We start from the raw sequence: 68,667 nt of genomic DNA on the forward strand, positions 1-68,667 counted from the left end.
TTTAAGGGCTTCTGGCCCCAGTTCCCTAGGAGTGTTGTACTTTGCATGGGATCCAATTCATATGTCATATCAGTGAATACAATTAATTATTGGATTTCTCTTCATTAGGTTTGGTGAATATATTGCATTTCCACTGGTGTTGTATTCTTTCTTTTTTATTTTTTCATATTCATTATTTATTTTAAATAATCTTTTCTTTTAAATTTTTGAGTTCCAAATTCTCTCTCTCCTTCCCACTTCCCCCCCACCACTGAGAAGACAAGCAATATACCAATTATGCATTTGAAATCATGCAAAGACACATTTCAATATTAGCCACATTACAAAGAAAGCAAGAAAAATAAAGTGAGAAAATTATGCTTCAATTTTCACTCAGAGTTCATCAGTTCTCTCTCTGAAGTTAGATAGTATTTTTTCATTATGATGCCTTTGAAACTGTCTTGGATCATTGCATTGATCAGGGTAGCCAAGTCTTTCACAGTTGATCATCACTATAACATTGCTGTTACTGTAGACAATGATCTCCTTGTTCTCACTTCACTTATGGTAGTTCACATAGTTCTGACCATGTTATTCTGAAACTATGCCCTTCATCTTTTCTTTTCTTATTTGTTTCTTTCTTTCAAAAGTGACATCATGAGATGTGGTATGGCATAGTGGATAGGAAACTACTTTTTAAAATTTAATTTTTATTTTATTTTTCTCAGCTATATGTAAACAAAATTTTCTAGGAACTGTTTTTTTAAAGTTTGAGTTTTGTATTCTCTCTCTCTTTCTCCTTCTCCTTCTTCTTTTTCTTTAGAAAGCACCAAATTTTGTATAGATTATAGATGTGCAATCATGAAAAACATTTCCATAGAAGGTATATTACAAAATGAAATACAGACCAAAAAATCCCCCAAGAATAATAAATAATTTAAAAAAATGTACTTTAACCTCCTTTCAGATTCCATCAGTTCTTTCTCTGGTGATGAATAGCATTTTTCATCTTAAGTTCTTTAGAATTGTCTTGGATCATTGTATTGCTGAGAATGGCTAAGTCATTTACACTTGATCATTGTACAATCTTGCTCTTACTTTGTTCAGTGTTTTCCTGGTTCTGCTCATTTCACTTTTCATTAGTTCATGCAAGCCTTTCCAGGTTTTCCTGAAAGCATCCTGCTCATCATTTCTTATAGCACAATAGTATTCCGTCCTAAGCCCATACCAGAGTTTATTCAGCCATTCCCCAATTAGTGGGCATTACCTTAATTTACAATTCTTTGCCACTACAAGAGAGCTGTTGTATATATTTTTTTATCCATGTAGGTCCTTTTCCTTTTTAAAAATCTCTATTGGATGGGGAGGCTAGTTGGTGCAGTGAGTAGAGCACCAGCCCTGGAGTCAGGAGGACCTGATTTCAAATCTGGCCTCAGACACTTGTCACATTTACTAGGTGTGTGACCTTGGGCAAGTCACTTAACCCCAATTGCTCTGCCAAAAAAAAATCTCTATTGGAACTTTATGGAAGTGTGAGATAAAAAAGTCACACAAAATGAAAAGGCATGGGTGGATTGCAAATTTCAGTGGTAGAGGAATTATGAGATCCTTCAAAGTATCAAAGTAGAGCCAAAGAGTAATATAATAGTCATCTTACTTTTCAAACAATTCTCATGAACTCTGGCTAATTTTCCATCCTCCTAGGACTTTCCTCAGGGCATTTTTCATGTCCTTGTTGCGTAAACTGTAGATTAGGGGGTTTAAGAGTGGAGTTACTACTGAGTACATCAATGTGACAATCTTCTGCATTCCAACTGGATTCCCAGATGTTGGGGTTACATACATCACCATGAGGGTGCCATAGAAGAGAGACACAACCACCAGATGGGATCCACATGTGGAGAAGGCTTTACGCCGGCCAGCACCAGAGGGAACACGCAACACAGCTCTGAGGACCAGGGTGTAGGATCCAAGGATGGAGAGGAAGGGTCCAAAAATAATCATGGAGTTGAAAGTGTAGCAGATGAGTTTAATTTTAGGAGCAGGGACACAGATGAGTGAAAATAATGGGCCTGGATCACAGACAAAGTGATCAATGATGTTAGGGCCACAGAAGGGCAACTGAGATATAAGAATAATGGGAACTGGGTAACAAAGAAATCCACTAATCCAACAGGCAGATATCAGGGTGGCACAAAACCGTCCTGTCATTTTGATGGGATAGTGTAGTGGATGGCAGATGGCTAGGTACCGATCATATGCCATCACTGATAGGAAGAAACACTCAGTTGTCCCCAGGGAGCAAAAGAAGTAGTACTGCAAGAAGCATCCAGAGAAGGAGATGGTCTTGGTCTCAGATAGAAAATTGGCCAACATGTTGGGAACAGTAGAAGAAACATACCATATTTCAAGGAAAGCAAAATTCCCCAAGAGGATGTACATGGGTGTGTGGAGCTGCTTGTCCCATTTCACTGCGCAGACAATGGCTCCATTTCCCAACAAGGTCAGCATGTATGCCACTAAGATCAAGGAGAAGAGGAGATTCTGCATTTCCCTGTGACCAGAAAAACCCAGGAGTACAAACTCAGTCACAGTGTGTGTGATTGATCTGTTAGGCTCCAAAACTGTGGATAAGACAAGACAAAAATGACACAAACTATCTTGTTTCCAAGAAGACATGCTAAGAAGAAAGTTTTAATTTCAGTGGAAAGCACATTCTGAAACTAGATGTCTTATCCTTAGCTCCTATGGGACATACTCTAGTGGAGGGAATAGCATGAGAATTAAACAGGTTTCTGCTTAATCTGAAGGTAAACAGGTATGACAGATTAATTCCTGAATAGTGCTAGTTGTGCTTGGATTTTGGGGGAACACACTCCTGGTAGTCTTTCCACAAGTGTAGGTGCACTGTTAGTACACATTTATTATGCACATAGAAGGACATACACACAGGAAGCTAAGACCAGCAGAGTCTACAGAATCACAGATTTATAGCTATAAGGGACCTTTGAAGTCATATAATGCAATGATCTCATTTTTCAGCTAGGGAGCCTGAGTGAGGGAGTGAGTGGGTGGGATTTAAGTGACTTGTCCAAAGATGGATGGGCAGGAACTAGCATAGCCAGTATTCAAACCCAGGTCTTCTCACCCCAAATCCAGTTCTCCTTCCATGGTCATGCTGCCTTAAGAGTCTTCACTTTCTTTTTATTTTGCATGGAAATAATCTATACTCACACATTGGTAGGGGTTAGTCTAAGTAACACTAGTCCTTTTATTACCGTTTCTGCTGCTTAAATATTCTGGCTGATTGAAGGTTCAGTGCTGAAGGAAATACTTGCTCTCTCATCTAGTGAAACAGTTCTACCTGCTTGCTTTCTATCTTGGAGGACTTGCTATAGTCCCTAGTATTCTATGGTAGCATTAGTTTGAAACATTCTGTATGACCCATTCGTCTTAATGTTAATAATATTTATTTTTTAATGGCAATATCCCTCATAAGTGGGTAAAAATGTGTCCAATTTTATCTCAGTTTGAAGAAGCCAGATCTTAAAGTTGAAATCACTGCAACTTTTGTTTTCCCTGATATTTGTAACCAGTGTTACCTACATTAACATAGAGTGTTACCTTCCAGTAGCACCATCTTTGAATGTGAAGGAAGAACATAAATGTTATCATCTTCAGATGAACCTCTGTATGATATTTTGTTAAAACTAGAGATAACCATACTGTAACTCTTGTTTTAGCCATGAAAACTAATCTCATATCTTTTCATTTTTCTTAACAAGACTAACTTAGTCCTACTTTATTGTTTGTTCTTTATTTTCAAAGAGGACCAATGACATCATGAGGTGATGTTTTGACTTGAGTGTGAATTGGATTTAAGTGAGGCTGAGTTGTGCAAAGTCATGAGCCTCACTCTTTCCTTCGAATTTTCAAAGTCCAGTGGCAGGACAAAAGATCAGATGAAGGGCCATGGCCCATGATGCTGTGGATGGCCTTGGTGTCTTTGTTGTGTGACCAAACACTAAGTGCTCCACAGTGCCTGATTTAGCCTTCTTCATGGCCATTGGAATAAACTGTTCTCATCCCATCCATTCTGCTAGAGAAAGTCTTCACATGCTTGGGGTAGACATCCCCTTAGCTCACTGATAGGTCTGAAGTCTGTCAGTTACCCTCAACCTGGTTTAGCTCATTTGTGGGGATGGTTTACTGGGGTGTGGCCTCTGTTCATGATAGTTCCTTTGATTTCCAGGTGAGAGTTTGCTGAAGGTGGACACCCTGAAAAGAGCTTTGCAGGCACTCACACCAGAGGTACTAATCCTCCCTGAACATCAAATACATACCCACTCCTTTCTTACTTGAATAATGAAACAAGACAAAGATTTTTTTTATAAGCCCAAACAAGTAGGTCACATTTTTCTATATTGGAAACATGAACACTCCAGTGTCTACATGGACGTACCTAACATTCATTTATCAAACATTTATCAAGCACTTACAGTGTGCAAAGCACTCTTGCATTGAGGAAGATGTATTGATTGGCAAAGACTTGTTTCTAGCCTGAATGAATATTGTAAAAATAGAAGTGACCAGATCTGCATATATATATATATATATATATATATATGTTTATAGCATAAAAAATCTGAAAAGATATTCATTAAATAATGCAAAGAAAGAAATCAGAACCCATAGAACCAAGTACATACTAACATTTAAAATGACAGGTGTACAGTAATGAATGTATCACATAATCACAAATTTGAGAGTTGGAATAGACCTCAGTATCCATTCTAGTATGGGGGTAACCAGCTATATCCTGTTTAGGCCTCTTAGACCTCTGCAAGGCAGGGTCAACTGAAAATGGACCTATGCATGGCAAGGCTAGTTTTAGGATAAGAAGACTTGGCAAAGAAAATCTGCCTTTGTAGCTGATTACCCACATGGGAGATGACAGAAATGTTTCAGCCTGGTTATCTATATGCAAGAGAACATAAATGTTTCAATTTGGTTAGCCTTGAGTAAAAATAGTGTCTCACTCCCAGGACCAAGATGATAAAAAACTTAACCAATGCTTTATTGTACTCTTCCTTGAAGTCTGGATGACTAAGCAATTAACCTGTATAAAATACTGTCAGTAAGTGCATTAAAATCAGTCTATCACATGACTATATGACTTGCCTAGCCCCATGTCTTTGTCTTCATATATTCACACCACTGCAGGCACACTAGTATAACCCATGCTGTTGTTGTTTTTGTTTGTCCTTTGTTCTTGAAGGGGACCATGACACTGGCAGTTAAAGAATCTCCACTAATACTACCTAGCAAGTGATCAGCCAGACTCCTTGAAGATCTCCAAGAAGGGCGAATGAAAAATTCTTCAAATCTCAGAGGGAATGGCTGCTAAGTTATTTCAGACATTTTATATGTTGCTATTAATTTATTCCCATGTAGTCATAAAGCAAGTCTAGTTGTTTTTGATATTTAATATTGTTTACAACAATACAACCTATTGACTGAACTCACTCTAAACCTAGGGCTAAATAATAGATTGTTTTGGATAACATGCTCACTTACCAAAATTCATCCTTTTGTCCCCCATAAAGTCTGTAGAGAGGAAGTGTTGTACTATTCTATACTTCTTTCCATCTGGAGCAAACACAGAAGAATAATATTTTCATCACAAGAGCATATTTTTGAAATCATATTAAATATTAGACTATTTTCAATGAAAAGAGTACATGACTCAGTTGATATGGTTTTCATGGCAGTGGAAATTTTTCCAATGGATTTAATTCAAATCTGTGTAACATGTAAAGGAGATATTATGTTTAAACAGGCAGCGGAGTGTTAGTGAAGTGTGTGCGTGGTGACTGATGAAGACAATTACTGGGCTAACAGAGCATTTCCAGGTGCAGAAAGAAACCTTTGGTAGAACTGTTATAGCTTAACAGTATACTCAAAACATATGGGGCACCCTGCTTCCTCTCCTAGTGAAAGATCAAAAATTCCCTCCCACCCTCAAAACAGTCCTGTTTGTTATAAGCATTGTTATTACTTATTACAATCACAGGATTGTCATCCATGGAACCAGGAAGAGAAACAGCCTTCTTTCCCAGAAAGTGGAGCTTTTAAGTCTGAGTATCTTGACTTCTGATCTGGTTAGTATGACAGAATCACGAAAAATTAGATCTGGAAAGGACCTTAAAAATCTGAGCTAAATGAAACACTGACATTCTCAACCCTAAAACTTAACACTATGTGAATTTTATTAGCAAGCAAAATTTTATTATATCTGACTCACTCATGGTGAAGGTACAAATAAAGAAGAAGTGAGTAGAAACAATGAGCATGAGCTTAGAAAATAAATCTTCTGGATTCTAGTAGGTGGCCCCACAATATTTGATAGGCTCCAAGCTTTTCATCACCTCAATGAGAATAGTTAAGTACTTTGAGTGATATGCACTTTTTTAGTCCCAGGAGAGGAAGGCTTGTTTTACATCTTGGTTCAGTGAATCTCTACTGTGGGTAAGATTAGTGGAAAATTACTCTGGCCCCTCCAGATGAGCCGGCTTGCCACTGGAAAAGTCGAAATAGGAGAAGTATGGAAGTGAGATGGAAGAATGCTCTTGAAGGGGCACTGATGAAGGCTACCATCAGTAAGTTATTATTTGATGAAATTTCTATATGAGAAACATGAGTGCTCCTGGACCCACCCCATGAACCATCTGTTGAATCCATGGAGGTGGATTTTTGATATCCCATGCATCAACATTCAGACATTATCACCTAGGTGCTAGGAGTTTCTCTCTTCCACAGCACTCATATACACAAAGAACAGATTCACTGTCTTGAGTCCTCCTAGGGTATCTCCATTCCTAGACAGAGGAGAACTCCAGGATTCCTTTGGTTCTCCCTAGGAGAAAATAGAATGAACAACTGTAACAAAGAATAGATATCCTCATTGTACAACAGCAGCACATACATAAAAGCAGTCATTGTGCTGGCTATAATGCAGACCATTCTCCTATAGGCATAGTGTTCTTAATAATTATCAGCTTTCATTTATATAGTTCTTTAAGGCTTTCAAAGCACTTTGCCAAGTTGTCTCCTTTTATCCTCCCATCAACCATGGTAGATAGGGGTTATTATTTATTCTCCCTACTTATAGATTTGGACAAAAGGGACAAGAAAGGGAAGTTAAGTGACTTGCCTCCAGGTCACACTGTTAATCAAGGGTCCAAGGCTAGATTTGAACTCAATGACTTTCTTACCCGAAGTCCAAACTTTATCTGCTGTATTACCAACTTGCTGGCTCACCTGGGTGAAATGATCATAGGATCATCGATTTAGAATTGAAAGGAACATCAGAGGCCATCTACTCCAACTCCCTTCTTTTACTGATGAGGAACTGAGGCCCAAGGAAGTTAGGTAACTTCTCCTGAGATCTTACAGGCAGTAAGTGACAGAGCCATGATTTGGACAAGGAAGGAATCAGTTACAAGGAGCTCTTCTTCAAGCATCCTAATCTTGAAATTCTTTGGTGGAAGGAGGGGAAAATGGGGGCATAGAGTCAAAAAATTATGTAATTTCATTTGCCTTTTTCCATACCTGACAATTCTGGGAACTCATCCTCTTGTAGTGATTTGAACTGTGTGTATCTGATCCAATTTATATTTCCTGTCAGCTGTTATTAATTCCCAGGCTCCTATGATCTACAGCTGCCCCATTTCTGTTAGTGCCCTGTCCCTGTATTTCACAGTATTTTGGCTAGGTTTCCCTCTGGGGTCTGACTAATGAGACACCAGAGTCAAAATAAATATCTGGGAAATCTCAAGAACTCTTTCCTCTGTGTGAAGATAATTTTTCACTGAGGAAATTCCTCCTCCCTGCAGGGAAATGAGTATGGGCTCTTCATTTGTGGCATATACCTGCCTTCTCTTCCTTCCTAATAATAAGCTGACCTTATATAACTGCTATCATTTGGTTGACCTTTTGATTTGATTTTCCCCAAGGTATAATGGATACCAGCCATATAGTTTATTTCATTTCATTAGAAATTTGGTGAATAATTGCCCTTCCTAATTAGTATTGGTATAGTCATTAGAGTACTTGACCCAGATTCAGGAAGATGTATTTTTGAATCATGCTACTGAGATTTAGCGTGATGTATGGCTATGGGAAAGTCCCTAAAATCAATCAGTAAGCACTTCCTAAGCATTTATCATGTGCTGAGTATAATGGGGAACTAGGGAGTGGGAGTCTATTCTCAGAGGGTTTATGGACAGTGTGATCTGCCCTCCTCACCCCTGCCCTAAAGGTGGCTACTATTAGACACAAATATGTATGTATGTATGTATGTATGTGTATACATATTTATGAAAAATCATTCTATGAATATTTCTATTTATCAGTTCTTTTAAAATGGTACTATGACTTACTTCTTTTAAAATTTCCAAGGATTTAGTAATGCCTTTGTATGATTGCATGCTAAACAACTTGTTCATATTGGAACCAATATATAATTATCCTGTCTTCTTCTTGACCCATAACCACTCAACTTTTTTTTTCTGTACTAGTAAGCTGAGGTCTCAAATTTCTGGTGCCATCCATCAGACTTTAACCTGACATTACTGCTTGCTTACCAAAGGCTTCATTCCCCATAAGGAAAGGAACACAGAGTTTCCTTTGGTCTCATTCACATTTTCCAATATCAGCATATCAACCTGTCAGGTTAAATACCCAACTTTCAGTGGGTATTTATGTGGTCCAGTAACATATGATTTAAAAGTTTACAAAGCTTATCATAGTTTAATTATGGTACCTACTCTGCAGTGGAATGTTGCCTTTCTAGGCTTCATTATGCTTAAAATTTTATTGGTGTGGGCTTTGATACTAAATAGGTCTATTTCCATGGGCCTTAGAAATGGCTGGCCCAAGTTGTTTTGTGCAGCCATTTGAGAACTTTTTCCATAGTCTTTCCCCTAAGAGTATGGGCCCTAGACAAGATGTACTTCTGATTAATTCCATGGCTTGGTCCCCTTGGGATCTATCCTTGTGCCTGACTGATCATGGCTTGGAAAAGCCTGTTATGCCCTTTCCCCAAACTCCCAATGAGAAATTACTCTTCCTTCCCAAGTCCTCAAAGCTATGCCCCGTGACTAAAATTTTTAGTAATTCCAGTGCCACTGGATCTCAGCAGGAATTGGTCCACCAAGGGATAATGCCAGATGGATCAATCCCCTGCAGTTCAATAATGAGTAAGAAAGATCAACATGAACCCAGTTCCTGATGTCCTGATAATTAAAAGAGTGTATGATGTATTGCAGAAGTTTTTTTTTCCTTCAAAAGGATCAAAAAGCAACTAGTCCTTATGCAGAAGTGAATGGATGAAGTAGAAGACTATCTTTTCTTGGAACCATAACACAGAACAAAAAGTCATAATGGATAATATGTTACTGTAATATAAAGGTGAAGGCATAATGGAATCCTTTATAGCTTATTATGGGATTTTGCATGTAGATACAATCAGTTAGTGGTAAATTCAATACAGTAAATTTCTGTATGTCAAGTTTCATTATCATGTGGCACAGCTTCTTCCATGTAGTAGATTCTAAAGTTAAGGTTTACTCATGGACTTTGGGAATGAATAGAAATATCAGCAGTTTCTTGTTGAAGCTCAGTGTTGGGAGAATTTGTATTGGGAATTCCAATTTCTAATGGAAATAAAACCCCACTCTAACAGCTGAAATGAGCAGGAGGAAATAAACATTTATATACCACCTACTCTATGCCAGGCCCTGTGCTAAGCATTTTACAGATGTTATCTTGTTTGATCACACAGCCTATGATAATATGAGTAATATGTATTATGAATTATTTTTCCCCAAGACATAAAAATTACATTCCTTAAAGCATGCCAACATAAAAAAGAGATTCACTGTAGATGTGACTCAATTTAATCTTTCTGAGGAAGGATTGAATGAAAGTATGGAAAGAAAAGATAGCTTATCTGCTATGGTCTCCACATCAAATAGTTATGGAGTAAACTAAGAAGAGAAACCATAAATTTAGACTTCTCCCTTCAAACTACGTGTAGTCTCATCTAGAATCTGAGTTTGGGAATCTTTACTCTGTAAGTCTTTCTCTGTTCTCTGGTTTACACTTATTTGTTACCCAACATCTAATTTTTTTTTAATTTAGTTTTCAGCATTGATTTTCACAAGAGTTTGAATCACAAATTTTGTCCCCATTTCTACCCTCTCCCTCACTCCAAGATGGCATATATTCTTGTTGCCCTGTTCCCCAGTCAGCCCTCCCTTCTGTCACCCCACTCCCCTCCCATCCCCTTTTCCCTTCCTTTCTTGTAGGGCAAGATAAATTTCTACCCCCCATTGCCTGTGTATCTTATTTCCTAGTTGCATGCAAAAACTTTTTTTTTTTTGTTTTTGAACATCTGTTTTTAAAACTTTGAGTTCCAAATTCTCTCCCCTCTTCCCTTCCCACCCACCCTCCCTAAGAAGTCAAGCAATTCAACATAGGCCACATGCGTATTGTTATGTATAACTCTTCCACAATACTCATGTTGTGAAAGACTAACTACGTTTTGCTCCTTCCAAACCTATCCCCCTTTATTGAATTTTCTCCCTTGGCCCTGTCCCCTTTTGAAAGTGATTGTTTTTGATTACCTCCTCCCCCATTTGCCCTCCCTTCTATCATCCCCCCTTTATTATCTTCTTCCTCTTTCTTTCCTGTGGGGTAAGATACCCAATTGAGTATGTATGGTATTCCCTCCTCAGGTCAAATTTGATGAGAGCAAGATTCACTCATTCCCCTTCACCTGCCCTCTCTTCTCTTCCTACAGAACTGCTTTTTCTTGCCACTTTTATGCAAGATAATTTACCCCATTCTATCTCTCCCTATCTCCCTCTCTCAATGTATTCATCTCTCATCCCTTAATTTGATTTTATATTTTTAGATATCATCCCTTCATCTTCAACTCACCCTGTGCCCTCTCTCTCTCTCTCTCTCTCTCTCTCTCTCTCTCTCTCTCTCTCTCTTTCTCCACATACATATATACATACATACACACTCACATATACATAAAAATATACATATATATTTATATATATGCATATTCCCTTCAGACACCCTAATACTGAGGTCTCATGAATCATACACATCATCTTTCCATGTAGGAATGTAAACAAAACAGTTCAACTTTAGTAAGTCCCTTGCAATTTCTTTTTCTTGTTCTTTTTCTTGATTGCCTTTTCATGCTTCTCTTGATTCTTGCGTTTGAAAGTCAAATTTTCTGTTCAGCTCTGGTCTTTTCAGTGAGAAAGCTTTAAAGTCCTCTATTTTATTAAAAATCCATATTTTGCCTTGGAGCATGATACTCAGTTTTGCTGGGTAGGTGATTCTAGGTTTTAATCCTAGCTCCATTGACCTCTGGAATATCGTATTCCAAGCCCTTTGATCTCTTAATGTAGAAGCTGCTAGATCTTGGGTCATTCTGATTGTGTTTCCACAATATTCAAATTGTTTCTTTCTGGCTGCTTGCAGTATTTTCTCCTTGATCTGGGAGCTCTGGAATTTGGTGACAATATTCCTGGGAGATTTCTTTTTGGGATCTTTTTCAAGAGGCGATTGGTGGATTCTTTTTTTATCATGGCTTTCAGGTAGTCCAATAATTTTTAAATTATCTCTCCTGGATCTATTTTCCAGGTCAGTGGTTTTTCCAATGAGATGTTTCACATTGTCTTCCATTTTTTCATTCCTTTGTTTCTGTTTTATAATATCTTGATTTCTCATCAATTCACTACCTTCCACATGCTCCAGTCTAATTTTTAAGGTAGTATTTTCTTCAGTGGTCTTTTGGACCTCCTTTTCCATTTGGCTAATTCTGCCTTTCAAGGCATTCTTCTCCTCATTGGCTTTTTGGAGCTCTTTTGCCATTTGAGATAGTCTATTTTTTAAGGTGTTATTTTCTTCAGTATATTTTTCAGTATTTTTTTGGGTCTCCTTTAGCAAGTCATTGACTTGTTTTTCATGGTTTTCTCACATCCTTCTCATTTCTTGTCCCTATTTTTCCTCTACTTCTCTAACTTGCTTTTCCAAATCCTTTTTGAGCTCTTCTGTGGCCTGAGACCAGTTCATGTTTTTCTTGGAGGCTTTTGTTGTACGCTCTTTGACTTTGTCAACTTCTTCTGGCTGTATGTTTTGGTCTTCTTTGTCACCAAAGAAAGATTCCAGAGTCTGAGACTGAACCTGGGTGCGTTTTCGCTGCCTGGCCATATTCTCAGCCAACTTTGACCCTTGAGTTTTTTGTCGGGGTATGACTGCTTGTAGAGTTAAGAGAACTTTGTTCCAAGCCTGGGGGGATGTGCCAGCTCTGCCACACCAGCACTCCTGCTTCCCCAAGAGCCCCCAACCTGGACTGGGCTTAGATCTTCAGCAGGCTCTTCACTCCTGCTCTGATCTGCCACTTAATTCCTCCCACCAGGTGGGCCTGGGGCTGGAAGTAACTGCAGCTGTAGTTCTGTAGCTGCACCTCCCCCACTGCCCCTGGGGTGGTGGCCAAACCATGAACTCTCTCCCCGGCAGCTTTTCCCACTAACCTTCTCTGTTGTCTTTGGTGTTTCTGGGTTGAGAAGTCTGGTAACTGCTTCTGCTCACTGATTCAGGGTGCTAGGGCCTGCTTCACCCGAATCCTGGTCTCTTTGGTCCTCACCGCCCACGCTGAGCTCTGTTCCACTCTGCTCTGCTCCACTCCCAGCTCCGTGCAGGACAGACCTTACCCAGAGACCATCCAGGCTGTCCTGGGCTGGAGCCCTGCTTCCCTCTGCTATTTTCTGGGTTCTGCAGTTCTAGAATTGGTTCAGAGCCATTTTAATAGGTTTTTGGAGGGGCTCGGTGGGGAGCTCATGCTAGTCCTGCTTTCCAGATGCCATCTTGGCTCTGCCCCCCTGTTACCCAACATCTTACAAAGCACTACCACAACAATACATTAACCCTGGAACTTAGCTCTGGCAGAGTACAGAATAGATTGTACATGAGCAGAGCATTCTGGATTATTTGTATTAGTGCATAGAGGAAAGCAGAACAGGCATGATGATGATCATCTTTGATGATATCTTTACTTGGAGGTTGATATATCTTGCTTGAATTGAAGAAGAAGCCTCAGGATAACCTGAGTCACCTTCCTGGATCACTTTGATTGCCAGTGGAGTAGATAAAATTGTGGGGTACATGGTTTATGAGATTTCTATTTAGCAGTCGATAGCTAGAAACCCTTGGGTTCTGGTCCCTGATGAAGGGCCTTTGAAAGGGATGTGGAGTTAGATTCCCATGGGAAAGAATTTGTTTTCACATAAATAGTTTCCCTGATGTCCCATGTGTCTTTCCAAGAATCCTTGGTTGCTGCCTTAAGTGTCCCTTCGACACCTAGCACCTTCTCCCTCATTCATAGTACATTGGCTCCTAGGCATAGCTAGGTCCAATAAAGTAACTCCATGTTTGGGGATATATCTGGATGGATCTGAAGAGAACATCCTTTAGTTTAAAAGGGAAGGGAGCAGTCTACTGAGCAGTCATCCTCTCTTGGGAATGAGGAAAAGTTTCATAATTCGACCCCCTGGTAAAATATTTGCCTCACACACATCTTCCTTCTAATGAGCTGTATCAGTAAGGCAAGATTCACAATATTAATCATGACCATGAATATGCCTATATAGTTCTAAATTGAAGAATCTAAGAGACTTGCCATATGGAACGCAGAGCATGCAAAACATTTATTCAGACTCCAGAAGATGAAATCCCAAAACCAATAACTCCAATTCTACATAGCAGTAATTGTATCCCAAACCAGTAAGTCCTCTTCATTATAATAGCAAGGAAATTAAAAAACAGTATCACAGCAGGGAGCCAAGCCATCGGGTAACCTTCCCCTCTCCTGGGGCCTTCCCGTAAACACTCACAAATCCTAGCTGTCTGCTTGCCTGTGTCCTCTCCTACCTCAGGTCTGGGGGCTTGAAGTTCTCTTTCTCAGCCCTTCCAGTTCTCCCTCTGTCCCAGTTCTCTCTCTCTCTCTCTGAGCTTAATGGCTATCCTCAGGATACATATACCCTTTTTAGGGCCTGGGGATTCACACCTGGTTAGTATATGGATGTGGGCCTGCCTACAAACAAGCCTCCCCTTATGAAGCTTCCCTTAACTAGCTCTACCTGAAGCCTATTAAGGGTATGAATGGGCCAGAAGATCTTTAATCACATTGACACCACATGAAGTTCATCTGTAACAGAATGCTCTTATTTGACTTATCAACTGCCAATTGACACCATTAATTTTAAGCTATAAACATTTTATTTACTTTTTACACTATTTTTGTGATTTTCTTCACTTCTCCTAAATAATCATGAGAATATAATTTATTAAATACCTTTCCACATATATTGATATAAACCTAGTCATGGTCATGTCTCTAGTTATACAGCTAGTATTTCCTAAAACACACCCAACATTTCTATTCTCATTCCAGCCATTTCTTTCATTTCTTTTGTTTTATTGTTTTTTTAAACTATTTCTGCAAATCCTATTAGAAGCAGACAGTACACTGAAAAAGAGGAGTGATTAGGTAGCAATCTATACTCTGAGACGGTTGTCTAAGAACACTGAAATATTAATTCCTTTGCCCAGTGTCACACAGCCAGACTGTGTCAAAGGCAGGGATTGAACCCTGTTCTTATGGGCTTCAAGTCTGGCTTTCTGTCCACTATGTCATACTGCCTCTGCCCGGAAATAAATACTAAGTAAATGAGGGTGGTGGTGGAATGGGGGAAGTGAATGGGCATGTACTAATCACCTACTATGTGCCAGGCATTATGCTAAACACTTCATGAATATTTTTTCAGTTGATTTTAATGAACCCATGAGTTAGGTGCTATCATTATTATTGTTCATTTGTTCAGTCATGTCCAACTCTTTGTAACAGTGTAGACCATAGTGTATACAGGTTTTTCTTGGCAAAAAACTGTAGTGGTTTCCCACTTCCTTCTGTAGTAGATTAAGGGAAATAGAGGTTAAGTGACTTGCCCACGATCACATAGGCAGTAAATATTTGAGGTCATATTTGAACTCAGGTCTTCCTCTCTCCAGGACCCACATTCTCTCCCCTAAACCCCCTAGGTGCTTTCTGATCCTACTGTTATCCTCATTTTATACTGAGGGAACTGAGGCAGACAGAGGTTAAGTGACCTAGTTATCTTAGAGTTTACTGGCTAGATTTCTTTCTCAAAGACCATGCCTTCAACCCAATTTGTTTGTGCCCTCATTGATTGGACAATAGGTCCCTGTGAAAAGACTACTTAATGGTTACTTTTTGGGCCCTTCTGGTTCAGAGTGAATGTAAATAGTAATAGTTTCTCTTTCGGCCATCCACTCTGAGAGTCTTCCCATCCCAGTTTGATTTTTTTTTTTTATGAAAGGACCATCCCTTGATTCTATTCTTAAACAGGACTATTCACTGAATGGGAGTTACCTCACTCAAAGTGAGACCTAGGAAAGACCTTAGCTTAAAAAAGCCAATGTCTCCCACTGCATCCCGGGCCATCTATATTCATTCTGATAGATATCTGGCCACTGGACCCAGATGGCTTTGGAGGAAAAAGTGAGGCTGGTGACTTTGCACAGCCCTCCCTCACTCAAATCCAATTAATTTCCAAGTCATGTCATCATCTTCCAGATATCAAGGTCCTTTCAAGAATGAAGGACAAACCACAACCTCGATGTGTAAGGGTCATATATCTAGTTAAATGTCTGAAGCTGGATATGAATTCAGGTCTTCCTGATTCTAAGTGCAGCACTCTATCCTCTGTCCCATCTAGCTGCCACCACTGAATGAGAGAAAGGAAGAACAAAAGGAAGGAAGAATAAAAAGCAGGGAAAACTGGAAAATGGTATGGCAGAAACTGGGCATAGACCAGTGTCTTACACCATATACCAAAATAGTCAAAATGGGTTTATGATTTAGGAATAAAGGCTGATACTGTAAGCAATTTGGGAGAGCAAGAAGTAGTTTACCTATCAGATTTATGGGAAAGGGAACAATTCATGACCCAATAAGAGGTAGAGAGCATATAAAATGCAAAATGAATAATTTTAACTATGTTAAATTGAAAAGTTTTTGTATAAACAAAGGCAATGCAACAAAGATTAGGAGGGAAGTAGAAAGTTAGGAAAAAAATCTTTACAAGGCCTCATATCTAAAATATACAGGGAACTGAACCAAATTCATAGGAATGCTAGATTGCCCAATTGAGAAATGGTCAAAGGATATGAACAGGCAGTTTTCAGAGGAAGAAATTAAAGATATTGATAGTCATGTGAAAAAAATGCTCTAAATCACTATTGATTAGAGAAATACAAATCAAAACAACTCTTAGGTACCACATCTCTCCTGTCAGATTGGATAAGATGATGAAACAGGAAAATGATAAATGCTGGAGAGGATGTGGGAAAATTGGAACATTGTTACATTGTTGGCAGAGTTGTGAACTGATCCAGCCATTCTAGAAAGCAATTTGGAACTATTACCCAAAGGGCCATAAATGTGAAATACTGCAATACCACTTCTAGGGCTATATCCCAAAGAGATCATACAAGTGGGAAATGGACCCGTATGTACAAAGATATTTATAGCAGCTCTTTTTGTGGTGGCAAAGTACTGGAAATCAAAGGCATGCCCATCAGTTGGGGAATGGCTAAACAAATTGTGGTATATGAATGTAATGGAATACTATTATGTAATAAGAAACGAGGAACAGACAGACTTCGTTATAACCTGGAAAGTGTTACATGAACTGATGCTGAGTGAAGGGAGCAGAACGAGGAGATCATCGTACATGATTACAGACACACAGTATCTGTGAGGACTAACTTTGATAGACTTGACTCTTCTCACCAATACAAGGTTCAAAGACAGCTCCAAAAGACTCATGATGGAAAAAGCTGTGCACATCCAGAGAAAGAATTATGGAGTCTGAATGCAGATTGAGGCAAACTATTTGCTCTCTTTTTTTTCTTCTTTTTTGGTTTCATTTCTCCTTTCTTATGATTCATTTCATTGGTTATAATTCTTCTTTACAACTGCAATATTATGTAAATAAGTTCAACATGAAGGTATATGTAGAACCTACATTAGATTACATGCCTTCTTGGGCTGGAATGGGGGGAGAAGAGAGAGGGAGAGAAAATTTGGAGCCCAAAAACTTGTGGAACTAAATGTTGTAAACTAAAAATAAAAAATAAATTTATAATAAAAAAGAAAAAAAAGCAAGCAAGGAAAAAGGAATATATGAACTAGTATGGTTCTATGAAATGTGGATCTGCCCTCATTGTCCCTAATGGTTGTCAGTGTAATGAAGGATCATGAAAAGAAGTTTCTATGTATCTCAGACCTAAATGCTATTATTCATCTTTCTAAGTAAGAATTCTAGTTTGTACTTTGCAACCTAGAAAAGAGTGAGGGAGACCTAGATCAATCTTTAGAAGGCCAATTATGAAGCCAACAGTAGAAAGCAGAAGCTTGGACTCACAGACCTCTACTGGGAATCAGAATCTAGAAACTTGGACTCATTTCTCTCTTTTTTTCTGGATCATGTGCCTCCTACCTTTCTAGCTTTTTTCTGACTATGATTAACTATTTTAGGAAATAATTATCCTTTGGGTAAGAGCAAATTATAAAATGAAATCTGTCATTTGTCTTTGTAAACCTCAAAAAGCTATTTAAATGTAAGCTATTGCATGAACATACAAATAAGCAGTGGATTGGCTAAAGGGTGGATGGTTGGAGGGAGAAGGGAGGTGTCTCTCAGAAATCCCTCTGATAGATATCAGTTCTGGAGGTTGAAGAACTCACAGCATTCTGTTGGAAGCCTTGGCACCTCCCTGGCTCCTCTCATTTATTATTTAGCAGGTTCTGAATCTACATTGGTGTGCTAAATGGCACCTGAGTATCCTCAGAGAGCTAATACATAGTCCTGAGCTCTCACAGGGAGTCTATTAATTCCCTAGTAGACAAGCACCCCAACAATGCCTTAGTTCTCTCTAAAGGGGAACAGAATAAATGGCTTTACAAAAGAACAGGCCCCTTTACAGTTCGGGCTAACAGCAAGTGTACAGAAGCAGTAATTATACTGGTTGGCATGAGCTTCCTGCTCCCTTCTAACTCTCCCTCTGTCCTCCCTCCCACCTCTCCTTGCTTTCATGCCATGATGAGATTCCTTGACTGAGCCTGGAGACAAGGGCAGGTAGCAAATGTCAGCCATATGATTCTCCGCTTTCATAGTTCCTGATAGGAAAATTCTGTGGGAAAATAGTACATGTACATTATTTCTTATACTCTTGTTCTAAAGGCTTCTGGGCCCAGTGCCCTAGTAGTGTTGTACTTTGCATGGGTTCCAATTTGTGCATCATATCAATGAATACTCTTAATTCCTAGGTTTCTCTTTAGTAGGCTTAGTGGCTATGATGTATTTCCCTTCTGGTTTTATACTTTCTTCTTTATTCCAATTTATCATTCATTTTAAGCTGGCTTTTAAAATAATTTGAATTTAAAATTCTCTTTCTCCCTCCCACTTCCTCCTCCACCTATTGAGAAGGCAAGCAATATGATATCAATTATACATGTGAAATCACAGAAAACCATATTTACATATTAGCCATATTACAAAGAAACAAGAGAAACAAAGTGAAAAAATTATACTTCAGTTTTTACTCAGAGTTCATCAGTTCTTTCTCTGGGGGTGGATAGCATTTTTCATCATGACCTCTTTGGAACTATCTTGGATTATTGCATTGATCAGGGTAGCCAAGTCTTTCACTGTTGATCATCATTACAACATTGCTGTTACTGTGCACAATGATCTCTTTGTTCGTTGCACTTCACTTTGTATCTGTTCATATAGTTCTTGCCATATTTTTCTGAAACTACACATCTTATCATTTCTTTTTCTTTCTTCCCTCCCTTACTTCCTTCCATCCTTCTTTCCTTCCTTCTTTCTTTCATTCATTCTTTCTATCTTCCTCTCTATCTCTATCTCTGTCTCCTCTGTCTCTGTCTCTCTGTCTCTCTCAACAGTGACATCATGGGATGCAGCATGGCATAGTGTATAGCAAATCACTTCTTTTTATATTTAATTTTTATTTTATTTTTTCTCAATTACATGTAAACAAAATTTTTACACATTTTTTTTTAAATTTGACTTTTGTATTCTCTATATTTGTCTCTCTCCCCTCCTTGAGAAAGCAAGTAATTTGATATAGATTATAGATGTGCAATCCTGCAAAACATTTCCATATTAGCTATGTTTACAAAATAAAATGCAGAACAAACCCCCAAGAATAGCAAATAAATTAAAAAAAGTAAGCTTTAATCTGCTTTCAGACTCCATCAGGTCTTTCTCTGGTGATGAATACCATGTTAATTTTAAATACTTTCAAATAGTCTTAGATAATCATATTGCTAAGAATATCTAAATCATTAACAGTTGATCGTTATACGATATTGCTATTAATTGTACATTATTCTCCTGGTTCTGTGCATTTTATTTTGCATCAGTTCATGTAAGCCTTTCCAGGTTGCTCTGAAGCATTGGGCTCACCATTTCTTATAGCATAATAATATTCCATTCTAATCATGCACCACAATTTGTTCAGCCATTCCCCAATTGATGAGCATCCCCTCAACTTCCAATTCTTTATTACCACAAAAGAGCTGCTATAAATATTTTTATCCATATATGTCCTTTTCATTTTTTAAATCTCAATTGGGACTTTATGAAAGTGTGAGATAAAAAAGTCACTCATAATGAAAAGGCAGGGGTGGGTTGCAGTCTGCAGTGGAAGAGGAATGATGAGATCTCAGATCCTTCATGGTACTGAAGCAGAGCTGAAGAGTAATGTAACAGTCATCTTACCTTTCAAATAATTCTCATGAACTCTGGCTAATTTTCAATCCTCCTAGGACTTTCCTCAGGGCATTTTTCATGTCCTTGTTGCGTAGACTGTAGATTAGGGGGTTTAAGAGTGGAGTTACTACTGAGTACATCAATGTGACAATCTTCTGCATTTCAGCTGCATTTCCAGATGTTGGGGTTACATACATCACCATGAGGGTGCCATAGAATAGAGACACAACCATCAGATGGGATCCACATGTGGAGAAGGCTTTACGCCGGCCAGCACCGGAGGGAACACGCAACACAGCTCTTAGGACCAGGGCATAGGATCCAAGGATGGGGAGTAAGGATCCAAAGATAATCATGGAGTTCAAAGTATAGCAGATGAGTTTAATATTAGGAGCAGGGACACAGATAAGTGCAAGTAATGGTCCTTGTTCACAGACAAAGTGATCAATGATGTTAGGGCCACAGAAGGGAAGCTGAGATATAAGAACAATTGGAACAGGGTAGTAAAGGAATCCACCCACCCAACAAGCCGATATCAGGGCGGCACAAACCCATCCTGTCATGATGGTGGGATAGTGTAGTGGACGGCAGATGGCAAGGTACCGATCATATGCCATGACTGATAGGAAGAAACATTCAGTATTCCCCAGAGAGAAAAAGGAATAGAACTGGAAGAAGCAGCCAGAGAAGGAGATGGTCTTGGTCTCAGATAGAAAGTTGGCCAACATGTTGGGAACAGTAGAAGAAACATACCATATTTCAAGGAAAGCAAAGTTCCCCAAGAGGATGTACATGGGTGTATGAAACTGCTTGTCCCATTTCACTGCACAGACAATGGCTCCATTCCCCAACAAAGTCATGATGTATGCCACTAAGATCAAGGAGAAGAGGAGATTCTGCATTTCCATGTTACCAGAAAAACCCAGGAGGACAAACTCAGTCACAGTGTGTATTATTGACCTGTTAGACTCTAAAACTGAAAAGACAAGACAGACAAAAACTGACACAAACTATCTTGTTTCCAAATAAGGACGCTAAGAAGAAAAGTTAAAATTTCAATTGAAAGCATGCTGTTCCATTCTGAAACTAGAAGCCCTATCCTTAGTTCCTATGGGACATACCCTAGTGGAGGGAATAGCATGAGAATTAAACAGGTTTCTGCTTCGTCTGAAGGGAGTAAAGGTAATCCAGATTAATTCCTGAATAGTGACACTTGTGCTTGGATTCTTGGAGAACACATATAATACCGTCCTGACAGTCTTTCCACAAGTGTAAGTGCATGAACAGAGCACATTTAGTGTGCGCATAGAAGGACATACACACATCAACCTAAGACCACCAGAGTCTACCAAATAATAGATTTATAGCTAGAAGGGACATTTGAAGTTATCTAATGCAATGATCTTATTTTTCACTTAAAGAAACTGAGGCACAGTAGGGTTTAATTGACTTGTCCAAGGATAGATTGGTAGAGAGCAGCATAGCCAGTATTCAAACCCAGATCTTCTGACCCCAAATCCAGTCCTCCTTCCATGGTCATGCTGCCTTAAGAGTCTTCACAATCACTTTATTTTGCATGGGAATAATCTATACTCATATATTGATAGGGGCTAGTCTCAGTAACACTAGTCCTTTTATTACTGTTTCTGCTGCTTAAGTATTCTGGCCCATTGAAGCTTCATTGCAGAAGGAAATACTTGTGCCCTCATCTAGTGAAACAGTTCTACCTGCTAGCTTTCTCTCTCAGGGGACTTGCTACAATGCCTATTATCCTTTGCTAGCATTTATTTGAAACAAAGACTGTTTCATTCTGTATGACCCCTGTTTCTCTAAATCTTAATGAGATTTGTTTTTTAATGTCAATATTCCCCATAAATGGGTAAAACGTGCCCAATTTCATCTTAGTTTGAAGCAAGACAGATCTTAAAGCTGAAATCATAGCGGCTTTTGTTTTTCTCTGGTATTCGTAGCCAGTGTTACCTAGGTTAACATACAGTGTTATCCTTGCACTAGCTCCATTTTTGAATGTGAAGGAAGAGCATAAATGTTATCACCTTCAGATGAACCTCTACATGATATTTAGTTAAGACTAGAGATAACCATATAACTCTTGCGTTAGCCACTAAAACTGATCGCTTATCTTTTCATTTTTCTCGGCAAGACTAATTCACCTCCATCAGTTTTGAAGAGGACCAATGACATCATGGGTTGTTGTTTTTACTTGAGAATGAATTAGATTCAAGTGAGGCAAAGTTGTGCAGAGTCGTGAGCTTCATTCTCTCCTTCAGAGCTTTTGAAGTCCAGTGGCAGGACATAAGTCAAGTAGAGCGACCATGGCCCATGATGCAGTGGTTGACTTTGGTGTCTGTTTTCTGCCCAAACTCAAAGTGCTCCACAGTGCCTCCTTCAACCCATGCATTCTGCTAGAGGAAGTCTTCACATGCCTGGGATAGACATCCCCTTAATTCACTGACAGTTTTGAAGTTTGTCAGTTACGCTTTACCTGATTTAGCTCATTTTTGGGGATGGTTTACTGGGCTGTGGCCTCCGTTCATGATAGTTCCTTGGAGCTCCAGGTGAGAGTTGGATGAAGTGGACACCCTGAAAAGGGTTTGGTAGGTCCTCACACCAGAGGTGCTAATCTTCCCTGAACAACCCCCCCCACACCCATTTCTATTTTATTTGAATATCAAAACAAGAGAAAGAAGCTTTTTTTGATAAGCTCAAATAAATAGGTCACATTTGTTCATGCTGGAAACATGAACGCTCCAGCATCTACATGAATATACCCAACATTCATCTATCAAACATTTATTAAGAACTCACAGTGGGCAAAGCACTCTAGCATTGAGGAAGATATTTAGATTAGCAAAGACTTGGTCCCTGTCTCCATGAAAGTTATTAAAATTGAAATGACCAGATCTGTAAGGGTGAGGAGTACAGTATAAAACGATCTGAAAAGATTTTCTTTAAATAACACAAAGAAAGAATTAAGTACTCATGGGACAAAGTACATACTAAAAACAAACATGTAACATGACCGGTGTACATTAATTAATGTATCACAGAATAACAAATTTGATAGTCGGAAGAAACCTCAGTATCCATCTTGCATAAGCCGTGTTGTGGTTGTTATTGTTTGTCCTTCATTCTCGAATAGGAACATGACACCGGTATCAAAAGAATCTCCACTATAACCTACCTAGCAAGTGATCACCCAGACTCTCCTTGAAGACCTCCAAGGAGGTGGAGAGAAAAATTGTTTGCATGTTAGAGGGAATGTCTGCTAAGTTATTTGAGATGTTTTATAGGTTGTAATTAATTCCAATGTTGTCCCAAAAGCAAGTTTAGTTGTTTTTGATATTTAGTATAGTTTATAACAAAGTTATAGTTTATAACAAAGCAATAAAACATATTGACTAATCTCACACTAAACCTCAGGCAACATTGTTTGGATTGTTTTGAATAACATGCTCACTTACCAAAATTCATCCTTTCGTCCTCCATATAGTCTGTAGAGAGGAAAGGTTGTACTGTTCTGTACCTGTTCTTGTCTGGGGTAGACACAGAAAAATAGTATTTTCAAGACAATAGAATATTTAAAAAATCATGTCAAATATTAGAGTTTTTTTTCAGTGAAAAGAGTACATGGCTCAATTGGTATAATTTTCATGGCAGTGGAAAAATTTTCCAAAAGATTTAATTCAGATCTGTGTAACTTGCAGAGGAGATACTATATTTAAATAGGCAGTGGAGTTAGTGGAGTGTGTGTGTGTGTGTGTGTGTGTGTATGTGTGTGTGTGTGTTGAGTGAGGAAGACAGCAACTGGGCTAATAGATCATTTCCAGATAGAGAAAGGATCCTTTCCTAGAACTGAGTTAGCATAACAGTATGCTCGAAATATATTGGGGCACCCTGCCTCCTCTCCTAGTGAAGGGTTTCTAGTATATCTTTCCCTCCCGCAACCAGCAGCTAGAACCCTTTGTGGTGTAAACATTGTTATTACTTACTACGATCACAGGTTTGTCATCCACGGAACCAGGAAGAGAAACTGAGCCTTCTTGCCCAGAAACTGGTGCTTACAAATCTGAGCACCTTGTCCTCTGACATCGTTATTATGATAGAATCACCAAAAAATTAGAGCTGGAAAGGACCTTAGATAACTGAACTAAATGAAACATTGACAGTCTCAACCCTAAAACTTATCTCTCTTAGCAATCAAATTTTATTATATCTATTCCACTTATGGTGAAGGTACAAATAAGCAGAGGGAAGTACAAATAATGAGCCTAGAAAATCCATTTTCTGGACTCCAGTAGTTGGCCCCACAGTACTTGACAGGAACAAATGAAAGTCTCCACCCTTTCCTATCTTCTTGATGGGAATAGTTGGGTACTTAGAGAGATATGCACCCTTTTCAGACCCTTGACAGAAAGGATTGTTTTACCTCTTGGTTCAGTGGATTTCTACTGTGGGTAAGATTAGTGGAAAATTCCTCTGGCCTCTCCAGATGAGCCTGCTTGCCACTGGAAAAGTTGAAATAAGAGCAGAAAGGAATTGGGATGCTAAGAATGCTCTTGAAGAGGCACTGATGAATGTTATTCTCTGTCAATTATTATTTGATGAAGTTTCTATAAGAGAAACATGAGTGCTCCTCCACCCACCTCATGAACCACCTGTGGAATCCATGGAGGTGGATTTTTGAGATGCAATGCATTAACATTCTGACATTATCACCTAGCTCCTAGGAGTGTCTCTCTTCCTTAGCACTCATATAGACAAAGAGCAGATTCACTGCCCTGAGTACTCCTAGGGTATCTCCATTCCTAGACAGAGGAGAACGGCAGGATTCCTTTGGTTTTCTCTAGAAGAACAAAGAGTGAAGATCTTCAACCAAGAATAGACATTCTTATTGCACAACAGTAGCACAGAGAAAAACAGTGATTGTGCTGACTATAATACAAAATTTCCTTTGATAGCTCTAGTGTCATTAATTATTATCACCTCATATTTATATGATGCTTTAAGGCTTTCAAAGCACCGTACAAAGTTATCTCCTTTTCTCTTCACAACAACCATGGAGGGGTAGGTGTTATTATTTGTAATAACAGCAGGCCACACTGCTAGTCAAATGTCCAAAGCTACATTTGACCTCAAGGAGTTTCCAAGTCCAAAAGTGCATCTGCTGCAATACCAACTTGCTGGCTCACCCAGGTGAAACGATCATACAATCATAGATTTAGAATTGAAAGGGACCTCAGAGCCATCTACTCCAACTCTTTTTATTGATCACAGGACCATAGATATAGAATTGAGAGAAACCTCAGAGACATCTATCACTTATTTTACTGATGAGGAACTAAAGCCCAGGGAAGTTAGGCAATGTACCCTGAGGTCATACACGTGGTAAGTGACAGAGCCAGGATTTGATCAAGGTAAGGAATCAGTTACAAGGCGTTCTTTCTTAACCATACGAATCTGGAGATGGTTTGATGGATGGAAGGGAAGGGTGGGGCATAGGATGTCAAAAAATTATTTGTATTTCATTTGACTTTTTCCATACCTGACAATTCTGCGAACCTATTCTCTTGCAGTGATTTGAACTGTATGTATCCGATCCAATTTATGTTTCCTATCAGCAATTATCATTGATTCCTAGGTTCTTAAGATCCACAGTCCCCCACCCTTTTTGTTATTTGATGCCATACTCCTGCATTTCATACTATTTTGGGTAGGTTTCCCTCTGAGGTCTTACTAATGAGACACCAGGGTCAAAGTAAATATGTGAGAAATCTCAGGAGCTCTTTCCTCTGTATGTGGATGATTTTTTCACTGAGTCCATGATTCCTTTCTGCAGGGAAATGAGTATGTGACCTTAATTTGTGGCATCTACCTGCCTTACCTTCCTCCCTAATCATAGGCTGACCTTACCTAACTGCTGTCATTCGGCAACATTTTTGATTCCCACCCCCTCACATCTTAGCATACTATGGACAAAACAAAGTAATATTATATTCCATTTGTTTGGGTTTAATATTAGAACTCATGGGATAGGTATGGGAATGGTCCTGTGATTTTGTTAAGATGAACTTTTTATGACAAAATTCCTTGTACTTATGCAGTTCGGCACCTGATTTTTAAGTTACAATCTTAGAAATTTGCTCAGGACAGAGAGTTTAAGTAACTTGCCCAGGTTCACGTGGCTAGTATGAGTCAGAGGCAAGAGTCAAACCTAGGTCTTTCTGGCTCCAATAATGACTCTCTGTGTACTATGCTCTGCTGTATCTCATTAGAACCTGTATCTCTGTCATATTTGTAAAACTTACAATTTTCCCTAGAATGAAGATTAAAAAGATCACTAAGGTATAAGTAACAAAAATACAGTTACATATAATTCTCTTTGTTCTTCATTGTATTCTGAAATGTTCAGGTTGCTTGGTGATTGTTATGTTTATAATAAGAAATCAAGGGATTTGTCTATATAGTTGTTCTTGATCTATTGGCCTTTGCTATATAAAGGTTTTCACTTTATTCTTTCTTTAAGCTTCTAAAATTATGCCTTCTAGTGATTAGCCTCAATGAGTGCATTATATAAAAATGTTCTGGCTCCAGCAGCCACTATTAAAACAGAATGGTAGAGGCCAAAAAGACAGAACAAAATACACCATGTTGACACCTCTGACATCACTTATGTTTATAACATAATATTTCTGTCTGATGCTTAATGTTTTTGCACTGAGGTTTAGCTGGAACAGGATGGGCAAGGCATCAAAAGAGGAAGGATCGTCCTGAGAAGATGTTCTCTATGAGCTCCCTAAAGTATAAGCTTCAGGACTAGTAAGAGAATTAGGTACCTTTCTCAATGGCCCTTTGGATCTCCATCTTGGCCCATGGCAGGCATTTAATGGTTCTGTCTGTCATTAGAGCATGGAATCATGTGTAAAAGTCATATATGTGATATTGCTTCTTCTGAAGCTATCCCCATGACTTTTTATAAGGCTGCCTTTATATCTTTATTTTGGAGGCCATAGTTTAAGAATGGAAATACTATTGAGTAGATCAAGGTTATGATTATCTGCACTTGACCAGAATTCTCAGATGTTGGGCTTACATAAATCATCATAAAGGTCCTGAAGAAGAGACAGACCTTGGTCAGATGGGATCCATACGTGGAGAAGGCCTTACACTGGCAGGCTACTGAAAGGACTTGGAGCACAACTCTTAGTAGCAGGATGTAGGAGCCAAGGATGTATGATATAATGAGGAAGATAAGGAGAGAGCTCAAGACATAGAACAGAATGTCAGTGGCAGGACCAGGGCCACCGGAGAGGTCCAGCAGTGGGTCCATGTCACAAATAAAGTGACCAATGATATTGGAACCACAAATGACAACTGAGAGACTTGGGCAGTGGACCCAGAATAGCTGAGAAGGCCAGCTGCTCAGCAGGCAGACAACAAATTGTAACTGTGTCTCAAGGTCATAATTGTTGGGGAGTGCACTGAGTGGCAAATGGCAAGATAAGGATTATAAGGCATGATACATAGGAAATAGACTTCAGTTTCACAAAGGTGGAGAAATAGAATTGGAGAAATCAGCTAATGAAAGAGGTAGTTTTGGTCTTTAAAAAGAAGTTTTCCAACATGCTGGGAATAGTGGAGATGATGTACCACATTTTCAGGAACACAAAGTTCCCTAGTAGGATGTACATTGGGGTTTGAAACCTCTTGTCCCACCTCAGTGCACAGATAATAGTTCCATTCCCTGTCATGATCTGTATATAGCTTATCAAGAACAATAGAAAGAGTAAGGTTTGCATCTCTCACCCACCAGGGAAAGGAAAGAGGACAGATTCCACCAGTGTGTGCTCCTCATTCGAGCTATGGAAAAGGCATAAGGACCCAGCAGTGCAACGCATCTTTGGTGTTTCTAGGACAAGGATTTTCAAAAAAATTCTTTATTTTTGTTCATGAAAGAAAACAAGCATTTCCACAACATATTAGAATAAAAAAAGATGACTGCTTGTTAAAGATGATTGCAAATCTACCATGCACAAGTTGCCATTCTTTCCAAGTACACAAGAAAGTTATCATGTAAATTTCCTTTCCCCTCTTTTTTCTTCCCTCCCCACCAAAGCCCTAGAGATGGCCATTATTAGATATACATATGTAATATAAAAATAAATCTATGCATAATTCTATTTATCAGTCCTTTAAAAAATGGAACCATGACTTAGTTCTTTCAAAATTTCTAGGGATTTTAATGATGTCTTTGTAGGGTTTGTCTGGTAAACATCTTGTTCATATAGAAACCAATTTGTAATTATCTTGTCTACTTCTTAACCCACAACTCCTCAATTTTTTCTGTACCAGTAAGCTGAGGTCTCAAATTTCTGGTGCCAGCCATCAGATTTTAAGCTGACATTACCTTTTGCTTACCAGGATACCAAAAGCCTCATTCCCCATAAGGAAAAGAACACAGGGTTTTGTTTGGTCTCTTTAATATTTTCCAATAACAGCATATCAACCTGACATCAACCTGAGCATTGCTGTTTAAGAGGAACTTTCTGTGGGTGTAGTGTGGTCCAGTGACATGGTCTAAAAATTTACAAAACTTATCATAGTCTGCAATGAAACGTTACCATTCTAGGTTTCCTTATGCTTGAAATTCTTATTGGTCTGGGCCTTGATACTAAATATTTCCATGGGCCATGAAAATGGCTGGCCCAAGTTGTTTTGTGCACCATTTGAGAACTTTTCCCTAGTTTTTCCCCTGAGAGTATGGGCCCTAGACAAGATCTACTTCTAATTAACCCCATGTCTTGGTCCACTTGGATCTAGCCTTGTGCCTGACTGGTCATGGCTTGGAAAAGCCTGTTATGCCTTTTCCCCAAACTCCCAGTGAGAAATTACTCTTCCTTCTCAAGTCCTCAAAGCTATGCCCCAAGACTAAAATTTTTAGTAATTCCAGTGCCCCTGGATCTCAGCAGGGATTGAGAAACCATGGGATTGTGCCAGCTGCATCAATCCCCTGCACTTCAGTAATGAGTAAAGAAGATCACCATAAACCCAGTTCCTGATGTTCTTATAGTTGAAAGAGTGTACAATATGTTGCAGAATATTTTCTTTCTCTGAAAAGGCTCCTTTGAGGCAAATGTCACATATAACATAATTTCAGAGCTGGAATGGACCACAAAAGCCATGGAATCTAATCCAAGTGTGAACAAGAATCTTTGTCACAATATATGTGGCAAATGGTCATCCAGACATGGCTTGAAGATCTGCAGCAATGGGAATCTTCTCTTCCTCCCTTCTGAGGTTGTCCATTCCACTTATGGACCACTCTGATAATTAGGAAATTCCTAATGAATGTCAAACCCTCATTTGCCTCTTAGGGGCTTACAGCCATGCTGCTTGTTCTGCCCTCTGCATGTAAGCAGAATAAGTCTTATCCTTTTTACCTGTGATAGACTTTGAAATATTTTTCTTCTTCTGGCTAAACCTTCTTGATTTCTTTAACCAATTCTTGGCAGAATCTTACCCACAGGGCATTATCTTGAGGTCCTTCACCATCATGATCATTATCCTTTCTCTGAGTGCTCTGCAGATTGTCCAATGTTCTCTCTAATATGTGGCACCAAGAAGTAAACATACTACTTCAGAAATGATCTGCCTAGGGTAGGTTATTACTTTCAGACTAACCTTCTTGCACACTATACCCCTCTTTATGTAGTGTCATAAGGCAAGAGCTATTTTTGTCTATCATACTATTAAGTTATGTGGAGTCCACTAAACACTTACAGGCAGATAAGTGGCACAGTGGACAGAGCACCGGGCTTAGAATCAGGAAGACTCATCTTTCTGCATTCAAATCTGACCTCAGATACTTACTACTTGTGTGACCCCGGGTAAATCACTTAGCCCTGTTTGCCTGAGTTCCTCATCTGCAAAATGAGCTGGATAAAAACATGGCCAACTTCTCTAGTATCTTTGCTCAGAAAACCCCAAATAGGGTCATGAGGAGTAGGACATGAGTGGATAACAAAAACAGAAAACAATCAGATCATTTGCGGATAGAATATTTATGTAGCATCCTCTTTTTTCCTTACAACTTCAATCCTCTCCTTTCCATTTCCACCACCCCTATAGTAGGCCAGACCTTCCTTACCTCATGCTTGGACTAGTATAATTTCTTCTTAATTTCTTTCTGTCTCTAGTCTCTCCCAGAAATCATCAGTTCTATAGACATTGTGTTACCCTACTGCCTAAAGATCTTTAATGTGTAAAGGTCTGTTATTTTTATTGAATAAAAACCTAATGACTTGATGATCTCTAAGGTCTTTTCCCATTCTTACATGCTATGCTTCTAAATTCCTTATCTTTATTGATATTCAAAGTCCAACTTTCTTTTCTGGGTGATTGTTTCAACAATCTGGCTAGCAGCTTCTGTGGGGGTGTAAGATCCACCCACAGCCAGAACCCAGAAAGCTGCTGGCATGCTGGGAAAGCACAGGTTCTTTTGATCTGCTTTAATAAGGGAAGCAAGGTTAAAGGGGTTGACAAGTTGAATTTAATCCAGCATACAGACAGCATTCACTTAGTTCAGGGGAAAAAACCAGCATCCTGAACTTCAGAATAAAATACAAGCAAATTACAAATATCAACAAACAGACCCAATACAATTCATAGTTACCAACGTCTAGGTTCAGCCCGGAAGCTCAGAACAAGGGCTGGCCCAGAGTCACCTGCCACCACTGCTGTGCCAAAGAGCTCCCAGAACAGACAGCCAACCCCTGGTTTTTATATCTTTTTCAGCGTCAGGGGTGAGTCACGCATGTGACTCACACACGTGTCCTAGAATCATCACAAAGAGGCAAACTTAAACCCACTTCGTCTAAAAGCCTCTGCTCTCCCAGACATGTAAACTAGGCCCTCCCTGGAGTTAGCCCCACCTTGGGCCCCACCTTAGTTGCCAATCCACACCCACTAAGGTTTTACACCTAATAGGGGTTTGGGCCTGGGGCTTAGCACCTAGTAAGACTCAATCAAAGACACTGAATTAATCAAAGGAAATAAAGGCCAAACTCTTCAAGGGCACTTGTTGAACTAAGTGCTAAGGAGCCCATTTTGATTACCAACACAGTGATACATTAACTTACACACCTAAATGGAAAGAAAAGTCCTCAGAATGTAATTTTGAGATTTCAGCAGAGCCTGAAACAGAGCTATTGAAAGATAACTACCTAAAATGTTAATTGTGTCCAGATTAGCACATTTTGACCAAAAGGTCATAGATATAGGAAACCTTTATGGAAATCCACAGAATAAGCTTCCCTGGATTTCTTGACTTAAAGGAAGGCACTCATGCTTGCAGGATATACCAGAAGAGAAAAATACTTTGGGACCCAAAATACCAGAAATGTATTTCTTCATTCCAACTCAAGCCTGAACTCCTCCCTTCTATCTCCTTGTACTTGCTTAGTATGCATCTTCTATACTGTAAGGACCAGGTTAAAACATATCAGCAAGTGGCTAATTATGCCTAGAGACTGAAGTTTTCTGGCTAATCATAGCCTATAGCCTAGCAGAGATGCTAGGGCACTCTCCTGACCTCAAGGCTATCCTAAATAGGTTTCTTTTTTTTAAAAAAAATATTTTATTCAAACTTATGAACTAAAACAAGCATTTCTATAACATAGTAAAATTGAAAAAAGATGCTTGTCTATGAAAGTGCAAATCTATTATGTATAAGTTGCTCCTACTTTTAAATATATATTAAAGTTGTCATGTAGCTTTCTTTTTTTCTTCCCTTTCCCTATCCCCCGATTGCTACCATTAAACACAAATATGTATATATATGTACGGTCATTCCATATCCATTTCTATTTATCAGTTCCTTATCTGGATGCAGATACTATCTTCCTATATAGGTGTTTTGTAGTGAATTTGGGTATTTATAATAGGCAAAATGACTTAGTCATATAACTTTCTTAAAACAATGTTGCTGTTACTGTATACAATGTTTTCTTGGTTCTGGTCATTTTGGTCTTTGTTATTTCCTGAAATTCTATTCCTGTTTTTCTATAATCATTGAGCTCATCATTCCTCATTGTACAGTAGTAGTACATGCAGCTCAGGTGGTTTACCTTTCTAATTTTTTTTAGCATCAGTTTTATCTACTATTATTCTCTTGTACGTAACTTATCCTACAGTGAAATTGAGTACCAACTTTCCTAAAATATGATGTATACTTTTCCATCTTGGTGCCTTAAGTCCTGCTGCTTCCTTCCCTTCATATAGTCATTTTATACATCCTCATTTAGTCATATAGTGATCATTTTATACAGCAATATAAAATATAGCTTTCCAACTAGGTACTCAGAGTTAGGCATGTTCTCTCCACATACCCCTATAACATATGATTTCTCATAGGGAAACTAAATGGGCTGGAAATTTATAGGATTTAGGAGTAGTTTTATTTAGGAGAAAGAGATATGGAATTTTAGGACAAGCAACAAGTCATTATGCAGAATTAAATGTATGAATTAGAAGATCCTCTTTACTTGGAACCATAAAATAGAACAGAAAGTCATAATGTAGGATATATTACTGAAATATAAAGGTGAAGGTGTAATGGAATCCTGCATAGCTTATTATGGGATATTGCATATAGACACACCCCTTACTGATAAATTCAACATAATGAATTTCTGTATATCAAGTTTCATTATCATGGGGCAGATATCATGTATCATCAAGGCAATAATAACAATATAGATGAAAATTGTCAAAATGCCTATGTGGTTCTGTATCACAAAATATATGAGACTCTCCACACAGAAGGTAGAAGAATTAAACCATTTACTCAGACACCAGAGAACCAGATCCTATAAACCATCTGCCCAATCTATCACAGCAGCAAAGAATTCAATGCATAATATCACAGCATGGAGCCTTGCCATTCCAAAATCTCTCCACCCCCTGCTGGGGCTTTCCCACAATATAATCAAAACTTACAGACCCCTTTCACAGGTCTACTCTCTTTCCCTCAGTTCTAACTGTCATAACTGCTGTAACTGCTCTCTCAGCATTTCCTGTGACACAATTTCCTTTTCCCCTCAGCAAACTCCTTCCATAACATGTGACTTAGGCTTCCTGTAATGTAAGCAGGTCACATGGCCTATTAATGGCTGGGAAAGATCTTCAAATTTAAATTGCTATTACATTCTGCCCCAAGATCTTTCTTTTTTTTGGAGGGGGGAAGGCAGGGCATTTGGGGTTAAGTGATTTGCCCAAGGTCACAGCGCTAGTAAATGTGTTAAGTGTCTGAGGCTGCATTTGAACTCAGGTCTTCCTGACTTCAGGGCCAGTGCTCTACTCACTGCACCACCTAGCTGCTCCCCCCCCAATATCTTTCTTATCCATTACATAGGGCAATGGGAATTTTGGGATAACTTGTCAACAGAACTTTATACAACAATATAACAGAGATAACACCTGATAAGCATATAAAACAATGTCATCATTCCACCCTCGAATGAATGGAGCTCAAAATCTTGGGGTAAGGGGCAAAGATCTTGTCCTCCATAGCTTCTTCCTGCTGAAATTGGATATAGAGCTGTCCCTGCCCCAAGAGGTCAAAAGTCCCATTTGAGAGGTCAGTTCTTTAGCAAGGTGGCATCTGGAACTTGCTTGACACCAGGTCCAGTTATGACACATCACAGTCGTGGACAAATCCAGAGGTGACATCCAACTACATCAGTGGGTGACATCTGGCTTAAGCGATCAGGCATCTGCAGGTGGATGGTACTAAGTCTGCAGGAAGCAAATCTCACAAACAAATTTAATAGATAAAAATCCAAAAAGAAACAAAGAAACAATCATAGCCTCATTTGTGGTAGAATATATGAGTCAAGGGCACAATTTCATAATCATTTTCTCCTGGATAAACAATTGTTGCAATGTTATTTTTCCCATGTGCTATAATTTCTGCAGCCTTTAGAACATCGTCTGGCTTCTGCTTTACTTATACTGTAGCTCCCAATTTTATTTTATCAGTAGAACCAAACCTTTCCTTTCCCCTGCTAGTTATTTTGGAAGGAAGATCAGTTTTCACAAAGGGTATATTGAACTATTCTATCATTTTTACAAAACTGTATTGGTTCTTCACCCAAATTTTGGAATGTTACAATAATTTCTTCTTGATAACTAGAGTCTATCATTCCAGCCAATACATGTACTTCCTGAGCTGCTAATCCTGATTTAGGTAATATTCATTCAAAATGATTCTTAGGGATTCTCATACAATCCACAGTATCTACAGATACTTCTGCGGCTCCTTCATCACCTGTTCTCACCATCCAAGATATTAATGATTCTCCCATTCTCTGGGTGAACTTACTCAAGATATCTGTGATGTTCTACCGTGTAAAATCTTCCAATATCTTTCTGAACACTGTATTATTATCTTGGGTTTTTTGCCTCCTTTTTTGTATGGGCACATTGTTGTTTGAGGAGCCTGGTTTGATACTGTATCATTCCCTGGCTGAGGGTCATACCACAAAGTAGCATTTCGTGCCTCAGCTTCTAACATTGCATCATCCTCTCTAGACTCTCTTCCCCTGTCACCATGGCGACCAGACTGGCTGCTAGACTTGACCTGGGATGAACTGAAATCCCCTCTTGACCTCCTTGGCTCCCTCTGTCTTCTAGTCGAATTAACAGCAAAATCAGTAGGTTCCTACACAATAATCTGTTGTTCTACCACCTGAGATTCTCCATCTTGCTGTGGTATAGAAGAAATATTTTCATTTGAATTAGGTGTTTCAGTAACTGTCTGAATTCTCTCTCATAATAGTCTGTCCCTGCTTTCATAGATAACATGATTCACTGTGAGTAAAATCCAGCCTCGTCTAGAGATTCATGTTGGCAATTCTCTCCCTGGCTTAACTGTAATTTCTCACAAACATCTTTCAAAATCTCTAGGTTCTCCCCTCTGTAGCACCTGATCCCAGTTTTCACACGAACCGGTGCCTTTAGACCATTCACTTGCTAGGGAGGAGTAAGTTACATCATCCCATCCTGGGATAACCATTTCTTCTTCTAAAGCCCTTCTACCTCCAAATAGTGATATTATACCTTGCGATCCAGTTTGTGATGCCAAATGTATCAGCAATGTAATAATAACAATATAGATAATAATTGTCAAAATGCCTATGTGGTTCTGTGTCACAGAATGTATGAGACTCTCCACATAAAGGGTAGAAGAATTAAATCATTTATTCAGACACCAGAGAACCATATCCCATAAGCCATTTGCCCAATCCATTGCAGCAGCAAAGAATTCAATGCATAATATCACAGCATGGAGCCTTGCCATCCCAAAACTTCTCTGCCCCCTGTGGGGGCTTTCCCGCAATACAATCCAAACTTACAGTACAGCTCTCACAGGTCTACTCTCTTTTCCTCAGCTCTGTCATAACTGCTGTAACTGCTCTCTCAGCATTTCCTGTGACACAATTTCCTTTTCCTCTCAGCAAGCTCCTTCCATAACATGTGACTTAGGCTTCTTGTGATGTAAGCAGGTCACATGGCCTATTAATGGGTGGGAAAGATTTTCAAATCTAGATTGCTATTACACCTTATGATGCCATGTAGGAAGAATAATAGGTTCTAAAGTTGAGGTTCACTTATGGACTTTGGGAATGAATAGAAGTACCGGCAGTTTCTTGTTGAAGCTCAGTGTTTGGAAGAGTTGTATTGAGAATGCCAATTTCTAATAGTAGTAAAACCCCACTCTAACAGGGGAAAGGAGAGAGAGTGAATAAGCATTTATATAACACTTACTCTATGCCAGGCTCTGTGCTAAGCATTTTGCAAATGTTATCTTGTTTGATCACACAGTCTATTATTATGTGATTAATATGTATTGTGAATTATTGTCCCCCTAAAACATGAAAATTATATTCCTTAATGCATGCCAGAATGAAAAAGAGACTCACTGTAGATGTGACTCAATTCAATTTTTCTGAGGAAGAATTGTAACTTTAGTTGTCACTTTAAATTGCACGTGGACTTTATGGACACCCTGTAAGATGTATCAGTATGGAAAGAGAAGATAGCTTATCTATTATGGTCTCCCCATCATTTAAAGAGTCGTGGAGAAAACTAAGAAGAGAAACCATGAATTTAGACTTCTCTCTTCACACTACATATAGTTTCATCTAGAATCTGAGCTCAGGAGTCTTTCCTCTGTAAGTCTTTCCTCTGATCTCTGGTCTACACTTACTTGTTACCCAGCATCTTAAAAAGCAGTATAACAACAATTGCAAACTTTCTTGTTATTATTGTTATTACTATTTAATTTTGGCTGAGTACAGAATAGATTGTACATGAACAGAGTATTCTGGATTATTTGTGGTAGTTAGTGCATATAGGAAAGCAGAACAGTGATGATGATTATCTTTGAAGCTGTCTAACCTGAATTGAAGAAGAAGCCTCAGGAAACCCGGAGTCATCTTCCTGGATCACTTTCTTTACTAGTTGAGTAGATAAAGTTTTGAGGTACATGGTATATGAAATTTCTGTTTAACAATCAATAGAAACTCTTGTGTTCTGGTCCCCAATGAAGGGGCTTTGAAAGGGATGGGGAGATAGCAAAGGCAGTTAGATTCCCATGGGACAGAATTTGTTTTTCACATAAATGGTTTCCTTGATGTCCCACCTGTCTTTCCAAGAATCCTTGGTTGCTGCCTTAAGTGTCCCTTCTATACTTGCACCTTCTCCCTCATTCATAGTTGATTGGCTCTTGGGCATAGCTAGGTCCAATGAAGTAACTCCACGTTTGGGGATATATCTAGATGGATCTAAGGAGAACATCCATTAGTTTAAAAATGGAGGGAGCACTCTATTGAGCAATCATCTTCTCTTGGGAATAAGGAAAATTTTCATGATTCTTAGGTCTTTCTACCTCTGATGAAATATTTACCTTACACACATCTTCCTTCTATTAAGCTTCATTTGTAAGAGAAACTTCTTACTTATCCTATCAACTGCCAATTTACACTATTAAATTCAAGCTATAAATATTTTATTTATTTTTTAAATTTATTTTTGTGATTTTCTTCATTTCTGCTAAACCATGATGAATATGTAATTTATTAAACACCTTTTCACATACATTGATATAAACCTAATCTATGTCACAGTCATTTCTCTAATTATATAACCAGTATCTCCTAAAACACACACAACATTTCTATTCTCATTCCAGTCATTTCTTTCATTTCTTTGTTTTTAAAATTCGTTTCTTTAAATCTTTTTAGGAGTAGACAGTACATTGAAAGAGAGGAGGAATGATTAGGTAACAATTTATACTCTGAAAGAGGTGCCTAGAGCAGTGAAATATTAATTCCTTTGTCAAATGTCACATAGCTAGGATATGCCAAAAGCAGGGCTTGAACCGTTTTTATGGGCTTCAAGGTTGGCTTTCTGCCCACTATGTCACATTGCCTCTGCACAGAAATAAATGCAAAATAAATAAATTGATGGTAGAATGGGGAAGAGAGTGAGCATGTATTAATCACTTACTATGGGCCAGGCACTGTGCTAAGCACCATATGAATATTATCTCACTTGATTTTAATAAATCTATGAGGTAGGTTCTATCATTGTTCAGTTGTTCAGTCATGCCAAACTCTTCTTGACACTGTGGAACATAGTGTCCACAGATTTTTCTTGGTAAAAAACTGTAATGGTTTCCCATTTCCCTCTGTAGTAGATGAAACGAAATAGAGGTTAAGTGACTTGCCCAGGATCAGACAGGCAGTAAATATCTGAGGCTAGATTTGAACTCAGGTCTTCCTGATTCCAGGGCCAGCATTCTCTCCACTAAATGTCCTAGCTGCCTCCTGATACTACTATTATCCTCATTTTATCCTGAGGGAACAGAGGCAGACAGAGGTTAAGTGACCTAGCTATCTTGAGGTTTACTGGCTAGATTCTTTCTTAAAGACCATGCCTGAAACCAAGTTTACTTGGACTCTCATTGACTGGACAATAGGTCCTTGCCAAAGGGCAATTTAATGGTTCCTTTTTGGACCCTTCTGATTCAGAGTGAATGTAAACAGTAATTATTTCACTTTTAGCCATCAACCCTGAGGGTATTCCCCTCCTAGTTTGATTTTTTTTTGTGAAAGGGCCAGCCTTTGATTTTCTTCCTAAACAGGACTATTCATTGAATGAGAGTTACCTCACTCCAAGTGAGACCTGGGTAAGAACTTAGCTTCAAAAGACCAAGTTCTCCCACTGCATCCTGAACAATGTTTAGTCATTCTGAACCCAGATGGCTCTGGAGGAGAAAGTGAAGCTGGTGACTTTGCACAGCCCTCCCTCACTTAAATACTATTCATTTGCAGGTCATGTCATCATCTTCCAGATGTTGTGGTACTCCTTGAGAACAAAGGACAAACCACAACCACAGCCTGTGAGGGTCATATATCTAGTTAAAAGTCTGAAGCTGGATTTTAATTCAGGTCTTCCTGACTCTAGGTCTAGCACTCCATCCTCTGTGCCATCTAGCTGCTCCCATTGAATGAAATAAAGGAAGAACAAAAGGAAGAAAAACAAAAAAGCAAGCAAGGAAGGAATAATACATGAACTAGTATGGCATCAAGAAATGAAGATCTGGGCTCATTGTTATCACTGGTTGTCAATGTAATGAAGAATCATGAAAAGATACATAGTTTTGCCGTACCAATCAAACTACTAAAATTATTTTACACAGCTAGAAGAGACAAAAATAAAATTTATCTGGAAGAACAAAAGGTCCAGAATATCAAGGGACTTAATGAAACAAAATGCTAGGGAAGGAGGTCTAGCCATACCAGGTCTTAAATTGGATTATAAAGCAACAATCATCAAACTACTTGGTACTGGCTAAGGGTTAGAACAAAGGAGTAGGTGGTAGATACACAAGACACTGTAGTCAATGATTACAGTAATGTACTGCTTGATAAACCCAAAGACCATAGCTTCTGGTATAAGAACTCACTATTTGACAAAACTGCTGGGAAAATTGGAAAATAGTACGGCAGAAACTGGTGATAGATTGACGTCTGACACTGTATACTAAAATAAAGTCCAAGTGGTGGGCAGAGCCAAGATGGCATCTGGAAAGCAGGGACTTGCTTAAGCTCTCCCCCAGGTCCCTCCAAATACCTGTAAAAATGGCTCTGAACAAATTTTAGATCTTCAGTACCCACAAAATAACAGAGGGAAGCAGGGCTCTACCCCAGAACAGCCTGGTTGGTCCCTGGGAAGGGTCTATCGCATGTGACTGGGAGTGGAGAGGAGTGCAGCCCAGGATGGGGCTCGTCAGGACCAACCAGACTGGGACCCGGGTGGAACAGGTGGTAGGGCACTGAATCATTGAGCTGTGGCAGTTGTCAGACTTCTCAACCCACAAACGCCAAAGACAACAGAGCAGGTTAGTGGAAAAATTGCTGGATCAGAGTGAAAGGAGTGCAGAGTTGGCCCCAGCACAGGGGGTGGCAGAGGTGGTGCAGCTCTGGGGCTGCTTCCAGAGTTCCAGCTGTCGTTGCTTCTGCACCCAGGCCCACCTGGTGGGAAGGATCAAGCACAGATCAGAGCAGGAGTGCAGAGCCTGCTTGGATCTGGGTTGAGATCCTGGCTGGTGGTTCTTGAGGGAAGGAGTAGCACTGGTGTCACAGAGCTTGCTGTGTAGAAATAGCTCTGAAAACAGCAGTGCAGCCCCTAAAGCTTGGAACAAAGCAGTCATACCCTGACAAAAAGCTCAAAGGTCAAGTAGTTGGCTGGGAACATGAACAGGCAGTGAAAATGGACACAGACTCAAACTCAGACTTTAGAATCTTCTTTTGGTGACAAAGAAGATCAAAGCATACAGCCAGAAGAAGTCAACAAAGTCAAAGAGCCTACATCAAAAGCCTCCAAGAAAAATATGAATTGGTCTCAGGACATGGAAGAGCTCAAAAAGGATTTAGAAAAGCAAGTAAGAGAAGTAGAGGAAAAATTGGGAAGAGAAATGAGAAAGATGCAAGAAAATCATGAAAAACAAGTCAATGACTTGCTAAAGGAGACCCAAAAAATACTGAAGAAAATAACACCTTAAAAAATAGACTAACTCACATGGCAAAAGAGCACCAAAAAGCCAATGAGGAGAAGAATGCCTTGAAAGGCAGAATTAGCCAAATGGAAAAGGAGGTCCAAAAGACCATTGAAGAAAATACTACTTTAAAAATTAGACTGGAGCAAGTGGAAGCTAGTGACTTTATGAGAAATCAAGATATTATAAAACAGAATCAAAGAAATGAAAAAATAGAAGACAATGGGAAATATCTCATTGCAAAAACCACTGACCTGGAGAATACATCCAGGAGAGATAATTTAAAACTTATTAGACTACTGAAAACCATGATCAAAAAAAGAGCCTAGACATCATCTTTCAAGAAATTATCAAGGAAAACTGTCCTGATATTCTAGAGCCAAAGGGTAAAAGAGAAATTGAAAGAATCCACTGAATGGCTGGAAAAGATCCCAAAAAGAAAACTCCTAGGAATATTATCACCAAATTCCAGAGTGTACAGGTCAGAGAGAAAATACTGCAAGCAGCCAGAAAGAAACAATTTGAGTATTGTGAAAACACAATCAGGATAACATAAGATCTAGCAGCTTCCACCTTAAGGGACTGAAAGGCTTGGAATATGATATTTCAGATGTCAAAGGAGTTAGGATTAAAACCAAGAATCACCTACCCAGCAAAACTGAGTATCATGCTCCAGGGCAAAATACGGATATTCAATAAAATAGAGGACTTTCAAGCTTTCTCAGTGAAAAGACCAGAGCTGAATATAAAATTTTACTTTGAAACACAGGAATCAAGAGAAGCATGAAAAGGTAAACAAGAAAGAGAATTCGTAAGGGACTTACTAAAGTTGAACTGTTTTGTTTACATTCCTACATGGAAATATCATGTGTGTAATTCATGAGACCTTTCTCAGTATTGGGGTAGCTGAAGGGAATATATACACACACACACATACACACACACACATATAGACAGAGGGCACAGGGTGAGTTGAATATGAAGGGATATTTAAAAAAATAAAATCAAATTAAGGGATGAGAGAGGAATATATTGAGAGAGGGAGGAGAAAGGGAGAGATAGAATGGGGTAAATCATCTCGCATAAAAGTGGCAAGAAAAAGCAGTTCTGTAGGAAGGGAAGAGGAGGCAGCTGAGGGGGAATGTGTGAATCTTGCTCTCACCAGATTTGACACACTCAATTTGGTATCTTACCCCACAGGAAAGAAGGAGGAAGGAGATAAAAAGGGGGGATGATAGCAGGGAGGACAGATTGGGGGAGGAGGTAATCAAAAGCAAACACTTTTGAAAAGGGACAGGGTCAAGGGAGAAAATTCAATAAAGCGGTTCAGGATAGGAGGGAGCAAAATATAGTTAGTGTTTCACAACATGACTATTTATGGGAGTGTTTCGCATAATGATACGTGTGTGGCCTATGTTGAATTGCGCTTGCCTTCTGTGCAATTAAGCTAAGTTTGGTTTGGATTTGCACCTGCAATATGATGCACTCCCAATGGAATAATGCTTTTACTAAAAGACAGAGGGAATATTACATTGGGTTTACAAAACAATAACTAACAGTTCCTTATAACATAGGTTAATCACAGCAAAAGCGACAAAGACACAGAAAGCAATACATTAATACATCACCAATTTGGGGAGCACCAGCACCTGATCCTTCAAAGCTGGGGGGTCCCGGGTCACATAGCTCAGTCAGGGTCCTGAATGGGAAAGTCCCAAGCAAAGCATCCCCTCCATGGGTGAGATCCCAATGCGACTCACCCATGTGGAGACTTAAATAAAGCCCTTGACTAAGAAAACTTCCTGCCAATTACTCTGGATGTTCCCATTGAGAGGGGAGTCAACCCTCACAATGGGGTCATGTGAGATATCATTCTTGGGAGCTGGCTGGGCCCCCAGAATGGCATTTTCCCCAAATGTTTGACCTAAAGAATGTTAGTTATCCTTTTTTCAAGGCTTATCATGTCTCCGAGCGGGAGAATCTGAAGGTTTGTCATTTTTTGCTGGAGGCTTATCACATCTCCAAGTAGGAGAGTTTGCAAGGTTAGTGCATCCTTTACTCAAGGCTTATCACATCTCCAAGTAGGAGAATCTGGAAGGTTTGTTAAAGGGGGAGAGAGCTCATGCAGAGGACAACCTGACGCATATGTGCTGTGCCTCCACTATAACATGGAGGATCTTCTATATATAATGATTTATCATTCACCTTCTTAGGGAGAGTGGGTGGGGAGGGAAGAAGGGAGGGAATTTGGAACTCAAAGTTTTAAAAGCAGATGCTCAAAAAAGTTGTTTTTGCATGAAACTGGGAAATAAGGGCAATGGGGCATGGAAATCTATCTTGCCCTACAAGAAAGTAAGGGGAAAAGGCATGGGGAGGGGAGTGGGGTGACAGAAGGGGAATGGGGCAATCAGAATGTATGCCATCTTGGAGTGGGGGGACAGTAGAAATGAAGAGAAAATTCTTAACTCAAAATCTTGTGAAAATCAATGCTGAAACCTAAAAAAATTAAATAATAAAGTATGGAATTAAAAAAAAATAAAGTCCAAGTGGGTACATGATTTTGATATAAAGGCTGATACTATAAACGAATTAAGAGAGCAAGGAATAGTTTATCTGTCAGACTTACGGAAAATGGAGGACTTTATGACCGAACAATGGATAAAGAACATTATGAAATTCAAAATGGATAATTTTGGTTACATTAAATTGAAAAGTTTTTGCACAAACAGAGCCAATGCAACCAAGATTAGGAAGGAAAGAGAAAACTGGGAAATAATTTTTATAATTAGTGTCTCTGATAAAGGTCTTATTTCTAAAATATATCTATAGAGCTGAGTCAAATTTACAAGAATGCAAGTTATTCTCCAATTGATAAATGGTCAATGGATATAAACAGGCAGTTTTCAGAAGAAGAAATTAAAGCTATCTATAGTCATATGAAAAAAATGCTCTAAATCACTATTCATTAGAGAAGTGCAAAGCAAAACAACTCTGAGGTACCATATCACACCTATCATATTGGCTAATGTGACAAAACAGGAACATGATAAGTGCTGGAGAAGATGCAGAAAAATTGGAACACTAATCCATTGTTGGTGGAGTTGTGAACTCATCCAGCCATTTTGGAGAGCAATTTAGAACTATGGCCAAAAGTCTATAAAAATGTGCATACCCCTTGACCCACTAATACCACTTCTAGAGCTGTATGCTAAAGAGATCATGAAATAGGGAAAGGACCCACATATACAAAAATATTTATAGCAGCTCTTTTTGTGGTGGCCAAGAAGTGGTAATTGAGAGGATGCCTATGAATTGGGGAATGGCTGAACAAGTTGTGGTATATGAATGTAATGGAATGCTATTGTGCTATAAGAAATGATGAACAGGCAGACTTTGGGAAAACCTGGAAAGAGTTATATGAACTGATGCTGAGTGAAGTGAGCAGAACCAGGAGAACATTATACATAGTAACAGCCACAGTATGATGACTGCCTTTGATAGACTTAGGTCTTCTCAGCAATGTAAGGACTTAAAACAGTTCCAAAAGACTCATGGTGGAAAATGGCATCTACATCCAGAAAAAAGAAATACAGAGTCTGAATGTAGATTGAAACAGACTATTTTTTTATTTGTTTTGTTTTATGTTTTTCTTTCTCATGATTACTCCCACTCATTCTAATTCATCTATGCAACATGACTAATGTGAAAATATGTTTAATGGGAATGTATATGTAGAGCCTATAATGGCTTGCATGCCATCTTGGGGAGGTAGAGGGGAGGAGAGGGAGAGAGAGAAAATTTTAAAACTTATGAAAGTGAATGTCGAAAACTAAAAATATATTAGCGTCTTAAAAAAAACCAGAAACATAGTTTCTAAGCACCTCAGACCTAAATGCTATTATATATCTTTCTAAGTAAGAATTCTACGTTGTATTTTGTAACCTAGAAAAGAGTCAGGGAGACCAAGCTCAATCTTAGGACTGCCAATTAAGAAACCAGAAATAGAAACCAGAAGCCCAGAATCACAGATCTCTACTGGGAATCAGAATCCAGAAACTTGGCATCATCATCACCTTTGTCATCATCATTGTCATCATCATCATCATCATCATCATCATCATCATCATCATCATCTCTCTGTCTCTCTGTCTTTCTGTCTCTCTCTGTCTCTCTGTCTCTCTCTTCGGGATAATGTACCACATCTAGTTGATATGAAAAACAATTTTAGGAAATGATTATCCTTCGGGTAAGAGCAAAGGATAAAATGAAATTTGTCGTTTCTCTTTGTAAACCTCAAAAAGCTATTTAAATGCAAGCTGTTGTGTGAACATACAAGTAAACAGTGGATTGGCTAAAGGGTGGATGGTTGGAGGAGAAAGGGAGATGTCCCTCGGAAATCCCTCTGCTAGATTCCAGTTTTGAAGGATGAAGGAAACCTTGACAGTTCCCTGGAATCTCTCATTCACTATTTAGCAGGTTCTGAATCTGATTGGTGTGCTGAATGGCACTTGAGTATCCTCGGAGAGCTAATACATAGATCTTAGCCCTCACGAGGAGTGTATCAGTTCCCCAGTAGATAAGAACTCCAACAGTGCTTTAAGTCTCTCTAAAGGGTCACAAAATAAATGGCTTTACAGAAGAACAGGCCCCTTTGAAGTGCTGGCTAACAGCAAGTGTACAGAAGGAGTAATTATATTGGTTGGCATGAGTTTCCTGCTCCCTCCTAATTCTCTCTCTGTGCTCCCTCCCACCTCTCCCTGCCTTCATACTATGATGAGATTTCTTTGCTGAGCCTGGAGACAAGGTCAGGTAGCAATGTCAGCCACAAGATTCTTCCCTTTCATAGTTCCTGATAGGAAAATACTGTGGAAAAATATCACATGTAGGTTATTTCTAATACTCTGCTTTAAGGCTTCTGGCTCCATTTCTCTGGGAGTGTGTTATTTTGCATATGACCCAATTTATGTGTCATATCAGCGAATACTATTAATTCTTAGATTTCTCTTTAGTAGGCTTAGTGGCTATACTGTATTTCCCCTGTGGTTGTTTGCTTTCTTCTTCTTTTTTTTCAAATTTGTTTTTTATTTTAAGCAGTCTTTTTGTAAAAAAATTTTGAATTCCAAATTCTCTCCCTCCCAATTCCTCCCCAACCTACAGAGAAGACAAGCAATATGATATCAATTATACATGTGAAATCATGCAAACACATATTTCCATATTAGCCATATTACAAAATAGTGAGAGAAATAAAGAGAAAAATTATACTTCAATTTTCACTCAGAGTTCATTAGTTCTTCCTCTGGAGGTAGATAACATTTTTCATCATGACTTCTTTGGAACTGTCTTGGATCATTGCATTGATCAGAGTAGCCAAGTCTTTCACTGTTGATTATCATTACATTACTGTTACTGTACATAATGATCTCCTTATTCTTCTCATTTCATTTTGTATCTGTTCATATAGTTCTTGCAATGTTTTTCTGAAATGACATCTGTCTTTCTCCCCTCCTTGAGAAAGCAAGTAATTTGATATAGATTATAGATGTACAATACTGCAAAACATTTCCATATTAACTATATTACAAAACAAAATGTAGAACAAAAAACCCAAGAATAGAAAATAAAGTAAAAAAAGTATGCTTTAATCTGCTTTCAGATTCCATCAGTTCTTCCTCTGGAGATGAATAGCATTTTTAATCTTAAATTCTTTGCCATATTCTTGGATAATTGTATTGTTGAGAGTAGCTAAATCATTAACAGTTGACCATTCTAAAATACTTCTCTTAATTGTATATTATTCTGAGCATTTCATTTTGCATCAGTTCATGTAAGCCTTTCCAGGTTGCTCTGAAGCATTGGACTCATCATTCCTTATAGCGCAATAATATTTCATTCTAATCATATGTCACAATTTGTTCAGCCATTCCCCAATTGATGAGCATCCCCTCAACTTCCAATTCTTTATTACCACAAAAAGAGCTGCTATAAATATTTTTATCCATATATGTCTTTTTCATTTTTTAAAATCTCTATTGGGACTTTATGAAAGTGTGAGATAAAAAAGTCACACAGAATGAAAAGGCATGGATGGGTTGCAATCTGCAGTGGAAGAGGATTTATGAGATCTCAGATCCTTCTCCATACTGAAGTAGAGCCGAAGAGCAATATCATAGTCATCTTACCTTTCAAACAATTCTCATGAACTCTGGTTAATTTTCAATCCTCCTAGGACTTTCCTCAGGGCATTTTTCATATCCTTGTTGCGTAGACTGTAGATTAGGGGGTTTAAGAAGGGAGTTACTACTGAAAATCCCAGTGTGACAATCTTCTGCATTTCAGCTGGATTCCCAGATGTTGGGGTTACATACATCACCATGAGGGTACCATAGAATAGAGACACAACCACCAGATGGGATCCACATGTGGAGAAGGCTTTACGCCGGCCAGCACTAGAGGGAACATGCAACACAGCTCTGAGGACCAGGGTGTAGGATCCAAGGATGGGGAGTAAGGATCCAAAGATAATCATGGAGTTGAATGTGTAGCAGATGAGCTTAATATTAGGAGCAGGGACACAGATAAGTGCAAGCAATGGGCTTTGTTCACAGACAAAGTGATCAATGATATGAGGGCCACAGAAGGGCAACTGAGATACAAGAAAAATAGGAACTGAGTAATAAAGGAATCCACCCACCCAACAGGTAGATATCAGGGTGGCACAAAACCATCTTGTCATGATAGTGGGATAGTGCAGTGGACGGCAGATGGCTAGGTACCTATCATATGCCATGACTGATAGGAAGAAACACTCTGTAGATCCCAGGGAGAAAAAGAAATAGAACTGGAAAAAGCAGCCAGAGAAAGAGATGGTCTTGGTCTCAGATAGAAAGTTGGCCAACATGTTGGGAACAGTAGAAGAAACATACCATATTTCAAGGAAAGCAAAGTTCCCCAAGAGGGTGTACATGGGTGTGTGGAGCTGCTTATCACATTTCACTGCACAGACAATGGCTCCATTTCCCAACAAAGTCAGAACGTATACCACTAACATAAGGGAGAAGAGGAGATTCTGCATTTCCATGGTACCAGAAAAACCCAGGAGGACAAACTCAGTCACAGCATGTGTGATTGACCTGTTAGGCTTTAAAACTGTGGAAAAAATAAGACAAATATGACACAAACTATCTTGTTTCCAAGTAAGGATGCTAAGAAGACAGTTAAAATTTCAATTGAAAGCATGCTGTTCCTTTCTGAAACTAGAAGTCCTATGCTTAGCTGTTATGGGACACATCCTACTGGAGGGAATAGCATGAGAATTAAACAGGTTTCTGCTTAATCTGAAGGGAAAAATGTATCACAGATAAATTCCTGAACAGCGCCAGTTGTACTTGGATTCTGGGGGAATACATGTAATACAGTCTTGGCAATCTTTATACAGGGGTAGGTACATGAACAGAACACAGTTAGTGTGCACATAGAAGGACATACACACAGCAACCTAAGACCACCAGAGTCTACCACATCATAGATTTATAGCTAGAAGGAATCTTTGAAATCATGTAATGCAATGATTTTATTTTTCGGCTAAGGAGACTGAGGCACAGTGGGGTTTAAGTAACTTGTCCAAGGATAGATTGGTAGAAAGCAGTATAGCCAGTATTCAAACCCAGGTCTTCTCACCCCAAATCCAGCCCTCCTTTCATGGTCATGCTGCCTCAAGAGTCCTCACTGTCTCTTTATTTTGCATAGCAATAATCTATACTCACATATTGTTAGGGGCTAGTCTCAGTAACACTAGTCCTTTTATTACTGTTTCTGCTGCTTAAATATTCTGCTAATTGAAGCTTCAGCACAAAAGGAAATACTTGTGCCCTCATCTAGTGAAACAGTTCTACCTGCTAGCTTTCTATCTCTGAGGACTTGCTACAGTGCCTATTATGCTTTGCTAGCATTTGTTTGAAACAAAGACTGTTTCGTTCTGTATGACCCCTGTTACTCTAAATCTTAATAAGATTTGTTTCTTAATGTCAATATTCCTCATAAATAGGTGCATGCCAAATTCCATATTAATTTGCCACAAGACAGATCTTAAAGTTGAAATCACAGTGACTTTTGTTTTCTGTGATATTAATAGCCAGTGTTACCGACATTAAAATACAGTTACCCTTCCAGTTGCACTATCTTTGAATATGAAGGAAGAGCATAAATGTTATCACCTTCAGATGAACCTATACATGATATTTTGCTAAAATTACATAACCATACTGTAAATCTTGTTTTAGCCATTAAAACTGATCACATATCTTTTCATTTTCTTGAGAAGACTATTTCACTCCTATTTTGTTGTTTGTCATCCATTTTCAAAGAGGACCAATGACATCATGAATTGCATTCAAGTGAGGCAGAGTTGTGCAAAGACATGAGCCTCACTCTCTCCAGAGTATTTGAAGTTCAGTGGCAGGACAAAAGTCGAGTTGAACAGCCATGGTACATGATGCAGTGGATGACCTTGGTGTCTTTGTTGTCTGACCAAACTCTGAGCGCTCCACAGTGCCTATTTCAGCCTACTTCATGGCCATTGGAATAAATTGTTCTCATTTCTCCCATTCTGCTAGAGAAAGTTTTCAAATGCTTGGGGTAGACATTCCCTTACTCACTGACAGGTCTGAAGTCTATCAGTTACCCTCAACCTGGTTTACCCCATCTTTTGGGATGGTTTATTGGCATATGGCCTCTGGTAATATTAGTTCCTTGGAGCTCCAGGTGAGAGTTGGATGAAGGTGGACACCCTGAAAAGGGCTTGGCAGGCCCTCACACCAGGGTGCCAATCCTCCAAGAATACCTCATACACCCTCACACCTTTTTATTTGAATAATGAAACATGAGAAAGAAGATTTTTTTTGATAACCCCAAATAAGTAGGTCACATTTGTTCATGCTGGAAACATGAATAATACTCCAGCATCTACATGAATATACGCAACCTTCATTTATCAAACATTTATTAAGCATTTACAGCGTGCAAAGCACTCTAGCATTGAGAAAGATATATAGATTAGCAAAGACTTGGTCCCTGTCTCCATGAAGTCTATCAAAATCGAAATGACCAGATCTGTAAGGTTGAGGAGTACAGTATAAAAATATCTGAAAAGATTTTCATTAAATGGTGCAAAGAAAGAAATCAGTACTCATGGAACAAAGTGCATACTAATAACAAACGTAAAATGACCAGTGTACGTTAATTAATGTATCACAGAATCACAAATTTGATGATTGGAAGAGACCTCAGTGTCCATCTAGTATAACCCATGTTGTGGTTATTATTGTTTGTCCTTCATTCTCGAAGAGGACCATGATATTGACATTAAAAGAATCTCCACTATAACCTACCTAGCAAGTGATCAGTCAGACTCTCCTTGAAGACCTCCAGGGAGGGGGAAAGAAAAATTGTTCGAATCTTAGAGGGAATGGCTGCTAATTTATTTCACATATTTTATATGGTAAAATTATTTTATTCCATTCTCATCACAAAAGAATGTTTAGTTGTTTTTGATATTTGGTATTGTTTTTAACAAAGCAATAAAACATATTGACTAATCTTACACTAAACCTAGGTCAAAATAATAGATTCTTTTGGATAACATGCTCACTTACCAAAACTGATCCTTTTGTCCTCCATAAAGTCTGTAGAGAGGAAATGTCGTACTATTCTGTACTTGTTCCTGTCTGTAGTAAACACAAAAATATTATTTTCAAGACAAGAATATACATTTTTGAAGTCCTGTTAAATATTTGACTTTTTAAAATGAAAAGAGTACATGGCTCAGTTGATATGATTTTTATGGCAATGGAAAAATTTTCCAATAGATTTAATTCAAATCTTTTTAACTTATAGAGGAGCTATTATATTTAAATAGGCAAAGTAGCATTAGTGGATGGTGAGTGTGTATGTGTTTGTGTGTGTGTGTGTTGACTGATGAAGACAATTACTGGGCTAATAGATAATATCCAGGTGGAGAAAGAAACCTTTCCTAGAATTGAGTTAGCATAACAGTATGCTCAAAATATATTGGGGCACCCTGCCTCCTCTCCTACTGAAGGGTTTCTAGTGACTTCTGCCCCCACACCACAAGAATCCTGTGTGTTGTAAACATTATTATTACTTACTACAAGCATAGGCTTGTCATCCATGGAACCAGGAAGAGAAACTGAGCCTTCTTGCCCAGAAAATGGAGTTTATAAGTGAGTATCTTGTCTTCTGACCTGGTTATTATGATAGAATCCCCAAAAAATTAGAACTGGAAAGGACTTTATATAACTGAACTAAATGAAACACTGACAATCTTAACCGTATGTGAATTTTATTAGCAAGCAAATTTTATTGTCTCTGACCCACTCATGATGAAGGAGAGGGGAGTAGAAACAATGAGTCTAGGATATCTATCTTCTGGATTCTCGTATTTGGCCCCACAGTATTTGATAGGAACAAATGAAAGGCTCCAACCTTTCCCATCTTCTTGATGGGAATAGTTGATTACTTAGAGAGATACGTACATTTTTAATACCCTTGAGAGAAAGGATTGTTTTACCTCTTGGTTCAGTGGATCTCTACTGTGAGTAAGATTAGTGGAAAATTCCTCTGGCCTCTCCAGATGAGCCTGCTTGCCATTGGAAAAGTTGAAATAAGAGCAGTAAGGAATTGGAATGCTAAGAATGCTCTTGAAGAGGCACTGTTTAATGTTATCCTCTGTCAATTATTATTTGATGAAATTTCTATGAGAGAAACATGAGTGCTCCTGCACCACCCCATGAACCACCTGTTGAATACATGGAGGTGGATTTTTGAGATGCAATACATTAACATTCAGACATTATCACCTAGCTGCTAGGAATGTCTCTTTTCCTCAGCACTCATACACACTAAGAGCAGATTCACTGTCCTGAGTCCTCCTAGGATATCTCCATTCCTAGACAGAGGAGAACCCCAGGATTCCTTTGGTTTCTTCTAGAAGAACAAGGAGTGAAGATCTTCAACCAAGAACAGACATCCTCATTGTATGGCAGTAGCACATAGAAAAAACAGTCATTGTGCTGGCTATAATGCAAAACTTCCTCTGATAGCTATAGTGTCATTTATAATTATCAGCTAGTATTTTCATGGTTCTTTAAGGCTTTCAAAACACATTACCAAGTTATCTCATTTTCTCCTCATAACAACCATGGGAATTAGGTGTTATTATTTGTAATAATAACATATCAAACTGCTAGTCAAATGTGCAAAGCTAGATTTGAACTCAGGGAGTTTCCAAGTCCAAAAGTCTATCTGCTGCAATGCCAACATGCTGGCTTATCTGAGTGAAAGTATCATAGGATCATAGATTGAGAATTGAAAGGGACCTCATAGCCATCTCCTCCTACTTCCTTATTTTAGTGATGAGGACCTGAGGACCAGGGAAGTTAAGTGACTTGTCCCAAGGTCATACAGCTGGTTGGGCAAAGAGGGAATCAGTTAAATCATTTGGTGGATGGAAGGGAAAGGGGAGGCATAGAATGTCAAAAAATTATTGGTATTTCATTTGATTTTTTTCCATACCTGACAATTCTGGGAACCTGTTCTCTTGTAGTGATTTGAACTGTATGTATCTGATCCAATTTATGTTTCTTATCAGCAATTATCATTAATTCCCATGTTCCTAATATCCATATCTCCCACATTTCTGTTACTTCATGCCAAACCTCTGAACTTCACACTATTTTGGGTAGGTTTTCCCCTGGGGTCTGACTAATGAGACGCCACGGTCAAAGTAAATATGTGAGAAATCTCAGGAGCTCTTTCCTCTCTGTGAGGATAATTTTTACCAAGTCCATGTTTCCTTTCTGCAGGGAAATGACTATGGGAACTCCATTTGTGGCATATTCCTGCCTCCCCTTCCTTCCTTATAATAGGCTGACCTTACCTAACTGCTATCATTCAGTGGCATTTTGGATTTGAATTTTTCCCCAAAGTACAATGAATATCAGTCATATAGTTTATTTTATTTCATTTGAACTTCAGTGAGTAATTGTCCTTCCCAATTAGCAGTGAGATAAGAGTTAGAGTACTTGACCTGGAGCCAGGGAGATATATTTTTGAATCCTGCCACTGATATTTGACTTGATATGTGAGTTTGGGAAAGTCCCTAAAATCAATCTGTAAGCATTTACTAATCATTTACAGTGTGCACTGAGCATAATAAGGAACTACACAATGGGAGTCCATTCTTAGAGGATGCATGGGCAGCGTGCTCTGCCTTATGTCAAACAATGTGGTTTGGTTTGGTGAACCTACCTCTGGAACTGCAAGATAATGTATAATGGAAAGGTCCTGTTCCCCAATTTTTGGAGAGTTGGTAAGGACTGAAGAAAAAAAAAAAAATATATATATATATATATATATATATATATATAGTCTTTCATCTTGTTGGTCATGTGACTGTGGATATTGATTTGATTATTGTTCTAAGAGCTGGAGATGGAATTGATGGTGTATGGGCAGCAGCATTGTTTGAGGATGCTTGGAGAGCAACAGGAGTCTGGTGGGTCTGGGTTAGGGTAGTTATGGAGAACTCTCACAAATCAGGAGCAAACAAAGCCATAGGACAGGAACGAGGTGGCCTGCAAGATAATATGGCATGAAGATAGCTGGAAAATACCTGTAGGCCCCAGCCTCTACAAGAAAAGGAGGGGGGTACATTTCCTCATCTATTCTCCAGATCTGAGATTTATCATGTATTTAATTACAGTGTTCATTTTTATTTTAATGCTTTTTAGTTTCCATTTTCGTAGCCATTGTTTTGTATCTTATTAAAACCTTATAAAATGCACTCATTAAACATTGAAGTCCAGAGAGGAAGACCTTCAATATATAACATGGATTCATTATGGGAACTTATGGTTAGATATTGATAAGAATTGCAAAGAATGAGAGGGTCTGAGTGGGTTACAGTATTCATCATTGAAGGGAATTAGTGGTCACCTCAGTACGATTACAGATCCATCAGAGTAGGAGGTCATTTCCTGGTTCCCAAAACAGATAAGGGGTATCTTTTGTCTTATGCTATCCCAAGAGAGATAACAAGATAGATCTAAAGTGAAGATTTTGGACCAGGAAATAAGATCTAATACAGGGGAAGACAGACTGTCACTTACATTCAGTGAATACAAGAGCAAGAATAAAAACACAAATCAGCCTTTAAGAGAGATGTAGGATACAACACTAAAGTCTCCCATGCCAGATGGATAGAATGAAACCAGCAGCATTGAAAAGCTCCACATCTGGAATGCACTTTCTTTTCACTTCTGCCTCTTGGAAGTCATAACTTCCTTTAAGACAAGGGTCAGGTGCCACCTTGTATACAAAGGTCTTCCTTATCCCCAAGGGTACTAATATTCTCTCTCTCTTAAAATTATATTATACTATTTTATTTATAACTGATATTTATCAGTTTGTATTTGTCCCACCAAATGAACACAAGATGAATGAAACCAAAGACAATTAAAATTTTTCTTTGTATGCACATAATGTGCATTTAATATACTTTTTTGTATTGAAGTGAATGTAAATTTATTCAGGTCACTAATAAAAATGTTGAACTGAAGAGGAGGAAAGACAAATCTCCACTAGAATCTTCTTTCTTAGTTCTCTTTGAGATTTTATGACTATACCTTGGTGCTGGTTATTCAAACATTTCTGAACCCACCTAATTAGACACATATCTCATCATTTTGTCTGGAAAGGTATGATGAAAGACAATGTCAAATGTTTTATGGAGATCCAGGCATTCTAAATATATACCATTTCTCTGTACCAGTATGGAAATATCAGCAAATACCAGTTTCCACCCAACCAAAACCCCCATTCCCATCTCCTTACATCTTAGCATACTATGGACAGAAAAAGGAATATTATGCTCCATTTGTTTGCTCCTAGTATTAGAACTCATGGGATAGGGATGGGACTGGCCTTGTGATTTTATTAGGATAAAGAACTTTTTATGACAGAATTCCTTCTCCTAATATAGATGGACACCTGCCACCTGCTTTTTAATATACAGTCTTAGAAATTTGATTGGGACAGAAAGTTTAGGTAACTTGCCCAGGGTCACATGGCTAGTATGAGTCAGAGACAAGAGTCAAACCTAGGTCTTTCTGGCTCCAATAATGACTCTCTGTGCACTATGCTCTACTGTATCTCATTAGAATCTGTACATCTGGCATATGTGTGAAATTTACAATTTGTCCCTTTAATGAAGATTAAAAAAATCACTAAGGTATAAGTAACAAAATACAGTTTCATATAATTCTCTTTTTGTTCTTCACTGTATTCTGAAATATTCAGGTTGCTTGATGATTGTTACATTTATAATAAAAAATAACAAAACTTCTTGAAAAAACAAGAATCAAGGGATTTATCTATCTAGTTGTTATTGATCCACTGGCCTTAGGTATATAAATTGTTTCACTTGATTCTCTCTTTAAGCTTCTAAAATCATACCTTCTAGTGAATAGCCTCAGTGAGTGGGTTATATAAAAATGTTCTGGCTCCAGCAGCTACTATAAAAGTAGAATGGGACCAGCCAAAAAGACAGAATAAATTACACCATGTTGACACCTATCAGGTCATTTATGTTTGTAAGATAATACTTCTACCTGATGCTCAATGTTATTGAGCTAAAGTTTATCTGGAGTAGTATGGGCAAGGCATCAAAAGAGGAAGATCTTCCTGAGAAGATGTTCTCTATGAGCTCCTTGAAGTATAAGCCTCAGGACCAGTAGGAGAAGTAAGTACCTTTCTTATTAGCCCTTTAGATCTCCATCTTGGCCATGACAGGAATTTAATGGTTCTTTTCTGTCATTAGAGCATGGAATCATGTGTAAAAGTCATATATGTGATTTTGCTTCTTCTGAAGCTACCCCCATGACTTTTCATAAGGCTGCCTTTATGTCCTTATTTTGGAGGCTATAGTTTTAGAACAGAATTACTATTGAGCAGATCAAGTTTATGATCACCAGCACTTCACCGAAATTCTCAGATGTTGAGCTTACATGATTCATCATAAAGGTCTCAAAGAAGAGACAGACCTTGGTCAGATGGGATACACATGTGGAGAAGGCCTTACACTGGCAGCACAGCTCTTAGTAGCAGGGTGTAGGAATCCAAGGATGTATAATATAATGAGGAAGATAAGGAAGGAGGTCAAGACATAGAACAGAATGTCAGTGGCAGGACCAGGGGCACAGGAGAGGGCCAGCAGTGGGTCCATGTCACAAATAAAGCGACCAATGATATTGGAACCACAAAATGACAACTGAGAGACCTGGGAAGTGGACGCAGGATAGCTGAGGAAGCCAACTGCTCAGCAGACAGACATCAAATTGTAACAGTGCCTCAAGGTCATAATGGTTGGGTTGTGTGGTGAGTGGCAAATGGCAAGATAAGGATCATAAGCCATGATACACAGGAAATATGCTGCAGTTCCCCAAAGTGTGGAGAAATATAACTGGAGTAATCAGCTAGTGGAAGAGGTAGTTTTGGTCTTCGAGAGGATGTTTTCCAACATGCTGGGAACAGTGGACATGATATATCACATCTTCAGGAACACAAACTTCCCCAGTAGGATGTACATTGGGGTGTGAAACCTCTCGCCCCACCTCAGTGCATCATGATCAGTATATAGAATATTAAGAACAATAAAAAGAGCAAGGACAAATTCCACCAGTGTGTGCTCCTCACTTGTGCGTTGGTCCCTGGGACAAGGAAAAAACTTAAAGACACATATCAGTTACCCTGCATCTTTCATGTTTCTAGGACAAGGATTTTTTAAAAAAATTATTTTATTTTTATTTCATGAAATAAAGCAAGCATTTACATAACACAGTAGAAAAAAATGATGATTGCATATGAAACTGCTAATCTACCATGCACAACTTGCCAATCTTTCCAAGAACACAACAAAGTTATCATGTAAATATCTTTTCTCCTCATTTTTCCTTCCTTCCCCTCAATGCCCTAGAGATGACTACTGTTAGACACAAATTTGTTTATATATGAAAAATCATTCTATGTGTACTTCTATTTATCAATCCTTATAAAATGGAACTATGACAGTTCTTTTAAAATTTCCAGGGAGTTTAATGATGCCTTTGTAAGATTTGTATGCTAAACATCTTGTTCACATAGAAACCAATTTGTAATTGTACTGTCTTCTTCTTAACCCACAACTCATTTTTTTTCTGTGCCAGTAAGTTGAGGTCCCAAATTTCTGGTGCCATTTATCAGACTTTAAGCTGACATTACCTCTTGCTTATCAGGGAACCAAAGGCTTCATTCCTCATAAGGGAAAGAACACAGGGTTTCCTTTGGTCTCTTTAACATTTTCCAATAACAGCACATCAACCTGTCTGGTTAAATTCCTGAGGATTGCTGTTTAAGAGTAACTTTCTGTGGGTGTAGTGTGGTCCGGTAACATCTGGTTTAAATGTTTACAAAGCTTATCATAGTTTATGATACCTTTGTCTGCAGTTGAATGTTACCTTTCTAGGTTTCATTATGCTTAAAATTCTTATTGTTCTGGGCCTTGATACTAAATAGTTCCATGGGCCATGGAAATGGCTGGCCCAAGTTGTTTTGTGCAGCAATTTGAGAACTTTTCCCATAGTTTTTGCCCTAAGGGTATGGGCCCTAGGTAAGTTCTGCTTTTGATTAACCCCATGACTTGGTCCCCTTGGGATCTGTCCTTGTGATTGCTGGCCATGGCTTGGAAAAGCCTGTTATGCCTTTTTCTCAAACTCTGAGTGAGAAATTATTCTTTCTTTTCAAGTCCTCAAAGCTATTTCCCTGGACTAAACTTTTTTAGTGATTCCAGTGCCACTGGATCTTGGCAGGAATTGTTACACCAAGGGATAGTGCCATACTGGTCAACCCCCTGCATTACCAATAATGAGTAAGGAAGATCAACATGAACCCACTTCCTGATGTTGTGATAGTTGAAAGAGTGTACGATGTACTGCAGAATAGTTTTTCTTTTCTCTCAAAAGTTGCCTTTGAGGCAAATGTCAGATATGACATAATTTCAGAGCTGGAATGAACCACAAAAGCCTTGGAATCTACTCCACATATGAACAAGGATCCCTGTCACAATGTACATGGCAAATGGTCATCCACACTTGGCTTGAAGATCTGCAACAATGGGAATCTCCTCTTCCTCCTTTCTGAGGTTGTCCATTCAGCTTATGGACAACTCTGCTACTTAGGAAATTCCTAATGAATGTCAAACCCTCATTTGCCTGTTAGGGACTTACTAAAACCATGCTGCTTGTTCTGCCCTCTGCATTAAGCAGAATAAGTCTTATACCTTTTACCTGCAATAGTCTTTCAAATATTTTCCTTCTGGCTAAACCTTCTTGATTTCTTTAACCAGTTCTTGGCAGAATCTTTAGCCACAGGGCATTATCTTGATGTCCTTCACTGTCATGATCATTATACTTTCTCAGAGTGCTCTGCAGATTGTCCAATGTTCTTTCTAATATGTGGCACCAAGAAGTAAACATACTACTTCAGAAATGATCTGCCTAGGGTAGGTTATTACTTTCAGACTAACCTTCTTGCACACTATACCCCTCTTTATGTAGTGTCATAAGGCAAGAGCTATTTTTGTCTATCATACTATTAAGTTATGTGGAGTCCACTAAACACTTACAGGCAGATAAGTGGCACAGTGGACAGAGCACCGGGCTTAGAAAATCAGGAAGACTCATCTTTCTGCATTCAAATCTGGCCTCTAGTACTTACTAGTTGTGTGACCCTGGGTAAATCACTTAGCTCTGTTTGCCTGAGTTCCTCATGTGCAAAATAAGCTGGAGAAAGAAATGGCCAACTTCTCTAGTATCGTTGTTCAGAAAACCCCAAATGGGGTCACGAGGAGCAGAACATGAGTGGATAACAAGAACAGAATGCAATCAGATCATTTGTGGGTGGAATATTTATGTAGCATCTTCTTTTCCCCTTATAACTTCTATCTTCTTCTTTCCATTTTGACCTCCGCCATGGTAGTTCAGACCTTCCTTACCTCATGCTTGGACTACTACAATTTCTTCTTAATTTGTCTTTCTGCCACTAGTCTCTCCCAGAAACAATCAGTTCTATGGAGGTTGTGTGACCCTACTGCCCAAAGATCTTTAATGCCTAAAGATCTGTTACCTTTATTAAATAAAAACCAAATGCTTTGATGATCTCCAGGGTCCTTTCCAGTTCTTACATGCTATGCTTCTAAATTCCTTATCCTTGTTGATATTCAAAGCCCAATCTACTTTTCTGGGTGATACATTAACTGGAACACCTAAATGGAAAAGAAAGCCCTCAGAATGTAATTTCAAGGTTTCAGCACAGCCTGAACTAAACGTATTTAAAGATAACTCCTAACAAGTTAATTGTGTCCAGATTAGCACATTTTCACCAAAAGGTCGTAGATATAGGAAACCATTAAGGAAGTCCACAGAGTAAGCCTCCCTTGATTTCTTGCCTTAAAGGAAGGCTATCATACTTGCAGGATATGCCAGAAGAGAAAAATATTTTGCGACCCAAACCACCAGAAATGTATTGTTTCATTCCAACTCAAGCTTGAGCTCCTCCCTTCTATCTCCTTGAACTTGCTTGCTACGCATCTTCTATACTGTGAAAACCTATTTAAAACATATCAGAAAGTGGCCAATTATGACTAGGTACTGAATTTTTCTGGCTAGTCACAGCCTATAGCCTAGCAGAGATGCTAGGACACTCTCTTAATCTCAAGGTTATCTTAGATAGTTTTTTTTTTTTAAAATTCTATTTATTTTATTCTAAACTTATAAAACAAAATACACATTTCTATAAGATAGCAGAATAGAAAAAAAGTTGCTTGTATATGAAAATGTAGATCTATTATGTACAACTTACTATTCCTTTTAAATATATGATAAAGTTATCATGTACCTTTCTTTCTTTTTTCTTCTCTTGCCACCTCCCCTGATTGCTACCATTAAACATAAATATGTGTATCATATGTAAAGTCATCCCATACACATTTCTATTTATCAGTTCTTTATCTGGATGTAGATAGTGTCCTTTTTACATCTTTTGTATTGAATTTGTGTATTTATAATTGTCAAAATGACTTACTCATTCAAAGGTCTTCTTAAAACAGTATTTCTGTTACTGTATACAATATTTTCTTGGTTCTGTTCATTTTACTCTTTATTATTTTGTGCAATTCTATCAAAGTTTTTCTAAAATCATTAAGCTCATCATTTCTTATAGCACAGTAGTATAGGTGTCTGCTTATATGTAGCTCAGGTGGGTTACCTTTTCATCTTTCTAGCACCAGATTCATTTACTACTATTCCCTTATACATAACTTATCCTACAGTTGAATTGATTACCAGCTTTCCTGAAAGACGATGTATACTTCTCCATCTTGGTGCCTTGAGTCCTGCTGCTTCTTTCCCTTCATATAATCATTTTATACAGCCTCATTTAGTCATATAGTCATCATTTTATACAGCAATATAAAATATAGCTTTCCAAGTGGGTACTCAGAGTTAGGCATGTTCTCTCCACATACCCACATAACACATGATTTCTCATAGGAAAACTAAATGGCCTGCCTAGATTCTCTTTCTGGATATTTGTAGGATTTAAGAGCAGTTCAATTTGGCAGGAAGAGACATGGAATTTTAGCAGGAGCAACAAGTCATTACGCAGAAGTAAATGGATGAAGTAGAAGATCCTCTTTACTTGGAACCATAAAATAGAACAAAAAGTCACAAGGGAGTATATGTTGCTGAAATAAAAAGGTGAAGCCATAATGGAATCCTGCATAGCTTATTATGGGATGTTGCATATAGACACAATCTGTTAGTAGTAAATTCAATAAAATAAATATCTGTAGGTCAAGTTTCACTATCATGGGGCATATGACTCTGTATCAGTAAGGCAATAATAACAATGTAGATGATAATTGTCAAAGTGCCTATGTGGTTCTGTATTGCAAAGTATATGAGACTCTCCACAAAGAAGGTAGAAGAAGTAAACCATTTATTCATACACCAGAGAACTATATCCCACAAGCCATTTACCCAATGTATCATAGCAGGAAAGCATTCAATACATAATATCACAACATGGAGCCTTGCTATCCCAAAACCTTCCTGACCCCCTGCTGGGGTCTTCCCCAAAACAAACTCACAGTACAGCTAAGTAAGTCTATTCAGCTCCAACTATCATGACAGCCATTAGCAGACATAACTGCGCTCTCTCTCTCTCTCTCTCTCTCTCTCTCTCTCTCTCTCTCTCTCTCTTCTTCTGCATTTCCTGTGACATAACTTCCTTTTTCTGCCAGGAAGTTCCTCCCACCACATGTGACCTAGGCAGGTCACATGGCCTATTAATGGGTGGGAAAGATCCTCAAATCTAAATTGATATTACTTTTGGCCCCAAAATCTTTCTTATCCATTATATCGGGCGATGGTGATTCTGGGATAACTGGTGTCAACAGAACTTTACACAATAATATAACAGGGATAACACAAGTTAAGCATATAAAACAATGTCATCATTCCCCCCTCAAACAAATGGGGCTCAAAATCTTGGGGTAAGGGGTGAAGGTCTTGTCCTGTATAGCTTCTTCCTGCTGAAATTGGACATAGAGCTGTCCCTGCCCCAAAAGATAGAGTCCTATTTGAGATGTCAGTTCTTTAGCAACCTGGCATCTGGAACTCAGTTGATGCCAGGCCCAGGGATAACACATCACAGTCATGGACAGGTCCAGAGGTGACATCTGGACACATCAGAGGGTGATATCTGGCTTAAGCAATCAGCCATCTGCAGGTGGATGGTAATAAGCCTGCAGGAAACCTATCTCACAAACAAATTTAACAGACAAAAGCCAGAAAGAAACAAAGAGACTATTATAGCCCCATTCACAATAGAATACATGAGTCAAGGATACAGTTTCATAACTATTTTCTCCTGGGTAAACCAGTGTTACAGTACTGTCTTTCCCATGTGCTATAATTTCTGCAGCCTTTGGAACATCACCCAGCTTTTGTTTTACACATACTTTAGCTCCCAATTTTATTCTATCAGTAGAAACAAATCCATCCTTTCCTCTGATAGTTATTCGGGAAGGAGGGCCAATTTTCAGAAGGGTTATTGTTTCACAATTGAATATTCTATCATTTTTTCAATTTTAATTTTTTTTAATTTTTAGTTTATAGCACTTGGTTCTACATAATTTTGAGTTCCAGATTTTCTTCCCTCCCTCCCTCCTCCCTCCCCAAGACGGCATGGAATCCAATATCTTCTACGTATAACTTTGCATTGAACTAATTTACACACTAGTCAAGTTGTGGAGAAGAATTATGACCAATGGAAAGAATCATGAGAAAGAAGAAACAGAACTGAAAAAAAACCATAAACAAAAACAAAAGAGAGGAAAAAGAAGGGGAAAAAAAGGCAAGTACAAAATGTGGCTCAGTCTGCATTCATACTTCACAGTTCCTTCCCTGGATGTAGATAGTATTCACCATCGTGAGTCCTTTGGAGATGTCTTTGCACCTTGTGTTGCTGAGAAGAGCAATGTCTATCAGGGTTAGTCCTCACAGAATCCATATATCTGTGGTTGTGTATAATGTTCTCCTGGTTCTGCTCTGCTCACTCAGCATTATGTTGTGTAGGTTTTTCCAGGTTGTTATGAAGTCCATATCATCCCCATTTTCTTATAGCACAATAGTATTCCATTATCTTCATATACTACAGCTTATTCAACCATTGCCCAATTGATGGCCATCCCCTTGACTTCCAATTCTTAGCTACTACAAAAACAGTTGCTGTAAATATTTTTGTACATATGGGTCTTTTTTTCCACTTGTGTGATCTGTTTGGGATACAACCCTAGAAGTGGTATTGCCGGGTCAAAGGGTATGAACATTTTTATAGCCCTTTGGGCATAGTTCCAAATTGCTCTCCAGAATGGCTGGATCAGTCCACAACGCCACCAACAATGTAACAATTCTCCAATTTTCCCACATCCTCTCCAGCATTTATCATTTTCCTGTTTTGTTGTTTCAGCCAATCTGACAGGAGAGATGTATCTAAGAGTTGTTTTGATTTGCATTTCTCTAATCAATAGTGATTTAGAGCATTTTTTCATATGCCTATAGATAGCTTTAATTTCTTCCTCTGAAAACTGCCTGTTCATATCCTTTGACCATTTCTCAACTGGGGAATGGCTTGTATTCCTATATATTTGGCTCAGTTCCCTGCATATTTTAGAAACGAGGCCAATTTTCTCCCAATTTTCTGCTTCCCTCCTAATTGTTGTTTCATTGGCTTTTTTTGTACAAAAACATTTCAATTTAACATAATAGAAATTATCCATTTTGCATTTTGTAATGCTCTCTATCTCTTGTTGGGTCATGAATTCTTTTCATTTCCATAAATCTGATAAGTAAACTATTCCTTGCTCTCCCAAATTGCTTATAGTATCAGCCTTTATTCCTAAATCATGAACCCATTTTGACTTTATTTTGGTATATGGTATAACATATTGGTCTATGCCCAGTTTCTGCCCTACCATTTTCCAATTTTCCCAGCAGTTTTTGTGAAATAGTGAATTCTTAGCCCAGAAGCTGGCCTCTTTGGGTTTATCAAAGAGTAGATTGCTATAGTCGTTGACTTCTCCATCTTGTGTACCTATCCTATTCCACTGATCCATGACTCTGTTTCTTAGCCAGTACCAGATAGTTTTGATGACTGCTGCTTTACAGTACAGTTTAATATCTGGGATGGCTAGGCGACCTTCCCTAGCATTTCTTTTCATTAATACGCTAGATATTCTAGACCTCTTGTTCTTTCAGATGAATTTTGTTATTATTTTACCCAGCTCTGTAAAATAATTTTTTGGTAATTTGATTGGCATGGAACTGAATAGATAGATTAATTTAGGTAAAGTTGTCATTTTTATTATATTAGCTCAGCCTAACCATGAGCAACTGATTTTTTTCCATTTATTTAGATCTGACTTTATTCAGGGGTGAAACAAGGATATTCATTATCACCCCTACTATTCAATTTGGTACTAGAAACATTAGCTGTAGCAACAAGAGAAGAAAAAGAAATTGAAGGAATTAGAATAGGCAAAGAAGAACCTAAATTATCACTTTTTGCAGATGATATGATGATTTACCTAGAGAATCCTGTAAAAAACTACTTGAAATAATAAACAACTTCAGCAAAGTTGCAGGATATAAAATAAACCCATATAAATCCTTGGCATTCCTATACATCACTAACAAAGCCCAACAGCAAGAGATAGAAAGAGAAATTCCATTCAAAGTTACTGTAGACACTATAAAATATTTGGGAGTCTACTGGCCAAGACAAACCCAGGGCCTATATGAACATAATTATGAAACAGTATTCTATCATTTTTACACAATTGTATAGGTTCTTGACCCAAATTCTGGAGTGTCACAACAATTTCTCCTTGATAACTAGAATCTATCAATCCAGCCCACACATGTATTCCCTGAGCTGTCAATCCTAATTTAGGTAATATCCATCCAAAATGATTCCTAGGGATTCTCATACATATCCCAGTAGAGATTTTTCTTATTTCTTTTCTATCCAACCAAAAGTCCTCTAAATGATGTAAATCATATTCTGCCAAACCAGGTATTCCTGGATACGGTGGTGGGACATCTTCCCTCATAGCCCAATACTCAATGTTTTGGATCTTATGTGTTTGCTGTTTGCTAATTTGCAGATTTGGGGTCATCATTCTGGCTAGAGGTGTACTTTCTCCTAATGGTCTATTATTCAATTTATGTAAAGTACTGAACAAACTATCCTTTCAATGTTGCTATGAAATATTAGAATTTACCTTTGTTAACCATTCTTTTGACAATCTATTCATTCTTTCTACGAACCCAGATGCTTGTGGATAATATGAGGAACATGATATATCCACACTATATTGTTCAATACACAATGTCTTTTCATCTCATTACCTTTGAAATGTGACCCATTGTTACTTTTAATCTGCATTGGCATTCCATAATATATACTTATATTATCTAGATTTAATGTATCAGTAAGGCAATAATAAAAATGTAAATGATAATTATCAAAATGCCTATGTGGTTCTGTATAGCAAACTATATGAGACTCTCCATATAGAAGGTAGAATAAATAAACCATTTATTCAGACACCAGAGAACCATATTCCACAAGCCATTTACCCAATCTATCACAGCAGGAAAGCATTCAATACATAATATCACAACATGGAGCCTTGCTATCCCAAAACCTTCCTGACCCCCCTGCTGGGGTCTTCCCCCAAACAAACTCACAGTATAGCTAAGTTAGTCTGTTCAGCTCTATCACAATGGCCGTTAGCAGCCATAACTTCTCTCTCTCTCTCTCTCTCTCTCTGTCTCTCTCTTTGCATTTCCTGTGACATAACTTCCTTTTCCTGTCAGGAAGTTCCTCCCACCACAACATGTGACCTAGGCTTCCTGTGATATGAGCAGGTCACATGGACTATTAATGGGTGGGAAAGATCTTCAAATCTAAGTTGCTATTACGGACTCCCTGCAGGACGAATAGTAGATTCTAAATTTAAGGTTCACTCTTGGACTTTTGGAATGAATAGAAATATCAGCAGTTTCTTGGTGAAGCTCAGTGTTGGGAGGAGTTGTATTGAGAATGCCAATCACTAATAGGAGGAAAACCCCACTATAACAGGGGAAAGGAGAGAGGAGGGAATAAGTGTTTATATAACATCTACTCTATGCCAAGTACTGTGTTAAGCATTTTACAAATTTTATTTTGTTTCATCACACTGCCTATTATTATGTGATTAATATGTACTGTGATTTATTGTCCCCTAAAACATAAAAATATTCCTCAAAATATGCCAGCATAAAAAAGAGATTCACTGTAGGTGTGACTCAATTCAATTTTTCGGAGGAAGAATTGTATGATGTATCCACATGGAAAGACAAGATACCTTATCCACTATGGTTTCCCCATCATTTAAATACTCATGGAGAAAACTAAGAAGAGAAACCATGAATTTAGACTTCTCAACTTCTCCCTTCAAACTACACATAGTCTCATCTAGCATCTGATTTTGGGAGTCTTTGCTCTGTAAGTATTTGCTCTGATCTCTGGTCTGTATGTATTTGTTACCCAACATCTACACCAATACATTAATCCTGGAACTTTGCTCTAGCAGAGTACAGAATGGATTGTTTATGAACAGAATATTCTGAACTATATCCAGTAGTTCGTGCATAGAAAAAAGCAGAACAGGGAGGATGATCATCATCTTGGTGCTGTCTTTACTTGGAGGTTGATATATCTAGCCTGAATTGAAGAAGCCTCAGGAAATCCTGAATCACCTTGCTTGACTTGACTCCACTTTCTTTACTAGTTGGGTAGATAAAGTCATGAGGTACATGGTATTTGAAATTTCTATTTAGCAGTCAATGGCTAGAAACTCTTGGGGTCTGATCCCTGATGAAATAGCTTTGAAAGGGATGGGGAGATGGCAAAGGCAGCTAGATTCCCATGGGACAGAATTTGTTTTTCACATAAATGGTTTCCCTGATGTCCCAGGTGTCTTTCCAAGAATCCTTGGTTGCTGCTTTGTGTCCCTTTTACACTAATGCCTTCTCCCTCATTCATAGTAGATTGGCTCCTGGGCATAGCTAGGTCCAATGAAGTAACTTCATGTTTGGGGATATATTTAGATGGATCTGAGGAGAACATCCATTAGTTTAAAAGGAGAGGGAGCAGTCTACTGAGCAATCATCTCCTCTTGGGAATGAGGAAAATTTTCATTATTCATAGGTCTTTCTACCCCCGATGAAATATTTGCCTCACACACATTTTCCTTCCAATGAGCTTCATGTGTAACACAATGCTCTTACTTGGCTTATCAACTGCCAATTTACAACCTTTAATTTAAACTATAAACACATTATTTATTTTCTTTACTTTTTACTCTCTTTTTGTGATTTTCTGCATTTCTGCTAAACCACAATGAGCATATAATTTATTAAATGTCTTTTCACATATATTGATACAAGCCTAGTTTATGCCATGGTCATTTCTCTAATTATATAGCTAGTATCTCCAAAAACACATCCAAAATTTCTATTCTTATTCCAGCCATTTCTTTAATTTTTTTGGTATTGGGCCACTGAACCTAGATTGCTCTGGAGGGGAAAGTGAGGCTGGTGACTTTGCACAGCCCTCACTCACTCAAGTCCAATTCATTTGCAAGTCATGTCATCATCTTCCAGATATTAAGGTCCTCTTCAAGAACGAAGGACAAATAGCGACCACAACTTGTGAAGGTCGTACAGCTAAATGTCTGAAGCTAGATTTGTATTCACGTCTTCCTGACTCTAGGTCCAGCACTGTATCCTCTGTACCATCTAGCTGCCATCATTGAATGAAAGAAAGGAAGAATAAAAGGAAAGAAGGAAGGAAGGAAGAAAGAAAGAAAGAAAAAGGAAAGAAGAGAGAAAGAAAGAAAGGAAAAGCAAGGAAGCAAGGAAGAATATGTGAACTAATATCATCCCCCCCAAAAAGATTTGGGCTCATTGTTACTACTGGTTGTCATTGTGTTGAAGAATCATGAGAAGAAAACTTATTTTTAATTATCTCAGACTTAAGAGCTATTATTTATATTTATAAGTAAGAATTCTAGTTTGTACTTTGCAATCAATAAAAGAGTGAGGGAGACCTAGCTCAATCATAGGGCAGCCAATTATGAGGCCAGAAACAGAAACCAGTAGTCCAGAATCGCAGACCTCAACTGGGAATCAGAATCCAGAAACTTGGCATCATCATCATCATCATCATCATCATCATCATCATCTCTCTCTCTCTCTCTCTCTCTCTCTCTCTCTCTCTCTCTCTCTCTCTCTTTCTTCTGGAAAAGCTTATATGATTAATAATTTTGGAAGTAATTATCCTTTGGATAAGAAAAAAGAAAAAAATGAAATCCCTCATTTCTCTTTGTAAACCTTAAAAAGCTATTTAAATGTAAGCCATTGCTGTGAATGTGTAAATAAGCAGTGGATTGGCTACAAGGTGGGTGGTTAGAGGGAGGAAGGGAAGTGACCTTCAGAAATCCACCTGCTAGACATCAGTTTTGAAGGATGAAGATCCTCACAGTATTTTGTAGGAAACCTTTGCACATCTCATTTATTATTTAGCCAGTGTTGAATCTGATTGGTGTGCTGAATGGCACTTGAATGTCCTCAGAGAGTTATTACATAGTCCTGAGCCCTCACAGGGAGTGTATCAGTTTCCCAGTAGATAAGAACCCAAACAGTGCTTTAGTTCTCTCTAAAGGGGCACAGAATAAATAGCTTTATAGATGAACAGGCCCCTTTGAAATGCTGGTTATAGCAGGTTCGCAGAAGCAGTAACTACTGGTTGGTATGAGCTTCTTGCTCCCTCCTAATTCTCCCTCGGTGTTCCCTCTCACCTCTCTCTGCCTTCATACTATGATGAGATTTCTTTGCTGAGCCTGGAGACAAGGTCAGGTAGCAAATGTCAGCCACAAGATTTTCCCCTTTCATATTTACTTATAGGAAAATACTCTGGAAAAATAATACATGTAGGTTATTTCTCAAATTTTTTCTTAAGGGCTTCTGGGCCGCAGGTGCCTAGGAGTGTGCTGTTAATTCCTAGGTTTCTCTTCAGTAGGCTTAATGACTGTACTGTATTTCCCCTCTGGTTGTATTCTTTCTTTGTTTTTTCTAATTTATTATTTATTTTAAACAGTCTTTCAAAAAATTTTGAATTCCAAATTATCTTTCTCCCTCCCACTTCCTTTCCCACCTACTGAGAAAGCAAGCAATATGATAGCAATTATACATGTGAAATCACAGAAAAACATATTTCCATATTAGCCATATTCCAAACTAACAGGAGAAATTGAGTGAAAAATTATACTTCAATTTTCACTCAGAGTTCATCAATGCTTCCTTTGGAGGTGGACAGCATCTCTTATCATGATTTCTTTGGAACTATCTTGGATCATTGTATTGATCAGAGTAGCCAAATCTTTCTCAGTTGATTATCATTATAACATTGCTGTTACTGTACACAATGATCTCCTTGTTCTTCTCATTTCACTTTTGTAATAACAATTTAGATTTAAAGATCTTTCCCACCCCTTATAGGCCATGTGACCTGCAGGAAGCTCATGTCACATGTGATGGGAGGAGCTTACTGAGAGCAAAAGGAAAGTGTGTCACAGGAAATACTGAGAGAGAGCAGTTAGGGCTGAGGGAAAGAGCAAAAGGGTGGTGGCTGTGAGTGAGTTTTTGGGAAGGACCCAGCAGGGCAGGGGGCAGATGGTTTTAGGATGGAGTCTCTGCTGTAAAATTATGTATTGAATACTTTGCTGATATGATGGATTGGGTGTGTTGGTTTCCGGATCTGGCTCTCTGGTGTCTAAAACAATGTTTTACCTCTTCTACC

At 38.5% G+C, this 68,667-nt stretch overlaps 3 protein-coding genes and 1 pseudogene across 3 annotated transcripts; all 4 read right to left on the bottom strand.

Moving 5' to 3' along the window:
- Nucleotides 1–1,650: 1,650 nt before the first annotated feature.
- LOC118829239 (olfactory receptor 11H6-like) lies at nucleotides 1,651–5,745 on the bottom strand. The gene is made up of 2 exons (XM_036736224.1): nucleotides 5,726–5,745; nucleotides 1,651–2,587 (listed from the first exon to the last, which is right to left on the bottom strand). Exons 1-2 carry the CDS (start codon nucleotides 5,743–5,745, stop codon nucleotides 1,651–1,653), a joined length of 957 nt encoding a protein of 318 aa, XP_036592119.1.
- Nucleotides 5,746–19,969: 14,224 nt separating this feature from the next.
- LOC118829304 (olfactory receptor 11H6-like) lies at nucleotides 19,970–23,453 on the bottom strand. The gene is made up of 2 exons (XM_036736311.1): nucleotides 23,429–23,453; nucleotides 19,970–20,922 (listed from the first exon to the last, which is right to left on the bottom strand). Exons 1-2 carry the CDS (start codon nucleotides 23,451–23,453, stop codon nucleotides 19,970–19,972), a joined length of 978 nt encoding a protein of 325 aa, XP_036592206.1.
- A 3,484-nt stretch (nucleotides 23,454–26,937) lies between these two features.
- On the bottom strand, nucleotides 26,938–27,862 carry LOC118829720 (annotated as a pseudogene).
- Nucleotides 27,863–46,282: 18,420 nt separating this feature from the next.
- Nucleotides 46,283–49,764, bottom strand: LOC118829283 (olfactory receptor 11H6-like). Its single transcript, XM_036736288.1, has 2 exons — nucleotides 49,740–49,764; nucleotides 46,283–47,235 (listed from the first exon to the last, which is right to left on the bottom strand). The coding sequence occupies exons 1-2, from the start codon at nucleotides 49,762–49,764 to the stop codon at nucleotides 46,283–46,285; spliced, it is 978 nt and encodes a 325-aa protein (XP_036592183.1).
- Nucleotides 49,765–68,667: the final 18,903 nt, after the last annotated feature.

This window comes from Trichosurus vulpecula, chromosome 8 (assembly GCF_011100635.1).
Source record: "Trichosurus vulpecula isolate mTriVul1 chromosome 8, mTriVul1.pri, whole genome shotgun sequence".
Taxonomy (NCBI): Eukaryota; Metazoa; Chordata; class Mammalia; order Diprotodontia; family Phalangeridae; genus Trichosurus; species Trichosurus vulpecula.

Coding starts and splice junctions, on each gene's coding strand:
- LOC118829304 (XM_036736311.1), bottom strand. CDS start 23,453: ATGGAGGACGAAAGGATGAATTTTG. Junction 20,923..23,428: donor GGACGAAAGGATGAATTTTG/GTAAGTGAGCAT, acceptor TTGTCTTTTCAG/TTTTAGAGTCTAACAGGTCA.
- LOC118829283 (XM_036736288.1), bottom strand. CDS start 49,764: ATGGAGGACAAAAGGATCAGTTTTG. Junction 47,236..49,739: donor GGACAAAAGGATCAGTTTTG/GTAAGTGAGCAT, acceptor TTTTTTCCACAG/TTTTAAAGCCTAACAGGTCA.
- LOC118829239 (XM_036736224.1), bottom strand. CDS start 5,745: ATGAAAACCATATCAACTGA. Junction 2,588..5,725: donor ATGAAAACCATATCAACTGA/GTCATGTACTCT, acceptor GGAGCCTAACAG/ATCAATCACACACACTGTGA.